The sequence below is a fragment of the Diadema antillarum genome, unplaced genomic scaffold (assembly GCF_040938485.1).
Source record: "Diadema antillarum isolate AM-2024a unplaced genomic scaffold, OU_Dant_1.0 seq00001696_RagTag, whole genome shotgun sequence".
NCBI lineage: Eukaryota > Metazoa > Echinodermata > Echinoidea > Diadematoida > Diadematidae > Diadema > Diadema antillarum.
The window spans coordinates 45592-117680 of NW_027272387.1; the positions used below are offsets into that span (position 1 = coordinate 45592).

Genomic DNA, 72089 nt, shown 5'->3' on the forward strand with positions numbered 1-72089 from the left:
TACATTTAGTCATCAAGTGCTGCATACATGATCAATACACACACACACACATACACACACACACGCACACACACACACATCACACACGACACGTTTAGGACTTAGTAATGATTACTTAAATTTGTGACGAAAAATTTATTTCTTCATTTCATGGACCAGATTTATTCGTTTCAAATATCGATCTGAAACCCATAATTCAGAACTTATCCTTTTATGCAAACCATGAGCTATACACATTTGAAAACCTTGCATGATGTACAGGCCGAGTCATGCATGTATATGTCCAGACACACAGCTCTTTCATGGCACATACGGTCTCACGACAAAAGGTTATACGGTACGTCTGCACACTTAAAATGGACTTTGTTCCCTTGATGGATAGAACCAGGAAGACATCTCCTGACGGATATTAGCACTGGGAAAGTAGGGAAAAAATTACTACAGTTTTTCTCATTTTTCAGTTTCTATTTCTATACACGAAGATGTAAAGCCCTGCATGTCGGAGACTCACTTGTAAATATTACATTATTATTGTTATCATAATGACTGTCTTGTTTCCCTATGTCAAAACGTTTGTGTTCTACATTGTGGCTTTACCGTGTACGTTTGGTGGGCGTTGGGCTGCATATAGGCTACGAACAAGCTAAAAGCGTGCCCTGCACACACACACACACACACACACACACACACACACACACACACACTAACACACACATAGGCCCTACACACACACACACTCTCTCTCTCTCTCTCTCTCTCTTTCTGTTCTCTCTCCCTCTCTCTCTCACAAACAAATGAATGAATACCAGCTAGTAAATGAATTAATAAGTAAATAGGCCTACATTGTCAACATGTTCTTGTATAATTATAATAAAAGTATCATTATTATTATTATTATTATTATTATTATTATTATTATCATTATTATTATAATTGTTATTATAATTATCATCATTATTAGTATTATCATAATGTGGCTTTACGCAATAGATGAGTAACTTCCGCAGCTGCCAGCAGTTCCCTTTGCACGTCCATAGTCGCTTTATGCGCTATACTGTCCTGCTATATGGTTAATCGTCTCTTCGAGCTTTGAGCTTTTTTTATGTTTACATTCATCCAGGCTTTTTTTTTTTAACAGTCTCATCTCGATCCGTATTTTCTTTTCTGTTTTTTTTTTTCTCAAATCTTTTTCTTTGTTGTTCCAGTTGTTGTTTACTCTGTCTTTCTCCATTTTCCAACACTCAGCGTAGTTGTAAGATCTTCACTACCTCTTTCCTCTTCCTTCTGAGGTACCACAGTATTTGGGTGGGTAGGCCCAACCTCCACCTTTTTTTTTCGCAGAACGTACAAATATGTTTGTATATAAAAATGCCCCTTCCTGTAATGATCACAGACATGAACACGTTGTCAATCTTTGCCGTTAGGCGTATCATTCCATAAAATGCGTGTCAAAATTCTTTTGTTGTACATTCTGTGGAAAGAAAGTGAAGCTAAAGATAAATTTACCTGAATTGAATTGAATGTGGTTAAGGAAATCAAATTCTACATTTAATCTTTAAGTGCTGCACACATGAGCAATACACACACACACACACACACACACACACACGACACATATAGGTCAATTACATAAATTTGTGATAAGAAATTAATTTCAATAAAATCCAATTTCAATTTCAATAGTTTATTTATTTCCATCATCAAAAAAGAAAAGAAAAAGAAAACATGATTTAAAGCGGTCAAGTCGATTTGTCTTCCATTCGTCTGATAAGGGCATTTTTTTAAAAAATATAATAGAAAGTATATGCACGAATGATGTCACAAAAAAAGAAACAATGCAATTTGTCATGGCAACAAAAATAGTAAAAAAATCATAACGATGAAAAACAGCGTTCCACTAAAAGGCCAAGCTTATAATATGTGGAACACTGGAACAAAGCAACGACAACACCAATTTGTTATACCCATAAAATATATTCATATTAAATTCTTCTGTATACTATTGTACATTTACTCATTGATATATGATGCTGATACTATAAACAATACTTACTATGAAGTTAGAATGCAAACATTGGAACTATATAACATGTCTGATCACATTTATGACACAGACACTATGGGCCAGCTACGCCAGAAAATTGACCAAAAAGGAAGATATTCACGCGGCCAAACAAAACCTAACGACAACAACACCAATAACGACACAAAACACAGAAGTAACAGAAATGGAGAAATATGCACACACACACACACACACACGCATCCTCTGGACAACGAAGAACAAGGAAAGAGAAGCAAGGAAGAATGGAGAAGGAAAAGGAGAGGGATAGAAAAAGGTCTGAGGACACACTACAAAACCTCAAAGACAAGTTAAACATAGTAGATTTTTTTATTAAACGGAATTAACTGGCTATTAGAAAGCAAATATTCTTTTAAGTTCAAACTTAAATGAAATTAACTTAACAGATTCTTTTAAATCACTATCTAAGCTATTCCAAAATCTGGGTCCGGTTAAACAAATGTATTTTGATTGTGTACAGTTTTCACTAAGGGAAGATGAAACTCTTTAGATTGTCTCACGGGATAGTTATGTACGTGGCTGTTACGGTGAAATAAAGAGTGAAACATTGTGGATAAGTGATTGCAGTTGTAATTAAACATAAATTGACCAAGTTGAAGTAAATACAACTCTTTTATATTCAGGATTTTATGTTCGTGCAATTTCTGTATTGCATGGTCCAGAAAAATTCGTTTCAGATATCGATTTGAAACCTGCAATCCAGAACTTGTCCCTGATGCAAACATGAGCTATATACATTGTACACTGTACACATAAATCCTTGCATGATAATATGTAGGCCGGGTTATGCATGTACATATGGACACACAGCCATGTGCACATAGTACGGTGTAACGACAAAAATATTTCACACGTCTGCACGCTTGGAAAGGACTTTGTTCCCTTGATGAATAGAACCACGGAAATATCTCCTGACGGATATTAGCACCGGGGAGGTAGAAAAAGAATAATTTATAGTGTTTCTCATCTTTCAGTTTCTATTTCTATACACCAAGATGTAAAACCCTGCATGACAGGGACTCACTTGTCAATATTAAATTATTATTATTATTACCATAATTATTTTTTCCCTATGTCAAAACGTTTATGATCTATATGGAGTTGTACCTTGTATGTTTATTCGGCGGTAGGCTGGATATACGAACAAGCTAACGTGCACTGCACACACACACACTCACAAACAAATGAAAGAATACAAGTAAATGAAATAAGCAAATAGGCCTGCATTGTAAACATGTTCGTGTATATAACCAAAGCATAGTAATAATGATAATAATAATAATAATAATAATAATAATAATAATAATAATAATAATTATTATTTTTATTATTATTATTATCATTATAATAACAATAATAATATCAATAATAATGATAATGAAAATAATTATAATAATGATAATAATTATTATTATATAAACACAGACAAACATCCAATTAGCGATGTTAGTTTGTCGCCTCATTCAAGAAGTGGACAATTGTATAATCAGCAGCATGTTGCTGTTGTTTTTTCTCTAAAATCACCTTTGTTATATAGGGACAAACAAAAATTTGATATTTAGTAAAGTATGTACCCTTTGTGTGAAGGTTAACGTCTGCTCTTTTAAGTTATGAATAGTATCTTAAAAACATTTCAATTCCTCCATAACATTTCCATAAATTCGAAACCAAGTTACTCTGTGCCCAGTCTAAGGAATGTATACATGTTCAAATACAAGAGTCTGCATACATTAAGAGAATGTCTCCTTTAAAAAACACATTTCAAATGATTAGTTATCTAGCTTTGATTTTAAGGATTAGAAATAGTGTTTTGTGTTGTTTCTTTGTTGTTGTTTTTTGTTTTTTGGGAGTGTCGCCCTCTCTCTCTCTCTCCCTCTCTCTTTCTCTCTCTCTCTCTATACATATATGTATATATGTATATATATATATATCTATATCAATCCAATGTCTTTGACATCTGGATATAATAATGTATGATAATTATAACAACAGGAAGAACGAAAATGTCATTGCTTCATCAGATAAGTGCAATTTACAAAAACAAAAACACGAAAGGGTCGCGTTATGATAACGGCATTTTTTGTTCATTAGTGTGTGGTTATCATGTAGGGCCTATGTATGTCTGTCTGGGTTTGTGTGTACTTAAATAGTGATTAGCAATGTGCAATTATATTTATGGAAGGTGCGATTAGTCGTATGCGCAACAGGAAAAAAAAAAATGTTTCTCTTTAATAAAGATGTATTTTGTAGGCCCGACGTTAGTTTTTCTTCCAAGGCTATGTATCACATTTCATATTTAATAGGGACCTATGCATTCTACTGCGTATACTACTGCGTATGTGGCTACACGCTGTAGATATAGCCAATTAATCTCCACAGCAGCTGCCCGCAGTCCCCTGTGTACTTCTGTAGTGTCGCTCTATGTGCTATACTGTCCTGCTAAATGGTTAATCGTCTCTTCGGGCTTTGACCTTTGACATCTGCAGCTTGCATTCACCTAGGTGTTGTTATATTAACTGTCTCATCTCGACCCCTCTTTTTTCTCTTTTCTCTCACTTCCTTTTTCATTACTTTTTTTTTTCGTTTGCTCCTTCTTTCTCCATTTTCCCCGCACTCTGTGTTTTATAGTTGTAAGCTCTTCACCACCTCTTTCCCCGCCCCGTTGAGGTAGGCCTACCCACAGTCGTATTTTGTGTGGGTAGGCCCGCTACCTCATTTTTGTTTTCTTCACAGAACGTATAGATATGTTTGTATATGTCATGCCCTTTCTTGTACTGATCACAGACATGAACATGTTGTTTTTATTTGCTGTATGTGTATAAAATCTCTCCATAAAATGCTTGTCAGAATTATTTAGGGTAATATGATATTTATGTATAATACATTCTGTTGAGAGAAAGTGAAATTAAATATCAAATTTAACTGAATCGAATGGGATATGGTAACGGAAATCAATATTCTACATTAGTCATTAAGTGCTGCATACATGATCAATACACACACACACACGACACGTTTAGGACTTAGTAATTACTTAAATTTGTGATGAAAATTTCATTTCTGCATTTCATGGACCAGATTTATTCGTTTCAAATATCGATCTGAAACCCATAATTCAGAACTTATCCTTTTATGCAAACCATGAGCTATACACATAAAACCTTGCATGATGTACAGGCCGAGTCATGCATGTACACAGACACACAGCTCTTTCATGTGCACATACGGTCTCACGACAAAAGGTTACACGGTATGACGTTTGCACGCTTGAAATGGACTTTGTTCCCTCGATGAATAGAACCAGAAAGATATCTCCTGACGGATATTAGCACCGGGGAAGTAGGAGAAAAAATTACCAAAGTTTCAGTTTCTATTTCTGTACACGAAGATGTAAAGCCCTGCATGTCGGAGACTCCTTGTCAATATCACATTACTATTGTTATCATAATTACTGTCCTGTTTCCCCATGTCAAAACGTTAAATGTTCTACATGTGGCTGTACCTTGTATGTTTGGTGGGCGTTGGGCTGCATATAGGCTACGAACAAGCTAAAGCGTGCCCTGCACACACACACACACACACACACACACACACACACACACACACACACTCACTCTCTCTCTCTCTCTCCCCTTCTCTCTCTCACAAACAAATGAATGAATACCAGTAAATGAATTAATAAGTGAATAAGCCTACATTGTCAACATGTTCTTGTATGATTTTAATCAAAGTATTATATTGTTATTATCATTATCATTATTATTATTATTATTATTATTATTATTATTATTATTATCATCATTATTATTATTATCATCATTATTAGTATTATTATAACTGTCCTATATGTTCTGATTAATCGTCTCTTTGGGCTTTCAGCTTTTTGATGTATGCATTCATCCAGGCTTTTTTTTTTTTAAACTGTCTCATCTCGACCCCCCATTTTTCTGTTTTCTCTCACTTCTTCTTTTTTGTTGTTGATGTTGTTGATGCTTTTTGCTCTCTCTTTCTCCATTTGCTACCACTCAGTGTAGTCGTAAACTCTTCACTTCCTCTTTCCCCTTCCTTCTGAAGTACCACAGTATTTAAGTGGGTAGGCCCTAAGTTACCTCCATTTCTTTTTTCGCAGAACATGTTGATATGTTTGTATGGTTATAATTATGTCCCTTCCTGCACTGAACACAGATATGAACATGTTGTTATTCTTTACTGTATGCGCATCATTCCATGAAATACGTGTCAGAATTATTTTGGGTAATAAGTTATCAATTCTGTTGGATATGGTTATGGAAATCAAATTCCACATTAGTTCATAATGAAGTGCTGCATACATGAGCAATACTCACACACAAACACACTCACACACACACACACACACACACACACACACAATCTACACAATTTAGGTCACTTGAATTTGTGATGAGAAATTCATTTCTGCATTTCATGGTCCAGATTATTCGTTTCAATTATCGATTTGAAGCCTACAATCTAAAACTTGTCCTTTATGCACACATGATATATAGGCCGGGTCGTGCATGTGCATCTAGACACATAGCCATTGTGCACATACGGTCTCACGACAAAAAGATTTTACTCGTCTGCACGCTTGGAATCGATGGACTTTGTCCCCTTCATGAATAGAACTACGAAGACATCTCCTGACGGATATTATAGCATCGCGGGAAGGTAGGGGAAAAAAAAAATCTCCTTCCTGCAGTGTTTCTCATCTTTCAGTTTCTATTTATAACACATGAAAATGTAAAACCCTGCATGACGGAGACTCACTTGTCAATATTACAATATCATTATCATCATGTATTATACTGTTTTCTGTCAAAAAAAAGAGGAAATGGCCCTTGTAAATTTGAATTGAATCGGATTTCGAAATCAGCAGACCGCCATTCTTGTCTGCTGCTATCACTACAGAGTATACGATATTCTCATCAGTCAATCAATTCAATTCAATTGAAAATAGATTTTTTTTTCAATGACGTAATCCACGCCGCCAACTTTATCTCAAAGACTGCAACTGAAGAATAAAATCACTCCATTTCCTCTCCATTCATTTCTTTAATATTCATTCATCAAAGTATCCACAGCTTACAGTTCGCCATTCAGAAGATTTTTTTTTTTAATCGGAAAGTGAAATAAGATACGTTGTGACAAAGGTTCTTATTCCAAAAATGGAATAAGTTTCATTATTCGGAAGATTCGTTATTCCAAAGGTTCATGATTCCAAAAATGAAATCAGGCATGTCACCTATTCATGTGCTTCGTTAAACGTGAAAATGGAAAAAAAAAAGTTCCTTATTCTGAAGATTCCTTAATCCAAAAGGAAAAGTTTCAAAATCAAACTGAATTCAAACAATTCAATTCAAAATCCCTCACAGACACAGCATGCGCTCCATGTGTGTCCAGTGTGAGTGTGTATGACACTATTTTTCAATTCCTCCGAATCTCTCCCTCCCCCTCTCTCCTCTCTCTTGCTCTTTTTGTATTTACGTCAAAGATACCTACACTGCATGCTATGTGCATCAAACTATTATAACAGTGAACAGTAATATCAAAGGGCGCCACCAAATGGCAAAGAGACAGAAACATAATCATTAGGCAAGACAAGATATACCAGAGCACACTAGAAATGCAGATAATTTATTGCCACACCATTGCAAGCCCCGATGAATCTGTAAACCAAAGACATTAAATGTAATAGAAATTGATGCAAATGCAGCAGGTTGTTTCCTTCATACCAGAAACAACGTATTTTTTATAAAATTGTAAGTGTTGATTAGCTGAGTCTGAGTATTGTAGGTGCCTATTAAACTGTAATGAAAAAATGTACATGTACATCTGTAATTGCTTTACACTACCAGGACTACACAGTGCATTCATGTGTATTTATGCCGTAACAATTCCATTGTTCTTACAATTACTATAACAATTCCATTGTTCTTATGATTACTATAATACAAACTACTTGTACATAAACAGTAGAACTACAATGTACGTTGAATTACCATTTCCACTATTAGAAAACAAAAAAACAAAACTAAACACAACTGTTGGGTACATGTATGATGGTTATAATGCATAACAATGCAGGTCTTTATCTTTCATCCATTTACACAGAAGTAAATATAACATGCACCTAAAGAAACCTAAAAAAAAAAAATAACACAATCACTAACAAAACTAGATATATCGCTACGGCTACTGATATGCCTCCGCCTTAATGCATGGTTCTCCTAATAGGTCTATAGTACAATGTCTTGACAATGTGTGATGACAGTTTCACACAATTGGCAAAATATCAAAATGACAGGTTTGACACAAATGTGCTGAATGTTCACTTTCCTAGAACTAGGTTCAACTGGATGAATGATTAAAATGTCAGAGTACAAGTATTTGGGGAACTGATGATTTTTACTTGGCTTTTGACCCTTTTATAAGTTTATGCATTGAGTAATTTTCAAGGTATTGAGAAAAAGTATAATTTCAGTATCAAATGGGAAAATAGCATTATCTAAACCTGGCCTTTGACCTTTGACCTCACAGTTCCAAAGAGAATCACTGTTAGGTTGAACATGCATAAATATGTAAGTTTCATGATGATACCTTGACTTACTTTCGAGATATGGAGGAAAAAGTGCAATTTAGCACTTTTACTTGACCTTTGAACCTTTGACCTTTTGGCAAGAAACTTCCCCAAAAATATCTATTGGGTAATACATGCCATACATCAAGTTTTAGAAAAAAAAAACCTTCACGCATATTGCATTTTAAGGAAAGTAGTGATATTTTGAGGAGTTGACCTTGACCTTTGACCCCCTGACCTTTGACCCATGACCCCCAACTTCCCTAGATAATCACTGCCCATCGGTACAAGCATATATACTAAGTTCCATGAAGATACCTTGAACCATTGCGAGATATGGAGAAAAAGACGAAATTTCAATTTTTTTCACAAAATAACCTGTGACCTTTGACCTTTGACCCTGTGACCCTAAAATCCACACAAAGTATTATCCCCCAAGGATATACCCTCATACCAAGTTTGATGTAAAACCACCTCACGGTTCTTGAGATATCGACAAAAACAAAACAGGACGGACGGACGGACGGACGGACGGACGACCCGAAAACATAATGACTCCGGCCACTTCGTTGCGGAGGCATAAAAAGGTTCAATATATCTGGCAAGCTCTCCACATTTCTCTTCATTCATATATTCTCCACTCCAGGGTTTTCCCTTCACTGGTATAAAGCCCTAAGGAGAGCACTTTCCTTTGGCTTGATTGCCAACAACTAAAACAATAACTCTAATCTCACATTTCACTAGCTACGATTACACGTAATGTCTATGACATACAGAGTAACGAATAATACCTCAAAACACATCCTGTAAAACACAATAATACATTTCTGTGGCATGAACGTTTTGTGAATTGGAGCCAACAGAGTAAACAGCATTTTACATAAACAATGGGTGAAAAGGAAGAAATTTGGATAATGATAGACAACTTTGCATAAGACTTAAAACATAATATGTGATGCTTCATCACAAAAGCCATACAACGTCCAAAAAAAAAGAGAGAATAACATACATTATCTTTTATTTTGTTTTCTTATTATTTTATTTTCTCAATGTTTGTTTTTGGCAGAAATGAATAGATGCTGAGCTAACATATAATCATTATGATTTCCCACACTGTACACAAAAAAATATTTCAAAGTGACTGAAAAAATTTGCTAACTTTAAGGTCGCTTTGCTGAAGTCAACTTAACATGATTTTTTCCCCTCTTTTTAAGATCTCCAACTTTGACTGGTAATGTGATAACGAAACACAGACTATGTCCTGAAGATTGCACATGCTGTGCCAAACTGTTGCAGAATATCTGTACAGTACCTTGTGATATATTATCTTCAGTACAATCGCTAAATATTCAACAAAACATCATGCCTCACGCCTCATATCTGTAGTAGGATATTACACAATAATGTAAAAATAAGGATTTACCTCTACTTTCTATTTACATTTTTTTAACCAACAAAGATACACCACTATCATTGCATATTTCCCTTTAAAACCAATCATTCGATAATAACATAAAGAAAAATATTAATACCAGAAAACGTTGACATCACATTGGTTTAAACTTTAAAAAGCAATCCACAGCAAACTTTTTTTGATGAAAGTTGTTAAAAAGAAGCACACTGAAATGAGTACAGGGTTTATTATGAAAGCAGCATCTCAAATTACAGGTGACTGCCTTAAAAAAAAATAATAAAAAAGTTACTAATTAGAATCTGCACATTTCTTTGAAAATTTGTAACACAATACATTTTTCATGTCCTAAGCTGAATTTTTTCTTACACATACTTGTGTAAACAGATAAAAAGGATACAACCTTCATTGCTGAATGACCTCTAAAATTATGTATCAAAGACCTTGAATACAGTGGTCACCTGTCTAACCTGGCCAATGGTTACCCAATTTGTCTCCTATGGACAACATTTTACTCTGCATACACCATAGAGCCACTGATTGCCAAACAAAGCATCTCTTGGCACACTTATTACCTCCGCCAAGGGAGAAGGTTATGTTTTCGTTACCGTTTGTTTGTTCGTTAGTTCGTTTGTTCGTGTGCAAAATAACTCAAAAAGTTGTTAATGGATTGGGATGAAATTTGCAGGAAAGATTGAGAATGACACAAGTAACAAATGATTAACTTTTGGTAGTGATCCAAAAAATTTGGGGGAATTTATGAAGGATTTTTGACATTTTTCAGGTAGGGTCAATGAACTTGGGTGTTCAGGCTGCGCGTATTGAAGCTTTCATGCGCGCACTAAAGTGCGTGCTGTAGTCTCTGCTAGGGCGAGGCACGCCGTGCAGCTGAGGGTTAATGACGTAACAAAGGCTTCTATATTGGGAAATCGGGCGACTTTCAGCACACAATGCTTTTTACATATGGGTGCATCACCGACATCTCTATGGAAGATCAAGATCAGTGGTGGAATAAGCTGCATGCTTGGCAGAGGTCTGCGATCTCAGAGTGCTTCTCTAGTTAATCAAATATATCCTTTCTGCTAGAGCTACTGCAGATCACATAATGAAATAAGAACTGATAGCTCCACTGTAAAATACATTGTTCATTCAAAACAACCATTGTTAGTTGCACTAAATACTTTTTTCAGTTAAACAAATTAGTTCTGCATTTTGTCCTTTCAAAACCAAAGGTGCAAGAATTCAAAAAATATGACATGTCTAGTACAGATATAAAAGGTGATAAAACCAAACTGGTAGCCATACATAGCCTGTAAAGAGTGGCTACATGTCTTGAAAAGCAATCCTTTGCTTAACAGTAGTGGTTATTGTTGGCAGGTTATTAAAAAGCTAAAGTTGTTAAGTTTGGAGTCATTTAATTGTGTATACCCATGGTATGACTTTGTTAATATCAATACTTGCCAAGTTTTTTTGTTAGTTAGTTAGTTAGTTAGTTTGTTTGTTTTTCTGTGAGATTCTACACAGAATGGTACTCTGCTTTCTACATTTGACAGTGGCTTGAATTCACCATACTTCATTGCCAGACATTGTGTCCTAAAACTAGATACATGTATGCACACCAACATAGGTGTATTCTTTTTCTCTCTGCAAGTGTACTTGACCCGAAAGTGTACTTGACCCAAAACAATAGTGATCCACATCCACCAATTAACAAACAATTTCATCAGAGAACGGAATTTTTGTTATCTATTACATCTATGTACAGTGTAGAAAGTTCATTTGGAGAAACAAAAAGACATATCCCCCCTCCCCCAAGAAAAAAGAGAGAGAGAAAAAAAAAAAACGTATTGGTATGTAGTACACACAAGAAAATTTGAAATCTTGGAAGGAAGGGGAAAAAATGACCTTTTTGGCCATATAAGAAGCTATGATTCATGTACCTGACAATCACGCTACATTAGATTCAATGTGAAAGAGAGTAAAAAAAAAAAAAAAAATTAGCAAAACTCCAATATTGTTTGAGCCGATTACTTGTGGGCTAAGCAGACTATAATCTTACATCCATGATGTAACAAAATTGAATATAAAAATATTGTGCATTCATAAGGAACACCTCCTGCACCTTAAAAAAACATGCAAAAAAGAAAGGTAAATAAAGTACCAGCACGCAGATCTCAAGGCATAACTAGTTCATGACTTGATTTATAATTGGAATTACTTGTATTATTCTTTAAATGATGGTTGCTATTAAACTTCATATGAAATATTGGATGTGTTTGTGGGAAGCACTGAAATGAAGACTTGGAGATATTGCTTAAATTGTATTCTTAATATTATTCTCTCAATGGTGATAATTGCAGCTTGAAGACTTGGAGATATTCCATAATTGTACTCTTATCATACTCTTCTTGGTGGTGATAACTGCAGCTTGAAATGAAATGCACACACTCGTATTTAAAGCTGACAGGTATATTGGGTGGGGAGGTTCATTGAGCTCCTTAACTCTGGACGCCATAAGGGACAGGAGGAGCCATGACTCGCCGGATGTAGAAAACCGCGATGATGGTTGCCAGGGCCACACCTAGCAACAACATCCCGATAGCCAAGCCAGCCGCTGCACCTGTGGTGTGGTGAATGTGAGGAGGGTTGACTAAATCACATTGTAATAAGAATTTTACATGATCAAACCACTGTTTTCTTAATAATCATACCTGGGAAGATTTTATTTTTTATTTTTTTTTGTAATAGTCCACACATACATGTACATAATATGCCTGTGTTTGTGCGATCAAGTCTCTGTCTACCATGCTAATCACACACATAAATGTCTACTGCAGTATATAATGAAAGATATAATCTCCAATGTGTTATACAACTTTATTTTCATTTTCAATTTGAGCACTGTATAAGTGGTTATTTTCGCAAATTTCGCGAATCACAGTTGGATCACGAATTTAACAACACACGAAAATGTCGCCATGCACTAGAGTAACAATACCTGCAAGATAGCGATGTTGTCAAAATGTGAACTCATTATCTCGCGAAAATGTCTGTCACCTTCTAATTCGCGAAAATATCTGTATGCGAAAATAACAGCTTATACAGTACATTCAGAAACATATGATTAAGGAAATATAACACATAAGTCATTGAGTAGAAGATAACCCAAAGTTTGGCTTTTTTTTCCCCACTCATTAATCCATTGGACGATGAGTCCCGAGAATACTCGGGCATGTGTCTATGGGAACTGCGTGTTATAGCAAAATCAGTCTGTCCTCAACAGGTTAATTGCGTTCATTCCAAACTTTTCCTTGGCATATACAGCAAAAAGCACTTTGATTCATAAACTAGGTCTCCTATTACAACAAAATCCTAATCACTTACCAACGCTGAGGCCCTCGTGTGTCTCATGTTCTTCACGATGGAAGTCAAATTTCAGAGAGGCTGGATAGACGGCTAGAATTACTTCCTACATAACATAGAGGGTGAGACAGAGAGATAGAGAGAGCATTAGTATGTAACCCTGCATCACAAAACTGACAAAAAGTCACCAGTCATGGATTTTTAGGTAAGAGCAGATTCTACAGCTACATGTACACTGTATATTGACATATAACTCAAATCAAATGCACTCTAGTAGCTTGTGTACTGAGAAAAAAAAAAGACTCTGAGGTACAGGGTCTATTCAAGCACTTTATCTTCTACCAAACCATGCTTGAATCAGTTCAGTTGTATCACAAAACATCCTACCATACAATCATTTTGCTATAAAGCTACAAATATACAGAGATAACACTATTTTCTCAATAAACTGTTTATAGTACACCTTTTAATCTAGAAAGGGTTTTTAATAAATCTATTGCTGACATTTTGTATATATCATTGATTGTATTGATTAGCATTTTCATGTTGGCTTTTTTTATCTCTAACTCACATTTTAGAAGTATGTTGAAACATTATAATTGTTTTTCCTGTATTTTGATTTTTTTTTTTTTTTTTTTTTTTTTTTGGGGGGGGGGGTTGCTTTTATTTTTCCATTTTGCAAAAATATAAATCTGCAAATGTCAGCCTGTGGCTTTTAAGTCCTTCTGCCGGGCAGGTGACAAATCACCATGCCAGTCTCAAACTAGCTACACAGCCATGGTGAGGTAGAAAGTGACCTATCGAAGATGATGACAGATTCTCACCTTGCCATCCTTGGTGAACTCGATGGTGAGGAGGTTGGAGGCATCAAGAACACGCTCCTCCAGCTTGGCTACAGCATCACCTAGGCTGGGTTGCGTGGTAACGTTGACGGCATTGCCCTGCACTTTAGGCAAGCCAAGCATCTCAAAGTAGATGGTGAGGATGTCTTCATCACCTTCCACAGCCTGTATGTGTTTGAATAAATATTAAAAAAAGAGATAAATATAAATAAATATAAATAAATATAAACAAGGAAAAGTAGAAATTACGCAGTGCGTGATATATGTCCCCGCCGGAAGTAGCATTTTCTAGCAAAATGTACAATATAGGTAAAAAATCAAGGTCAAAGGTCAAAGAAGTCAAAGGTCAAAATTCTGTGTACAAGTTTTGAAGCCCTCACCTAGTGCCATCACATAAAGCAAACAGAATCGAAATCGGGTTAGAAATGGTGAAGGAGTAGCATTTTGTAGCCAATGTACAATTTAGGTCAAAAATTAAGGTCAAAGGTCAAAGAAGTCTAAGGTCAAAATTCTGTGTACAAGTTTTGAAGCCCTCACCTAGTGCCATCACATAAAGCAAACAGAATCGAAATCGGGTTAGAAATGGCGACGGCGTAGCATTTTGTAGCCAATATACAAAATAGGTCAAAAATTAAGGTCAAAGGTCAAAGAAGTCAAAGGTCAAAATTCTGTGTACAAGTTTTGAAGCCCTCACCTAGTGCCATCACATAAAGCAAACAGAATCGAAATCGGGTTAGAAATGGTGAAGGAGTAGCATTTTGTAGCCAATGTACAATTTAGGTCAAAAATTAAGGTCAAAGGTCAAAGAAGTCTAAGGTCAAAATTCTGTGTACAAGTTTTGAAGCCCTCACCTAGTGCCATCACATAAAGCAAACAGAATCGAAATCGGGTTAGAAATGGCGACGGCATAGCAATTTGTAGCCAATATACAAAATAGGTCAAAAATTAAGGTCAAAGGTCAAAGAAGTCAAAGGTCAAAATTCTGTGTACAAGTTTTGAAGCCCTCACCTAGTGCCATCACATAAAGCAAACAGAATCGAAATCGGGTTAGAAATGGTGAAGGAGTAGCATTTTGTAGCCAATGTACAATTTAGGTCAAAAATTAAGGTCAAAGGTCAAAGAAGTCTAAGGTCAAAATTCTGTGTACAAGTTTTGAAGCCCTCACCTAGTGCCATCACATAAAGCAAACAGAATCGAAATCGGGTTAGAAATGGCGACGGCGTAGCATTTTGTAGCCAATATACAAAATAGGTCAAAAATTAAGGTCAAAGGTCAAAGAAGTCAAAGGTCAAAATTCTGTATCCAAGTTTTGAAGCCCTCACCTAGTGCCATCACATAAAGCAAACGGAATCGAAATCGGGTTAGAAATGGTGAAGGAGTAGCATTTTGTAGCAAAATGTACAATAAAGGTCAAAAATCAAGGTCAAAGGTCTAAGAAGTCAAAGGTCAAAATTCTGTGTAGCGGTTTTGAAGCCCTTACCTAGTGCCATCACATAAAGCAAACGGAATTGAAATCGGGTTAGAAATGGCGAAGGAGTAGCATTTTGTAGCATTTTGATCACACACGGACGCACACACACACGGGCACACACACGGACACACGGACACACACACAGACACACACACACGTACGGAGCCCATTTCATAGTCCCCTGCACGAACTCGTTCGGCGGGGACAATAAGTACCAGTCATACCCAAGAACATGACAAAACAGTGGACACACATTATAATGAAGCCCTACGGACTGGCCATTTTCTTTCGTTATATCGAAATTTTGTTATGACCAAACACAAGAACAATATTAAAATGCATACAGCGTAGAGAGTATGATGTTGCAGGTATTGAATTTTTTATTTTGTTTCAACCAGAATTTGTTATAATCGTGCTTGTTATAATGAGAGTGCACTGTACTTCAGTCACATGTACTGTATCTAACGTGCCTAGTCAGTTTTAGGTAAATAGTTCAAATATATCTTTGCTTCTTTTTTTTCTCTTTCTCTCTCTACTTTATCCAAATCACTTTATGGGCACATAGTGAAGCACACAATCATTGCGATATTCTCAAATCATTATTCCTCCAAGTAATGGATTCTGAATGTTAAAATTTCTAGAATACTACAATACGGAAAGCACATACTAAAGGTTGTATCAACATCTATCATGTATTATAACTGCTTGTCTTGTGGATGAAATTGCTAGAAATTAACTAAGCATTCTCACAGAAGTGAAAGATACCTCTTTCATACTGTTTAAATATTTCCTTTAACATTTCACAGATATTTTCTCTCTATTTTTTTTTTTTTTTTTGTTGTCATCTTACATGAGTACTATTAGGGATATATCACACTGTATGTGACATAAACTTTGTAAACATGAATATGTGTTTGTATGAGAACTGCATCTTCCTGAGCAATCTATACGGCAATTCTTTGTCACATGCAAACCATGTAAATATCACTCCATGCACAAAATCCATGAAAATACATGTATATCGACACAAGATACTTCTTGTATTCAGTAAATTCTTTGTGTGTACAAATGCATGCTTTGTTGTATGGAAATTTTCAATAAATGAAGGAAGGTAGAAGAGCAAGATATGGTTTGTGTTGTTACAATTCAGTTTCAACGAATTAGCTACAGCATGAACCATTCAACAATTTTGATTTGAACAAAATAAAAATAAAAGTGCAACAGAGAATGAATTGAATAACAGGAATGAAAGAGTTACCCACATAGACGTTTGCAATGCGGCTGGCTGGAAGACCCGAAGCATTGGCCAAGGCATGTTGGGCAGCACTGTAGAAGGTATGGGAGTTGTTCACCACATAGTTTTCATAGTTGTCTGATGAAGGAGAGAAAAAAATAAATGACTGGTTAACCCGTTAAGGACGAGTCCCGAATATACTCTGGCAAGCGTCTATGGGAAATGCATGTTGTAGAAAAATCACATCATCCTCAACGGCATAACAGCCCAATATCTAACACAAATGCATGTACAAACAAATGATGTGTGTAAACGTAGGCATGGTATGCAAATTTTGCATTGCAACACCCAGAAGAAAAAAAAAAGAAATCATCAGGTAAAGATGATAATAATAAGTCTACGCCTGATACTGAAAGAAAAGTTTCTCAGTATTAAAAATAATATGTTACTCATCAAAATAGGAAGGCCTTTGTCATCCATAAACTGGAAAACAAACATCTAAGAATATTACTTCTGTAAAGGGCTTTGAAACTGTCTGAGGGTCTGTTGACTAATTCCCAAACTGTGTCAATACAACGGAGCTCTCCATTTCCATAGCTACACCATCAGATTTTCCTTAAATTTTGAATGTTGATCCTATATAGCACACTTTTCATGATTACCTCAAAGAAACATAAGCCATAAGCTAATCAGTCATTTCTACTGCTGTCAAAGTAACATTATTGTAAAATCCTAGAATAAGAGGCACTGAAAATGGACACCTCTCACCGTGAACCATTGCTTGAAAACACACGAGATATATTTGATAATAACAGCTTTGTAATACAGTGGACTCCAGTTACAACAAATTCCTCGGGATTGACAGCTATATCGAAATTTTGTCATAACCTAATAAACAATAAAAAACAGAGCAGATAAGGCTGTGACCTGAATTTTAACTTTGCTGTCACAAGAATTTCGTTATAACCGTGTTCCTCATAACTGGAGTTAGTAGTAGTAAACTTTCATAATGGCAATTACTAAAGTATCAACCTCATTGCTCTTGACTGCAGTCACAGCAGACATAAAAATAATTAATTGCACCTTACATCTACTGCAAAAGTAATCCCTTCATCAGATGGACCTCTTGCATCCAAAACTTCTTGATACGACAATCTTTTGTTTTTTCTCCACAAACTCCAGAACACCTACCTTGGCCAAGAATGTCCACAGACGCATACTTGCTGTCCGACTCATCAAAGCAGGCGTGGACGTCAAAGACAAACCCAGGAATGAAGTAGGAAAAGTGGAACATACTCTGATGCATTTCCCAGTGGTGCTCTACTCCATTTTCCTTCGGGGGGAAAAAACATCATTTAAAGAAAATTACAGTAAAACTTAAATACTAGCAGGACTGTAACTAACAAAACAACAAATAACATTTAATACAATTTGACAAGATTTTATCAAGCAAACAGTATGGTTTATAACATGTTAGTTATAGTAACTGATTTTTACCAAGAAACCCTCATTCACAATGAAACAATTTCCAAAACACTATGCATGAATTTCACGCTGCCTAGAAATAAAGACTAAAATGTTTGTAGTCATGCACTGCACATGCATTCCTTGGACCAACAAGAATCATCTGATGCATAAACAATTCTGGGAGATTAGACAACAGCAGTACAGTGTATTCTTCTTTTGGGCTATGATATACAGAATGCCAATAGCCCTTTATACTGCACTGTGTTCACTGATCAGCACAAATACTTGAGTGTTTTGTTTTTTTTTGTTTTTTTTTGCCTTTTTGTTTTGTTCTTTTTTTTTCCAGATTGGCACAGATGTCTTGGAATTAACTGTCAATGAATAGAAATTACCTAATTCTCTTATCCCCTTTGTGTTGTCACAGTCATGTTGGACTGAGACACATTTCTGTGTACATCTGAGTGAGCTTCCTACAATGTAATCTCCAACAAGCTGAAGTGTGGATGGCTTTGTACAATACTGAATGCTGATGAAATCGTTTGGAAAGTTGAGCATAGTGCCTGGGCACATGAAATGTTTACTGTATAACAAGGAATGTGGGCAGCAAATATTCGCGAAATCATGATTTCGCGAATATTTGCTGCCCACATTCCTTATATGCAAGCAAAAGTTCTCATCTACACTATGCATCGAAGGTAGGCCATCAGCTTCAATATTTGAACATTTCATGCTGTGAAAATATAGTGCTTTACAGTATAGGCAGCATGACTGAAACACTCCCAAGAATAGAGGGAATATTCTTAACTGGAAACATACACAGAATGACAGCAATGTACATAGAGAACAAACACAACAAAAACAAACAAACAAACAAACAAACAAACAAACAAATTAAAACAACCATGGCATGTCTAATGCGGTGAAATGATATTGGGTCCTGCAAGAATTGCTCCAATCTTATTTTCTTCAAGGACTATTTAGGGTTTAAATAGGGCAATGGTTGTGATGGGTTTTAGGTTTTATAGTTTGATGTGAAAATCTGTGAGTAGACATTACGTTCGGCTAAGCATGAAGATATTTGTCACAGAACCATCAAGTGCTTGCTTACCCACACAGAATACATTCAATATTAAAGGGATGGTATAGTTTTGGTTGAGGTTCTACAGAAAAATGCATCCCACCCTATATCAGGACCACCCGTTTTGGATACCTCGGCAATGTCGAAGCCAATTTTCGCAAAGTAAACTTTGAATTTTTCTTACAATTGTATACTCTTCCATATTTCACAAGTAGTTTCTTATTATCACACACACACACACACACACAAACACACACACACACACTAAAAAAAAGGGAAAAGATAAATAGAACAAAATATGTCTTACCATCCACTTGCCTTGGTAGTTCAATTTCAGTGGCATCTGATGTACTCTATTACCATGAGAGCTATCACCAGACCAGTTACCCTGTAGAGTGACACAAAATCAATTCTTACTTTTCTGGCATCAGCAAACAACACAAAAATATCACCAAATAATTTTACTGCAAATTTATCTATCTCAACAAATTGCCTTAAAGATGATCTGTCCATTGAAATGAAAAGTTTGCCATAAATATTTCAAATACTCCCACATACTTACATCCATGTTAGTAAGTGTAATTAACTAACTATGATTACATTTTTTCTCTAAACATTTGTCATTCCTTACCCCCCCCCCCCCTTTTCAGTGTTTAACTATTTCTGATAAAACATGTATGAATAAAATAATGTAAGTAGCCACAATCTATCTAATAGCAATAAATCATTTTTAAAATCTAAAAGATGGGTTATCAATAGGTCAATGGCCAACCCCATACACAGGAACAATGTATAGGCCATAGGCCTACATATCATACTGAGTTAGGTTAAATTGCGTGGATTTGTCAGTGTACAAACGTATACCAAAGACAGGTATTTAGAAAATTTTGAACATTTAGATAAATAGAATAGAGAAATGTTCACAATAACATTGAGATGATGAAGAAGAGAAGAGGTATCAAATACTGTACCAAGAAAGAGTGAAGTACCCTGGAGAAGTGCAGGTGAGATAGTCCCACATCATGTTGGAGTCAGTGTGCAAGGAGAGATTAGAGCTAGTGACATACACTGCACCATTAGAGAGAAGAGGTTAGGCAGAAAAAAGTTGTCAAAAGTGCACAGCGAACTACAGGATCTGTACTACTTACCTATAAAACCTGAAATTTTTGCAAGCATTAATAATTTTGTGAATTTCACTAGAGCCACAATTTGCAAAATCAAAATGCATGCAAAAGTTTGTGTGTACACTACAGTGCACTCCCATTTCAATGTACACAGTTGTAATGAAATTCCCGTTACAATGTAATCAAAACTCAGGCCCCAAAATGATCATCTACCTTACATACAGGACCCACGTATCTAAGTACATTTTGTTGTATACTGTTCAGTTTTTAACCCGTTGAGGATGGACTGATTTTGCTATAACACTAATTTCCTATAGACACCTGCCGGAGTATTCTCGAGACTCGTCTTCAAAGGGTTAACCCTAAAAAGACTGGGGGGGGGGGGGCTAAAAGGCCCCCCCCCCTCGACATTTCGCGCGATTACTCAGCAACACGCAATGCTCTCGCCGCGATGCTCTATGACTTTTTTCTTTCGAGTTTCCCCGCACATTTTGACACCAAATTTGTGACGCCCGGGGGTACGGTTCTGAAGTTACATAACTTTTTGTACATGCAGGTGAGACCGAAAATGGCTCAAAAATGTGATTTTGTGTACAAAGTCAATACAAATTGAGTTTTATCACATGGTTCATATAAATATGCTTATTTTTACTCTCAATGGCTAAAATCAATTTGTTTTAGTAGTATTATGCTTCAAAAAGGGTCTGCCACAAATTTTGCTGAAAAAAAACAACAAAAACAAAAGGTCAAAAAACAAAGAAATACATAAGAAATTCATAAAACAATAAAATAAATAAAAAATTAATTTTGATACCGAATTTTTTTTAAGTACATATGCTAAGAATGCTACAAAGAATATCTAGACCAAAAATGAGCACTTTTGGAGCTTTATTTACTGATTTAGATAAAAAAAGTCTGATTTCTCGCATAAATTAGCATAATTAATCAAAATAAAATAAAAGAAGACTATTTTGGAAAATTTAGATATACGATCTTGTAGATTACATCACACACTACCATTGTGCAAATTTACGCGGTGATCGCGCGATCCACCGCCGAGATCTTAAGGGGGGGGGGCCCTTTAGGCCCCCCCAGTCTTTCGAGCTACCAAAATAGCCCAGTCTTTTTAGGGTTAAAGAAATTTCAAAAGGAACTGCCAGTCCACAGGATTTTGTTATAATGGGAGTGCACTACTGTAAAACATGATATATTCGCGGCATGAAATTTTCGCGAATTGGAGCTGACAGCCTTTTTCGTGGCATGAAATTTTCGCGAAGTGCCACTGGCGTTCAATGCATATAGTGTAAACAAGAACTTTCGCGTGCATTTTAATTTCGCGAATCTTGGCGCTCGCGAAATTAAAGTGCATGCGAAAATTCCTCGTTTTACAGTATTCATGCACTGAATGCCTGTGGCAATTCACAAAAATGTAAAGTCTTGAATATTTCTGGTTAACAGTATGCAAGACAGCTACGCCAAGCGCAAACTTCCATTGGATAGATTTGGCATTAGTGCTTCCTGGGTATTTGTACAATACTGCTGACATAATATCTATGACATTTATTAATTTTTGTATACTGAGGGAAGAGAAATAAAACTGAATGGAAGAGAAAGAACTCTTGGATGAATGCAAGATGATGAAAGAAAAGAAAAAGTGTGAAACATTGTAACAATCTGATACTTCATAATGCATTGCAATATACAATGTAGTTTACTGCTAGGCTACCACATGAGACATTCACACTATAATACTGTACTAATGCTGTGCCAATATGTACCCATATGAATGCCATCTTTGATCTCACAATGACTCCCAAGGTTAAGTTCCAATGCAGTGGATAAAATCAATGCTCAATAACCTACATTGACTCCCTTGATGGCTCAAAAACAAAAACAACAACAACAAAACAAAAAACAAAGCAGCATTTTTAGTCGTGTTGTGAATATTACCAGAATAAGCAAAGAGAGAGCAAAGAATTTTGACACAAACAGATGTGCAATTATGATACTAAGTAATAACAAATAATAACAAATTATACCAGTGACAAAAAATAAACATCTTATCAATACAATAACAAAAAAATAATAGGATTGATGTTGTACACTTTTGTAGCGCACAAAATACCATGTAATCTGTATTTGTTTTCAACAGAAGAACAAATACTAGTCAAGGAGCGTGTTGATATTAACTACATGTGTTTACTCTGATGTGAGTTTTCATTCTATTCATATTTCTATATATCTCTAATGTGTTTAAAAGATAAAAATAACTCAGGTGTTAATAGAAAATTATATGAGGGATTTAGGCTACATGTCACACAGTAAATGCATTACACCACTGACACACTGTCATCAATCCCTGCAAAGTGAACCCACAAAAAGAGGTCGAACGCATACAATGACTTGTATGAAGCATAAACTAAATATTATAGATGTATTGTAGGCTAAGCACGATTATTGGAGCATGCCAGGACAGAAATACCCTTGTACCATACACTAACGCTACATTCACCCGAAGACACTGATGAACATCTGTGTATTATGCTATGTATATTACAGTATGTATTAGTAGCAATGTTCACACAAGGAAGGAGAGATCATCAACTTGAAAAAGAGAACAGAGAATAAATATATATGCAATACAACAGGGCATATAATGTTATTTCACCCACTACCCAACTAGGTTTCAGGCAAAGGCCCAATACTTTCAGGTAAATGCACATTCATGAACTTTTTGTTGCCACATACAAGAGGGAAAATACTGTAGTTAGTGGGCTTGTATTACTGTGATGTCATGATAGTATTGATATTGTAAGCATCAATATAACACATTCTTTCGAGAGTTATAACGAGCACTCATTTTCCTAAATGATTTTAAAACAGTAAATACAGTTTTATTATAAGAATTGACACTATATTTTGAATATGACAGTATCTAGCAATTCATAAAGGGTCTAATGGTAACCCCATTAAGGAAATGATTCATGTGAGGTCTTCCATAAAGTACTGATTTGTTTGCTTCTTTTTTTCTGCGATCTCAGAAAAACAATGACGAACTGACCATAAGAGACCTCCTCAATGAAAATCAAACAGAAAAGGGAATATTCAGCACATGCTTGTTGAATGATTCAATTGTGGTATACACAACTGGAAAACAAAGACACAATCCTTCAGCAATAAAAGCAAGAAGTACAAATATTGCAGAAGCATATGAGACAGAAATAAATCTGTCTGGGAACAATAATTAACTGACCCTTGCAAAGAAGTATTCCATGGTGCCGTTCCAGGTGTGGGTGCCATTGGAATGTGAGCTCTGAGTGATCCAGGCCTCGGCTTCAATGTCGCGAATTGTGGTCTTTGGAGTAGGAGAGAGAGAGAAAAAAAAAATTACACATTTCCTTCAGTTGCCTAATTTAGCTTAAACAAAGGCCCAAATTTACGAAGGTGGTACAATTGAAACCATGGTTTAAACCATGGTTTATGCAATTTCTTCTGCGTACAGTGTAGATACAATTGACAGATTACGTACACCAACATACGTCCATAAGCAAGCGAGCATTGCTTCCAGCATGTCAAAGGTACGCCTATTTCCCGCTAACTTTAGACCATGGCACAAGGTCTATGTTAAAACTACCTTAGTGAATTCAGGTCAAAATGCTTCAAAAATACATGAATTGTTGTATTATACAATACACACAGTTACACAGAAATAGATAACTATTCAAAGTACATAAACCAATGTTTTGATCTGTTTGGCGCAGGGTTCTAGGCGTCATGCAATTAATTCTTATGCACATGCTGTGCTGAATTCATGTGCTTTACAAGCATTTCTTTACAACTGATTGACAAATTGTCCCACATTGACACATTGGGACCGAGGAATTTCATTAATTTGAAAGCATTTCTTTGTGTAAAAAGCCCGCTGGCTTCAGTCATGAAAGAAGCCATAGAGAGAACGTTTTGACAACCAGAAAAGCGATCATTTCTACATTACGTACACTGCCTTCATAGATCCAGTTGGAGTTGTCGTGCAGGATGAAGCTGTAGGGTGATCGGAGAGAGACATGTTTGCCATCCAGGGACTCGGCATCCCGGAAGAAAGAATGCACAGGAATCGGCCCAACGCTGCACTTCTCCGTGTCATAGTTAATTTTGTATGACAATCCTGCAAATACAGATATCAAAGTAAAGGTTACTCACCACGTCAATTTATCTCTCTCATTTCTTTTCAATACAGTACCTGAATACCCTCTAAGTGTACGATGATGTATGACAGTCCTATAATAGGTATATTTAAGTAAAGGTTATTCAACAAGATGATTTATCTCTCCTTTTTTTTAAATACCTGTATACCCCTCTAAGTGTATGATGGTGTATGAGAGTCCTGCAATAGATACATCAAAGTAAAGTGTATTCACCAAGTCAATCACATATCTCTTTTCAATACCTGTGTATCATCTAGCAAGGGTTGCACCATTATTGGGTTAAGTACATCAATAGTCCCTGCAGACTGTAACAGACCCATGGACATACAGTGCAATTATAAGACTACACAATGTTAAAGGTGTTTGCATATTTGTGCAAAACCAAAACATTTATGTATATTATGTGGATTAATGTGAAAGCAGAAATGATAGAACATAACAGTGTAGTTCACGGAAAATCAGTCAATCTGTTAAAAAGACATAGGCATATAAGTTATGTACAGTTCTAGTGGCGCCGGTGCTGGATGAGGAGACTACATACAATGTAGGCCTACAGATAACATAAAGAGAACTTAACACATACAACTGTATTTTCTAGCATGGTAAGAAATTCCTCTTTCAGAAAACAAGGGAAATTGCATCAACCACAGTATATGTCAGTATGTTTACTTTTCATAAAATATGACATTTTATGTCAACCATCTGTTCTTTTTCAATCTGCTGTCACAAACTCATTATCCTGATATGACACTGAACAATGCAGTCATACCTTTATAATCATGATTACGCAGACATGGGTGATACTGACATCTTATAATTGATAGACAAGTGTATAATAAACCAAGTTTGGCTGCCAACATGCATGCAATGTTCACCTGTATGTAAAGATATCCCCTTCTGTTTTGATGGATTGTACAATTGTACTCTGTTATTAAAGCTCACCCCCCCCCCCCCCCCCCCACATCCGACATGAAGGATCTCTCTTGGCTTTGGGTTTTATTACTTTTTTATTTTGTTTTGTTGTTCTTTCAAGTACAAACCTGCATTAAAGTCGTGCACCTCTCTGATCGTCGTTCCATTCTGATCCTTTCCCCATGGCTGATACATGTAGGCCACCAGCTTGGCTTTGTAGCTGTAATGCTCCTATACACCAACAACAAAACACATAACAACTCAACAAAACAAGAAAAGATGGAAAAATAAAAATAGCTCAATATTTAACCTGGTATGAGGATGATACCCAAAGTGTTAACCTTTTTGTTATATATATCTGCACACACTTTTAATAACTTGAACAACACATGACTGTCTGTCATTAAGAAGACACTTAAAATGACATATTATAAGTGTAAGGCACACCAATGTTAACCCGTTGAGGACGAGTTCCGAGTATACTCGGGCAGGTGTCTATGGGAAATATGTGTTGTAACAAAATCAAACCGTCCTCAACGGGTTAATCTGACTCTCAAAGATCTATGAAAGGGGACAGACAGCATGGATAATATCTTTGCTTCGGACTGAAACTTTATCTGGATGTTGCGAAACAATACAATGGTCCCAATAACACATGGTATCTCATGTTGGAGATTTACTATAAGAATAAGATTTTCACCTTTCATGAATATAATGATAATATTTTCAAATCCAAGCTTAGCTTCTTAAAGCCTCACTGTGCACAGCAAGACACACGTTTTGAATAAATTGGTAATTTCGTCATAAGGGCACCACATATATAATTTTGATTCCTATCTATAACTGATTTATTGTCTGGAATAACATGCAAAAGACTGATAAACATTTGATTATTCATATCATTATGTTCTCCAATGGCTAATAAACACCTGACCCCTATTCTTTTTGGCTTCTTTTTCTTTTTTGTTTTATTTCTTCTTTTCACAAGGGACGTAACAGAACAAACCCTCCTTGAGGTCTATATCTTTATAATTGCAGTTAGCCCAGACGTCCTTACACAAACAGACAATGAGTACAGATTACCTATCTCCTTTAATCCCCTCTGTATCACAATAGCATTCATGGGAGGCCATCACATTGTATATAAACAAGACTAAGTGGATTTGTCTAGAACTCACAATAGAGCTAAGTTTTGCAGAAACCTTCCAACAAAAAGCTGTGCTACAAAGCTTGTAGTTATCGAGTCATATAGGGTCATACAGCTATAATACCTTGCTATTCCTATACAGCCTTATCATTCAGTTCCTCAACCTATCATTACAAGGGTATCATTCGGCCTTGAGGTGGCAAAAAAAAAAAATGTAGGTTGAAAATTCATGAAAATTATTGACTTAGTCACGTATTTCAGCTTTTAACCCTACCTCTTAACCAATTCCTGAAATCAGAACCAATTCCGTTACTGAGATATGACTGGATCTGGACCCAAATAGCAGATATATGTAATATGCAATCATTACGTCTCAAGGGTTAAATAAAGTCAGTTATAGCTAAACATACACACCCTTGTAAAGTGAGTCACATGATACTTTGGAATCACAGACTCCACATCCACAGAGAAGACGTCCGTGAAGTCTGGGAAAGCCTTCACACGCTTGTAACCAGGGCACACCACACCGAGCGGGGGCTGCGGGGATGTAAAATTTGATAGAACAGAGACATAAGGTCATGAAACAAAAGCTGCTCTGTCAGGACCTACAGTAATACAGCTAATGAGGCAGATAAAATTAGTGGATACATACTTGTAGTGATAATCATAGCTCTGCTATGATTATGACATGTGCAGTGAGTTTCTACATGTACTTCTAGAACTGAATTCATACATGGAAACATGAATTCATAATTTTACAAAATATCCATTGGTCAACCCTCTTCCACAATGGCCTACACATATGTCAGTGCATTCTACATAAAATATCAGTTGCAAATTTCACTTGAACTTATTCGTACTACAGTGTGATAAGTTTCTAAAGCTTAAAAACTTAGGCCTAATATCACATCTATTCATCATATGACCATCTGCATAAGAAAAAAACAAGCAAACATAGAATTCTGCTGTTAAGTTTGAATCTTGTTTTAGCCACGGAGAAATTAAAATGCCTAGATGACATATAGCAGAGCTGCCTGTGTACTCTGCTGTAGAAGTCCACATGGGTGAACATTTAAATACATGTAACACAAAGTAATCACCCCTGTCAACTCGATGCAAGTTATGTGTGATTGCCATAGTATACCTCAGTTGGGAGAAACAGCTGAATGTGTTTACAGTTGTACTGTACATAATGCACACATGTGTACGTGTAAGAGATTGACTCAGACATTAAATTTTTGTCAGTACTGCCTACACAATAGTTTATGAGCATATTTTGTCAATCACATCTTGCAAGCCATTCTCGCAAGTGGTCAAATTTACAATCGAGACCACATTATGTGAATGAGAAATGAGTACTGTGGTACTACCCCTTTTTAAGAAGCAAAGGTGGAAAATTTCTGCCTTGAAAGATGGCAAATATTTCATTTGTGTCACAGGAAACAATGTTTTGGAATACAGGTGAACCTCTATTATCCGGCCTCCCTTTATCCGGATCTCTCTATTATACGGACGCAATCTCGCCGTGATTTTTTAAAAATAATTACGGGAGGAAAGGGGGATTCCCAACTCCATGAGAACTCCTACACAAACACACATGAATTACATATTACTTCCAACATGATTAACATACAGTACATTACATTAAATTTCCTTCCAAATTGCTTACCTTCAGACATTTTAACATCCCCAAACATCCCCAAATGTAACAATGAAAAGGTTGCAGTATACACATTACTACATGTGGTACTACAATGGGCTACATCAGTACATGTGTATGTATATTTACATGTATAAAGCATTGAGTCTCCCGTATCCGGCCAAATCCCTTATCCGGATGAGCCTCGGTCCCGACTTGTCCGGATACGAGAGGTTCAACTGTAATACAATGTTACATGTCAATGTAAACTTTTCCCCCACCATTAGACTTGTGAATTTAATGGAGAGAAGAACACCTTCATATGGCATACAGAATTTTTGTCGTACAATTCAGGAAAAATAGCACAGTACTATCATCAGTCTTTTCTGGATTGTGCATTTATCCACATATCCAGCTGTACACCAGTGCAATGTGGTTCCGGCAAGTTCTGGCAGGTTTTTTTTTTTCTTTTCTTTTTTTCTGTTATTCCGAAATTTTGTTAACCGAACACATAATAAAAAATATAGAGTGCATAATGTTGCAGCCTGAATTTCTACTTCAAATGTTGTAACAGGAATTTTGTTATAACTGTGTTCGTTGTAATGGGAGTGCACTGTGTAGAGATACCTGATTTACTGTATAAAGCTGTTGTTTTCACGAGGATCCAATGTTTGTGAATTTCACAAAATGTTGTACCACTAATTTCAATATCAAAGAGTGAAAATGTCCCTATGCACAAGGTTAATGGTGCACTTTCAATAGCCTCGGTGTCAATTCACAAAAACAGCAGCTCATAAAAATGTCCTTTGACCTCCTAAATGGCAAAAATATTTGTCGCGAAATAACAGCTTATACAGTGTACAATATGATTGTGCAGGTCCCATTCCTTTTACATTCTTTTATTCATTTGTAGCCCTCATGTAACAAGACACCCAATATAAGAAGCATATATATATCAGTGGTCTCAAGCAGTGTGTTATAATGAGGGTTCCTCTGTTACATACAATCTGTACCTCAAATATTCTTTCATAGTCGAGAGGTCCCGGCTTCATGTCGAAAATATCATAGTTGTTGGAGAAGGTATGCCTCTCACCAGTTGTTCCGTTGTAGCCTGCAATTGGTCATAACAAAACAAACTCCAAACAGTGGTTACAGCAATGTGTGGCAGCCGTCATCTTCCAAACGGTGAGAACATGTTTGCCAAAATGTTGAGAGTGGGTACGTACCCAAGACAAAAAAAAAAAAATTGCGGTGCACCATTAAGCTTTCTACCATCCAACATTCTGCTGCCACTGAAAACTTTACAGATTTCATCCCAACACCACATTGGAAAAAAAAAAGAGAAAAAAAAAGGCTGAAGCTGCCTTTGACAGGGCATTCAGGCAGCAAGCTGTAATACTGCAATTTTGTCTAATGTTCAGGAATGTCTGTATACGACAACATATATGTATTTATTTTCAAAAAAACAAAACAAAAAAAACAAACAAAATAACAAATAACTCTTTTAAAAAAAGAACAAAAAGTCTTCCCTTTACAAAGTCAGCCGCTGGACCTGCAAATATTAAATGATGTGAATCAATATCCCCAAACTGACAAAGTTGACATTGATTTCTAAAGCTGGGTATTCAAATATTAAATTGGATTATGTTTTGTTCAAATCAAAAATACATTTCCAACTAAAAATTTGAGCTCTTTTGTTACTGTTATGATTTTCAAAGCATTGACTTGTCAAACTTGTTGGTCTTTTGATTTCAAATTCTACACCAAGACTGTTGGTACAAGTCAGTATCACAAATAACTTTTTCATCACTGTGTACATTTATCGCATTCAGGTTAGCATAGGATTTTAGATGATTTGACCACTTTCATTTTTTGAATAAAAAAGTTGGAAAATTGCCCATCGCCGATTAAAAACATGCAAAAGATTAGATATGGAGAGCTTCATGAGCAACTCTGCATTGTTACAATAAATGGGTGTTCTATGAAAAGGTTAATGCATGATAAAGAACTCCCACTTGGAAAAGCTACAATGTTTATGAGTGAAAGTCGCCAGATTTCTTACTTGAGCCATTGACCATTGCCCTCATTGGGACTTCAGAAGCGTCGTAGGGCATCTTGTAACCTGGAGCAGAGAAGAAGTAGTCTAGCAGATATGTGGTGTTGTACGCCTCGTGGTACACACAGCGCTGCCAGTGGTTTGTGGGCACTCCCCGGACTGACTCCATGCCGATGTAGGTCTCGTTGAACTCCGAGCCGAACTGGAAGACAGTGTCGGTGCCGTTGATGTGTCCCGTGCCATTTTCAACATGGAAGCCGTAGATACTGAAGCCCTTGGTAAGATCCCCAACGATGCAGTTCACTGGCTCTGTGTCATGTTCAAAAGCACAGTGCTTCATCTCAAAAGTCAAAATTCCTACACACAATGTAATCACATCGCTGAAATGAAATACAGAACAAAGCTCTACAAAAGATTTACAAGTCACTTCCTCTTTACCTTACTGAGAATAGATTGAACATAGCACAACCCGTTTACCTTTAAGTAGCAAATAAATTATGTGTGCCAAGTTTGTATTTCTATTCATTCTAAAATATAATTTGTCATAATATCATACAAGATTAATATTTGGTTTTTGTATGTATTGTGTTTCTGAGCTGCATCTAAAACCTGAAAAATTGCATTTGCCAATCAATAACCTTAGACACTTTATTTAAGATAATGTTATAGTCTCACTTCAGTCACAGAGTATATCTGAACTTCAATAAAGTAAACTTATGAAAAAGTCTGCTCTGAGCTCACCAAAATTATCGTTCAGCTGGGCGCGCACGGTTTGATTGAGCCTGTAGTCGTACGCTGTGAAGTATGTGAGGTTTCCATACACAGAGTATGTAGACCCCCGGTTATTGATCTCATCATAATATTCATCCAGCAACATTGAGTAACCATGGTTACCGATGTTGGCCTCTACTTTGAGACGGTATTGATTGGGAAGCTTCGGGATTGGTGGTCCGTCATAGGGGAAGGTATAGTTGGTAGGATTGCACACAGTCAGGTCGGGTTGTGCTACAGCTCGAATTGCTGACCCCACAACAAGTATAACCAGGAGTAGTGGAGAAACCATCTTGAGCAAATCTAGAGGAGGAAAATCATATTATCATGGTTACATCATCTCAGTGACATTAAAAGCAGATGGAGAGAACATAAAAGGTGAATTGTAAAAAGATCTTGATTTTGTATCAAATTCTACTTTATTAGCATGTATTTATTGAATTTCTCCTTTGAATCATTAATGTCTTAATTCTTTGTATTTATATTGCAATGCAATATGAACAGTCAAAGTTATGTGAACATTAGTTTTCCAGAGACGAGATTTCATGATGATGTCAAAAGACATGCCACCCGAGGGGCAAAAAACAAGGTAAGCACAGAGCACAGCCTCAAGCTAGCTCTAGTGAGTAACACACAAACAGTATACTTGATTGCAGCCATTGCACTTTTTGGGAGCTGGGCGCCTTTGAATGTTTCTACAGATAAATGGTGCCATACAAATGTTGTTTCATCATCATCATCACCATCATCACTGGAACCAATGTAATATTATATATGTTCAACCATTTGTTTTTCTTTCTTCTTTTTTTTTTTTAATAAAAAGAGAACAGTACAGCCGCCTAGTAATTCTTTGCATGGCAGGTGCTTGGTTGATATATTTTCTGACTTAAATAGATTGTATTGCTAGTCACCTCTGGCAAACCAATATTATTATGAACATTATCTGACCACATGGGGTCGGCACTATTTCCGTTTTTCTTGGGTGGGTGCGTGCGGAGGTGGACCTTTTCATTACGTTTTTAACCAGGGTTGCCCTTTACAATGAAAACATGAATTGGGATCTTTTTTCTTTTGTGCAGGTGAATCACAACAAATGCAGACACAGGTCATCAAATTAGCCTACTTTCTTTTCAGACGTGAATAGAGTGATTTGCCAGGTTTTCTTTTCTTTCTTTTTTTGTTTCACTTGTTTTTTCCAACCAGAGAGGACAGTATTTGTAGATTACACAAAACTTGCATTACCCTGCTAGACTCAAGAATCGAACCTAGCAGTAGAAGTGTTTTATATATCACGTATCTGGACAAATGTACAGTAGGCCTACTTTAGTGCCAGTGGACAGCGAGGCAGACATACATTGTACATATAAGTTTTTTGTTTTTTGTTTTTTGTTTTTTGTTGTTTTGTTGTTGTTGTTTTTTTGTTTTGTTTTTTTTTGTTTTTTTGTTTTGTTTTTTTTTTTTTTTGGGGGGGGGGGGGTACCAAGTAAAGGAATGGGTACATGTAACCAGGTCTAGGATTTCTATGTGGGATAAGGTCATGGGAAACCAGACTGAAGTGAAAATCTATTCTAAGTTTAGAAGGGGTGGGTTATATTTGATCTAAAATTGCAGTAGACTCTATTGCTACAAATGTATCCCAGCGCACACTTGGGGATAACAGGGAAAACACTAACTGTTGTAGGCCTAATAAAAACAAGAAATAAATTGACATGTTTTATAATTCTGCCCTAAAAAAATAAACTATACAGAAACATTTTACTTGAGTCAAGAAATATATCATTTTATAAGTAACTCATCCAAAAACAGGAAAAATCACGACATGTGCTTCCAAACATACCCCCCGAGGGCATGGTAGGGGCAACATCGACAAATTTGCATTTGCCCAGACATTTCATACCTGAGTGGAACAAACTTCTAAGCTCTAAAGCGCTCTGTATTTTTTGCCTAACGTTAGAAATAGATTCGAATTTAAGATTTAAATAAGAATCAAATTTACTTTGCCATTTTCCACAAAACAGAATTGTTAATGTTAATAGAAGAGTGATAGACTAGGTAATACATAAATTTGTAGTAACTAGTGGAAACACTGTCATTCGTGCATTGAATGAGTTATTGAGATAGGCGATCGGTCAAAAGTAGGACGATCCCTTGGAATTTCTCCTACCGAACAAATGGATGAGCGATCCACCATTCACATGATACAAGTACTGTAAGTACCTGGTACTGGTACACACTGGTACACACGACTCTATGATCTACATAATATTGACACTTTCTGGCGCATCAACAAACCCACTTCTGTACAGCGACAGAGCTGTGCATGGTTTCGACAAATCCCTGCTAAACCATATTATTGCAAATTATTGTAGGATTTGCACTACACTGACATACCTTTGATCCTTTGATTTTTCAGATGGTTTATAACAAGACGCGAAGTCAGGTTTTATAGCTTTACCATGTACCAGACGTGCCTGGGAAAGACGACGTTGCCCAACCTCTCGCTGGCGCTTCGGCGGGCTTGTCTATCTAGCTTTATGCTCGAGCATGCAGCATGCTGCGCTTGTGGGTCGGTAAAGTGCACGGGGAGCGATTTTTTTTTTCCGTAACCCTAACGCGTCGAAATTGCCCATTGTGTCACTTGAGCAAAGACTATCAGTGTACAAGTTGGTTTTTGTACGCATGTGCGTGGACTTCGCAGTTAGGCGTTGAGTTCGTACTGTTACACAGTATATACAGAGTACCATTGGCATGGTCGTCTGCTAACCACAGAATCAGATTACAACGTGAGAATGGGACGCCGTCCTTCAACCAGAAACATAACAACGGGTTTGTGTGTATGGGTATGTGTATGCGCGTGTGTGAGTGTGTGTTTGTGCGTGTGTGTGTGTGTGTGTGTGTGTGTTTCCACTTCACATGTCATCGCCATCGCGTTCGGCTTTGCCTTAGGTGGTATTTCTGTAGTTTTGTTCGCCGTCTACTGACACTTTTCCTGTGTCTCGCGAGACTTACGTTACTACGATGCATGCAAACTCGACGTCGTCATCAATATCTTGCAAAAAGTAAATTGGAAATCTAATTGAAGCTTGGAATAAATTGTAGGAGCCGTTCCATGCATTTGTTTCATTTGCGCCATCTAGTGTTGAACATAGGAAAAGTCACATGTATGTTGGTTGTTAGGGAGAGAGGAGAGGTGAGGCGCCAGGGTAAGAAAAGAGCTTCAGAGGTGAAGTGAAGACTGCTGTTAGAGATAGGCAGGAAAAGGGTCATGAAGAGCAGAAGGTAGAGAACCAGAGGTAGGGGTGGAAACCTACAAGTTTCCTTTAACCTCTCATTGCTTACGTTGTTTTCTTTGCTCATATTGTGTGATATTTGCCACTTGGTTTGGATCAAAATAAAAGGAAGGGAATTGTTCATTTGACCGCCAGATGAGATCCAAATCTGTGATTACTATCACTGCGTGTGTCGCATGTGAGTACGACAATCAACGGTGTGGTGCACGATGAACAGTGTGTTGGTGCGCAGTACAGCTATTAGGAGGTTTAGGATGCTGTTACATAGCACGGAAGAAACATCGATGTCAGTATATGGGAGCGTGTAAGGTGCCTGTAGGCGTGTGGCTGTTTAGTACGGCGAATACCCCCCTACCGTCTGTGACTGTGTGTACGTGAAACGTCGAGAGTGAAAGGAACAGCTGAAAGGAAGGATGAACATGTGTATTTAATGGTGGACAACATACACAAAGTCACAAGATCACACATAGGACCTCGGCGCGTACATTCTTAGTTAAAGGAAACTTTGGTTAGCTGTTCAGCTGCACAGTTCATGACTCGATGAGTTAAAGGGACAGGTCTAGCAGTAGCAGTTATTACGATTTTGAGTTGGATATTGAGGATCAGAACTGCTAGAAATCTACATTTCAACTCTCAACGAGTCAAGGCATTTATGATGACAGCATAACGTTGGTCACTACCCACCCTCGACGGTCTAACAGAGTAACGTTACATTGAGGCGAGTTCAACTGGAGCCAACACAGAGTCAGATGCAACAAATGGAATGACAATGGCAATGGTTTCAGTGTTTGGATTTGCTAGGTGAACTGCGAGTGTGACTGTGAGTACTTGTACAGGCACTAACAACGTTAGAATACAGTGCAGTGTACATTTTGCCCTGCTGGATAAAGGCAGGCATACGTCTTGTGAAATATTATCGTACTCTATAGAATTAGGTACAGGTACAGAACCTACCTAATAAGATGAGTTCATAAAAGATGAAATAAGCAGTAGAAAACATATTGAGTGAACAAAGCATTCTGTCCAGAGACTGAAATGTGGGACCAAGTCTATGACTCTAAAAGTCTAATGTCAATGATACCAAGGAGAAGGATATGAGACAGGACTTATGTCTGGATATGGTATTTTGGATCTACTATCTGGTATTTGACTACAAGACCCAAGAACTGTACACTCTAGTCAGATGTAGACCTACAGCATATTGTGGAATGGATTGCACATCAACAACAATAGAACCTAAATGAAAAAATGAGAAAGATGATTAGAGAAATGCAAACCAAGGCACATAAATATGGAACAGAATTAGCCTTGAAAGAGGATCATAGTCATAGAGGCAAGGCTGCGCAATGAGGAACAGCTACTGGGTTGCACAGGAAGTAGGTAGAAGACAGGATCAGACTTCAAACAAATAGGAAGGAGGAGGACCATCTATGATATAAGGCAAGATCAGAAGAAGGTTCTACCAGTAGTTGTGAAAGTAAATTGAGAACTTTGCAATACAGATGGGAGAGGTAGCAGATGAAGGATAAGCATCTCGCACATCAGGTCCACATTCAGAGGCAGGATCACTAGTAAATAGTAGGAAGGACGTGAGAGGCTCTCTCGTCTAGAACCTATTTGATCTTCACACACTGGTAAGCTTTGTTGGAGATACACAAATGGAGGAACCAATTCCAAGTTCGAAGTTATTAGATGGTTCACTGCAACCAAGTGTTGTTCTGCAGAGCATGGATCCATGGATGCCAGTAGATTCAGATTTCCCTGGGACAAATTTAGAGACTGAGGAGTCACACGGAGCAATGCCGCCCCCAACGAAGTGTGATGAGGTACATGCTATGGATAGTGTGTCACAAGCATCAGGTAATTCAAAGACCAGCGTGACCAGTGTGCTCATGGAGGCTGCTGGGAGGAAGGCAGAACTGATGGTGAAGTTGGAAGGATTGAAGAGGAGACAGGCCCTCGAAAGGGAGGAACAAGAACTGCTAAGGAGAAAGGAACAAATGGAAGTTGAAATAGAACTTGCTGCAGCTACTGCAAAGGCAGACGCCATGAAGCAGTTTGAAGGACCATTCCCTCGAGCCTTTAATCCCATTCCAGCAACACCAGTGCAAGTTCATAGCCAGACACCAAACCCAATCACAGGCAGTCCTGCAGAAGGAGATTCAAGAGCAGATGTAAATGCGGCCAGTCACTTGACAGAGGTACAGATGCAGCAAAATCAACTCACACAGCTTCTGTTGGAGTGTCATATGAAGTCATCGTTACCACAGAGGAATGTGCAACCCTTTGATGGAAATCCCATGTATTTCCACAGTTTCATGAGGGCATTTGAACATGTGATTGAATCCAAGACTACCGATAACTCAGACAGGCTGTACTTCTTGGAACAGTACACAAGAGGTGAGGCTAATGAAGTTGTGAGGAGCTGTATGTATGGTGACAACCATCAGCAGGCTTTCATCAAGGCAAAGGCATTGTTGGGGAAGAAGTTTGGTAATAAGCATCAGGTCCTCGACAGAATGATGAAGAAAGCTGAAGCTTGGCCAAACGTGAAGAATGAGGATGCTGAAGGATTACAGAGCTACACACTATTTGTGACCGAGCTGAGCAATTTGGCCAAGGACTTGCAGCTTGAACAAGAAATCAATCACACACAGCACATTAAGATGGTGATATCTAAGCTGCCATTCAAGCTTCGAGACAAATGGAGGTACACTGTCGACACCATACAGGAAGTACATGAAGAACCCCTGACATTTGCTGATGTGGTGCGTTTCGTGAGTAGGCAATCACGAATTGTAAACAACCCATTGTATGGTGATATAACAGGAACACCAAAGTCAGGCGAGGGACGTGCTACCCCATCCAAGGCTACTCCTTCAAAACCAAGGCAGAGTTTCAGCACTGTTCTAAAGAATGATGAAAGGAAGAAGTGCTTGTATTGTAACAAGGACAATCATCACCTGACAGACTGCCGAATTTTCACCAAGAAGCCCCATGATCAGAAGGTGCAATTTTGTCGCATGAAGGGTTTATGCTTTGCTTGTCTCCGAGGATCTCATTTCTCCAAGGACTGTAAAGAAAGGTTGAAATGTGAGCTGTGTCAGAATAATCACCCTACAGTGCTACATAGGAATCCTGCACACTCAGATGAGAGGAAGTCTGAAGCTCAGAGCCAGGTAGAGAATGCTGAATCTGAAACAACTCAAAGGAAAGAAAGGGAATCTGACACTGGAGTGCAGTCAACAAGGAATGGAGAAGGAACACGAGTTGTGGAGAACCATACTTGCTCGATGACGAATCGTGGAGTAACAATGGATGCACAGCCAGCCATTATTCCTGTGGTGGTGCGATCAAGGGCAACTGGCAGAGAAGTAAACACATATGCCTTCATTGACAGTGGCAGCAATGGGACATTCTGCACTGAAGCACTGAAGGAAAGGTTGCAGGTTAAAGGAAAGTCAAGGATGATACATCTGCAAACCATGACTGATGAGAAGGTGGTACGAACACACGTATTACATGATCTGGAAATATGCAACATCAACGGGAAAGATGACTTTTCCCTTCCTGAGGTCTATACTAGGGCATCTATACCCGTATCCAAGGACGATATCCCGAGAAAGGTCGATTTGGAGAAGTGGTCGTATCTACAGGAAGTAGAAATGCCAGAGATAGACGCTGAAGTGGACATATTGATAGGAAACAATGTGCCAAAGGCATTTGAGCCCTTGCGAGTCATCAGCAGCCAAGATGGTGGGCCATTCGCGTGTCAATCAAGATTAGGATGGATGGTGTATGGATGTCAGAGGCATGACAATAGGAAGCGACAGTGGATCACCCCGCATAGAGCTCAGGTTAAAGGCTTGGATGACATTCAAGAGAAGTTGAGCAGTCTATACAACACAGATTTTACAGAGCTGCTGTCGAATGACAAGGAGGAGATTTCCGTAGAGGACGAGAAATTTCTGAGAGATGTAGGAAAGACGATCAGGCTTCGTGATCAGCACTATGAGATAGGACTCCCATTCAGAAGGGAGATAGACTTGCCAAATAACAGGCCTCTCGCCGAACAGAGACTTGAACATCTGAAAAGGAAGTTCCAAAGACAGCCTGATTTCCATCAGAAATACAAGGAGTGCATGGAGACAACAATTCAGAGCAGATACGCTGAAAAGATAGGAGAGCAGGAGTTGACAGGGACAAAGGGAAAAGTCTGGTACCTGCCACATCACGGAGTCCTGCACCCACAGAAAGGCAAACTGAGGGTAGTGTACGACTGCTCAGCGCAATATCATGGAGCGTCCCTAAACCACGAACTCCTAAAGGGGCCGGATTTGACCAACAGTCTATTCGGAGTGCTGACAAGATTCAGACTGGGAGAGGTAGCCATCATGGCTGACATAGAGGCAATGTTTTCTCAGGTCCTAGTGCCCAGGGTAGATAGAGATTTCCTGAGATTTTTGTGGTGGAAGGATGGGGACTTTCAACAGCCGCTGATCGAGTATCGTATGTGCGTACATGTGTTTGGCGCTATTTCTTCTCCATCATGCGCAAACTACGCATTGCAGAGAACGGCGGATGAGCATGTGAAGTCATCATTTAGGGATGTAGTAGAAATCATTCACCGTAATTTCTACGTCGATGATTGCTTGTATTCTACCGATTCAGTGGAAAAGGCAATTGAGACGACAGAAGAGCTGACAAAGACGTGTCAAAAGGGGGGATTTCACTTAACAAAGTGGAACAGCAACAAGAGAGAAGTCCTGGAGCAGATCCCAGCTGAGGAGAGAGCGAAGGTTGTCAAGGATTTCAATTTTGAGGAAGGAGGAATGCCAACCGAGAGAGCACTTGGCATGTTATGGCACACAGAAGATGATGCTTTTGGATTCAAAATCCAGATGAAAGAACGACCACCTACTAGAAGAGGAATTCTCTCCACAGTTTGTGCTCTGTTTGACCCCATTGGATGTGTGTCTCCAGTCACATTGCAAGCAAAGCAGCTTCTACAGACATTGTGTCGGCTGGGACTAGGGTGGGATGAACCTATCCCATCAGAGTTGCTGAGGAAATGGCAAACATGGCAACGGGAACTCCCACATCTGTCAGAATTCAAGATGCCTAGATGTCTAATGCCGGGGCCTTTCAGGGCAGCGAAGTCAATCACCCTCCACCACTTTGCCGACGCCAGCGAGAAAGGTTATGGCACTGTATCATACATCAGGACAGTGAACGACCAGGGCGAAGTGAAATGCAGCTTCCTGATGAGCAAGGCAAGAGTAGCCCCTTTGAAGCAGATTTCCATCCCTCGAATGGAGCTAACAGCTGCGACAGTAGCAGTGCGAATCAATCGGCTGGTAAAGGAGGAGCTTGGTGTACATGTACCTGTGGATGACACATATTTTTGGACTGATAGCATGACAGTGCTCAGGTACATCAGAAGTGAGACAGCACGGTTCAAAACCTTTGTGGCAAACAGGATCGCCGTAATTAAAGATGGATCGCGAGTGAACCAATGGCGACATGTCGAATCTGCACTCAATCCAGCTGATCTGTGCTCTAGAGGATGCAGAGTTGCACCATTCCTCAACATGAAACTGTGGAAGGAAGGTCCAGACTTTCTTCATGCAGATGAAAGCATGTGGCCAGCGCAACCAGAGAACTTGGTCATGGCAAGTACAGACGACCCAGAGCTGAAAAGGAAGATTTTGGCTTGTGATGTTGAATGTGACGAGCCATGCCTGAGGGAGACAAAGAGTACCTTTGTGACAAATGCAAAGGAACGTGATGAAACACTTGACCCTGTTGGAAGGCTGTTGTCTCACTACTCAGACTGGACGAGTATGAGGAAGGCAGTGGCATGGATGCTGAAATTGAAAGAAATGCTGAAAATGAAAAAGAGGGGTCAGAGGGATGACACGGGTGAAGCTACAAAGCTGACTACGAAGGATATGGAAAATGCTGAGGAGGCTATTTTCCGCTACGTCCAAGGGCAAGCATTTGCTCCAGAAATTGCAACACTGAGAGGAGAAGAGTCAAAGGTCAATGGGAAAAGAAATGGAGTAAAGAAGTCAAGCTCCATTTACAAGCTTGATCCTACATTTGACAATGGCCTGCTCAGAGTCGGAGGAAGATTGAGTAAGGCAGCCTTGCCTATGGAGGCAAAACACCCATTGATTCTGCCAAAGGGTCACCATGTGTCGGAACTCATCCTGAGAAACATTCATGTGAACTCTGGACATTGTGGGAGGAATTACATTCTCTCCAATTTGCAGCAGAGGTACTACATGCCTGGTGCCAATTCAGCTGTGAGGAAAATGTTGCGAAGATGTGTCATGTGCAGACGACGCAGAGGGCAGCTGATGCAGCAAAAAATGGCAGATCTTCCAAAAGACAGAGTGATGCCAGACAAACCACCGTTTACACATGTTGGTGTGGACTATTTCGGACCAGTGGAGGTGAAGAGGGGACGCAGTATGGTAAAGAGATATGGAGTGATGTTTACTTGCCTTACCATACGTGCTGTACACATTGAAAAGGCAGACTCGTTAGACACAGACTCATGTATTGCTGCCATAAGACGTTTCCAGGCACGCAGAGGAGCGATCAAGGAGATGAGATCTGACAATGGGACCAATTTTGTCGGCGCTGAGAGAGAACTCAGGCAGGCAATCGAGAGCTGGAACTTGGACCAGCTTAATAATGCGCTGTTACAGAGAAACATCCAATGGACCTTCAATCCACCTGGTGGATCTCATCATGGGGGAGTCTGGGAGAGACAGATTAGGACGGTTAGGCAGCTTCTTTTCTCCCTGACGAAGCAGCAAGTCATGAGTGACGAGAGCTTGCAGACGCTATTCTGTGAAGTGGAGAGTATCATCAATAGTCGACCCATCACTAGAGTTTCTGACGACCCAAACGATCTGGAAGCTCTAACACCGAATCATCTGTTGCAGTTGAAGTCTACCCCCCTGCTGCCCCCATCGGTCACTAGGCAGACCGATATCTATGCGAGACGTCGATGGCGACAGGTACAATATATGGCGGACATCTTTTGGAGGAGATGGCTGAAGGAGTACCTGCCGCAACTGCAGGAGAGGCAAAGATGGGTGTGCCGCAACAGAAACATTCAGGTCGGAGATGTTGTGCTCGTCGTCGATGACACGCTACCACGAAACGTTTGGCCGATGGGACGAATTCAGCGAACCATACCTGACAGAGAAGGCCTTGTCCGTCGCGTTGAGGTGAAGACCAAGACTGGTGTTTATCTGCGACCAATCAGCAAGCTGTGTCTCCTTTTAGAGGGAGATTCATGACTGTTTTTGCAGATCTACACATTCGATCGCGATGGAACATTTTGCTGGAATTTCGCGATACTCTCAGTGATCATATGTGTGTAAAAATTGGAGATCCGGATACATATACGCAAGTAAAGGTGATAAGATATTGTGATAACAAATTCTGGTTAGTATAGAGTGTGTTTTGACAATGAGTAATTCCTTTTTTGTATTTTTTTTACATGGAACAAAATTTGTGTCGCGAACCGACAGGAATTCACATTGCGTTTCGTCACAAATCAAGTCAACCAGCTGAAGGGGAACTGATCGTAAAGCTTGGTTTGTGATTGGACCGTGAACAATTTTGTGTCAAGCCTGGACGGACTGTGCGAACAGATATTATGATGTGACTTGGACTCCATGGGATTTGATAGACCAAATGAGGAGCCAATTAGTCACATGAACAATTCGTCAGATGCAAGAGTTGAATTTTGTATGCAAGTACAGTTTCGTTACCTGGTATACATCATTATGTGTTTTGATAAAGCATTGATGTGATTTGTATGCGGTAGTTTTTTATAATTGTATGATTATGCACAGATGGTATTGTCTAGTCATATATAGTGCATTTTGCCATGTGATATGTGATGGATACAGACAAATGCTTAGCAGAATTTGCTTATTTGTTTGGTTGTATTCTTCTTTAACCAGTAATGTAATGAGTAGTATATTGTGTATTTAGCCTATTTTAGAACATTACAAATTCCAAACATGCCAAAAGGGAGACATTCTAAATTTAGGCTTGTTGTTCAAGTGGAAATATTGTCAAATTCAAGATAAGTTATAAGCAAGGGAAGAGATTTTGATTTTTGGCAAAGCATATATAAAGAAAGATGGTATTGATTTTAGTACAGCTGTATACACAAATAGTGTGTTAAAGGTCAGTACATAGTATGATGTTATATACCCGCATAGGTATACATATGTATGCATTTGAGTTATAAGAAGACATGAGAAACGCATATACATGAAAATGTATCTTATGTGTGTCATGGTGACATATGTCATTTTTATTCAGTGGCAAGCAAATTTTCTTACCACAAGTGCCATATTGTAAAGTAAGTAGCATGAGTTTGCTTTCATTATGTTGTTTCGTTATGTTGTATTTGTATTGGCAATCAGTGGAAAGGTGATACAGGTTTTTTAATGCTGTTTTGTATGTACAATTGTATACCGGTATTCAGGTATACTGCAGTGCAAAGCAACTTCACTCTCTAGGCCAAGAGACCATCCAGAGTGAGTCAGTGAATTAAGATGGCTGTGGCATTCACAAGGCTGTAGATAAAGTAGATTATGTTTGTTAGATCTCAAGAGATTCAATAATTTTGTGCAGAAATGACAGAGAAGGTCAGTGCACTTTTACCACAGTGTTTGGTTACTTACACAGTACACTGATGTTGTTCGGGTTGGGTTATGTTGATACATGGTTTGATGGACAATAGTCATTGAAACACGTTTTATTGTTCATGTTTAACCCACTTTAATTACGTTTTGTTTTGTTGTTCCCTTTTTGTGCAAAAATTTGGTGATATACAGTATTGCTCAAAACAGTATTGTTTAGAAATGCAACACTGGAAGGATGCATATTTTTTTTTGAAAGAAATAGGGGTATCTGTAATAAGCATATCAACAGAGTTCATGAGAAATGTATGAATAAGATTTTATATTTTATGTTGATACTTGATATGCATTGGTGCACAGGTATGCAGTATCATCCAGAAGTGGTACAAAACTGTATGTGTGTATGGTTGAATTCCATGCTGTAAATACATTTATGTTTGGATTACATTGTAGATTAAGGGTACAGTGTAGGTCAAATTCAAGCTAATAGATTTGGCAGGTTTAGTTGGTCATTGTACATTTGAAGATGTTATATGTTTCGTTCTGTTTGCTATGCCGGGATGCATACATATTTGACACATTTATGCAAGCTGGGTATAGTATCGAGTGTACAATATGTTTTGTAAACAGCTGGCTTTGGATTTGGCTAAATCTTGAAGTGGTCAACAGTTGTGTTGCAGAAGTATGGGAATACATTTGATGTAGTTTGTTTATGTACATGTTAAAGGTATAAGTGGACTGCAGGTATGATGTATATTTGTTGTATCATGGGTTACAATTAGCAAACTCATGGTTGCAAATAAGGAAGGAACAGAAGAGGCGTGGCAGTTAACGTTTTAGTGTTTATTACAGAACTGTCTGTCTCCAGACATGCACTCATAGATATATAAGAACAGTTTCAACAAGTGGATTGTTGGAATGCATGCTGACACTTGAGGCACATGCATACATTAGGCTACACAGAGGTTACATAATGAATGTCAGGGTGTTTAGACACTTTATGAATATGTGATGTTCTTCTGTAAACACAACAATATTCAATTTTGTCCTTGCCATTGTTGCCAGTGAAAGGTGACTATTTTTGCATCAAAGACATGTTTTATAGGCTTACATGTGTAGCACAAGGTTGTATGTGTAAGGGGTTGTTGTAGTTTGATAGTATGTAGCATATTTTCGAGTTAGCGTTGTTTATTGTGGTCAATAGATTGTTGGGTGGCAAGAAGGAACATTAATGTGATTAATGATGGTGGTAGGTTTTGGTAATTTTAAAAAGGGGTTACCCTCTTTTGAAAATTAAGGGGCCGGTATGTAGGAGCCGTTCCATGCATTTGTTTCATTTGCGCCATCTAGTGTTGAACATAGGAAAAGTCACATGTATGTTGGTTGTTAGGGAGAGAGGAGAGGTGAGGCGCCAGGGTAAGAAAAGAGCTTCAGAGGTGAAGTGAAGACTGCTGTTAGAGATAGGCAGGAAAAGGGTCATGAAGAGCAGAAGGTAGAGAACCAGAGGTAGGGGTGGAAACCTACAAGTTTCCTTTAACCTCTCATTGCTTACGTTGTTTTCTTTGCTCATATTGTGTGATATTTGCCACTTGGTTTGGATCAAAATAAAAGGAAGGGAATTGTTCATTTGACCGCCAGATGAGATCCAAATCTGTGATTACTATCACTGCGTGTGTCGCATGTGAGTACGACAATCAACGGTGTGGTGCACGATGAACAGTGTGTTGGTGCGCAGTACAGCTATTAGGAGGTTTAGGATGCTGTTACATAGCACGGAAGAAACATCGATGTCAGTATATGGGAGCGTGTAAGGTGCCTGTAGGCGTGTGGCTGTTTAGTACGGCGAATACCCCCCTACCGTCTGTGACTGTGTGTACGTGAAACGTCGAGAGTGAAAGGAACAGCTGAAAGGAAGGATGAACATGTGTATTTAATGGTGGACAACATACACAAAGTCACAAGATCACACATAGGACCTCGGCGCGTACATAAATCATAATCAAAGTATTATATATACGTAGCGACACGTAGCGGTAGGTTAGTGAAGCAACCTTCTTTGTCAAATTTGTAATCTGCTATTTACATGTAGATTAACGTCTGTATATCTTTTCATTTTACTCATGTTTGTATTCTCATATACACTATAATATTGTATATCTTTTGTGTCATGTGTAATCTTTGTGTATTGTATTCACTGGTTTGTTACATTGTTATTTATACTCTTTGTTTGTACTCTCATACCCCGAGAGGGGGTCGAAAGAGTCAATAAAAGTAACAAAATTCACAAATATTTAGGTCTACAGCTGCAGCGATTGATATTGTTAACATTGATCATGTTTATTAAGGCAAGCCCCACAAAATCAGATTCGAAGAGGACATTAGTTGGTCTTGGGTAACATGGATGAACTCCTAGGTTAATTTGGGTTTATCCTCCAACTTCATGATGATTCAGAAAGGCGCAGTATAGGCTCCTTTTTACTTCAGGTTCATGTATATCAAGGTATATGATTACATTCTCATGCAATAAAATCCATGATGAAGATGGGGGAGGGAAGAGAAACTGCGGGAGGGGGGGAGCTAGTAATCATCGATTTTGATCGATGAAATCTCTCTATAAATATTTTAATTTAATCACCTTAAAAAAGGAATTTTGGATCGGCATTAAAAATCAAAACATGTACAAAACTGCTCTCACGGTATCACGGTTTGAATTGCTCTATCAATAATTTTTTGATGTTCACTTTATCATTGCAAACTCTATAGTCCTTCTCATCACTTACCATCGTCACCTCTACCACCACGACCATCACTGAAGGAAACCAAAAACCCAAAAGGAAATGTGGATTGAGTGAAAGCAGCAACATTAGTAGAACACATCAGTGAAAGTTTAAGGAAAATCGGGCAATCGATGCAAAAGTTATGAATTTTTTAAGTTTGGATGTTGGAACCACTGGATGCATGACATCATGTGTGGGCAACAACATAAAGAAAATATAAAGAAAACAAACATGTTTTCTTTTTTCTTGAGTAATGGAAGAGCATTTGATTAACCACTTTCAGAAAATATCGGGGGAATGATACCCTTAACATAAGTCAGTATCAATTAAGTTGATGGAATGTATAATTTCGTTGATTTTTTTGGGTGGAATTCTCTTCATATTTTCTTTACATTGTTGCCCATCATGGTCTCTAGTAGTCTCTTTATTCAGTGATTACAACACAAAAAATATAAAAACGAAAAACTTTGCATCGATTGTCCGATCTCAAACTTTCACTGATGTATAATGCTAATGTTGCTGCGTTCACTTAATCTATATTGGTCTTTGAGTTTTGGTTTCCTTTGATATCAACCAATCATCACTACCATCATTACATTTATTAGATTACCATGCACGACCATAAACATCATTGCTATCATTTCACAACTGGATATCATCTTATCATCATCACCACGATTATCACTCGTATTACCATCGTATACATATCACCACAAGCAATATATCTTCCACCACTATCAACACTTTTTTCCATGTCAACAACAACTTCACGAAATCTCTTTCAAAGTTTTCAGCATCATCATCATTATCATAAGTCTAAATAAGAATTGCGACTGCCAATATATTCATTCTCGATCCCTCCCTCCAATGCCCACATGGCCTATTAGCACCCGTAATTGAAATGATGAAGAGAAACGATTGAATATTAAAACACTGATTTGTTGGTTTGTTTGTTTGTTTGTTTGTAAGAACACTAGCCGCATTCACACGTACAAAATAGCTGGTTACCGAGCGCGCTCCAAAACTCGAGAGTTCTTGTTATACTCGCAACTTTTTATAAACTTCATGATCGATATATTATAGAAACAAACACCAGGCTTTATTTGGTATCAGATTCCCAGGTGGGTTCATGACTTTAAATGTGTATAAACCATTTGTTGTCGACTGACACCCAAAAAGGGAAGACATGCGTGATTTGTTGTCTGAAGTCGTGCAGTATCGTACACATAAAAAGTGATGAGATATTAGAGCTGTGATAGAAGTTTACCAGTATATGAAGTTTATCAATATCAGCATAGCCATAATTATGTTTACTCTGTGAGAGAGAGAGAAAAAAAATCAAACCCACAGCTCCGATTCTCAAGTAAAACACATTTGTAGAAGAGATTTGAAACGATCGTTTTATAGTGTGTTATTTGGCACAAAATAATTTCACTTATTTTTAATAATATTAATCGATAATAATATTAATCGATAACCACATGAAAATCAATTTGCCCGATATTAGCCAAATATAAGATCTTTTCATTAAGTTGGAGCAACGAGCAGTAGTTCAGAGTCACAGAGGCTACTTTCGAGTTTTTATGAAATACATTCATAGGAAACTGATAACTATAAGTTTGAACGATGATAGCATCCAAAATATCATGGTTACAGTTCGTTATTGAGAAGGTTCGTTATTCAGAAGGTTCTTTATTCCGAAGGTTCGTTCTTCCAAAGATTCGTTATTCCGAAGGTTAATTATTCCGAAGTTTCGTTTTCCAAAGGTTAATTAATCCGAAAATGAAACAAAGCTCGTTATTCCGAAGGTTCGTTACAGACCCTATTTCATTGTCGGATCAATGAACCTTCGGAATAAAGAAACCTATTTCATTTTCGGATTAGCGAATCTTCGGAATAACGAACTCTATTTCATTTTCGAATAAGCGAGCCTTCAGAAAGCGAACCCTATTTTTTTCGGATAAACGAACCTTCGGAATAACTAACCTGCGAAATAACGTCACAAATGTTCGGAATAACATACCCTATTTGATTTTCGGATTAACGAACCTTCGGAATAACGAATATCTGAAACACGCAAATACTTAGAGGTTTGTTAACCCTAAATTCAAGAAAGGTTCGTTAATCCGAATATTTGTGACGTTATTCCGAAGGTTCGTTAGTCCGAAAATAAAAGGTCGTTTATTCGAAAATGAAATAAGGTTCATTATTCCGAGATTCGTTAATCCCAAAATCAAACAAGGTTCTGGAACGGGTCATAAGACTTTTTTTGAACGTTCTTAAAACGTTTTCAAACGTTCTAGAGGGTTTTCAAAAGTTATCTGGATGTCTTTAACGTCCAAACGTTTTTCTGTCGGTCCTTAAAACTTTAGAAAGTTATTTTAGTGTTATCTTACCGTTTAAAAAAACGTTTTTATAACGTCCGATTGAAACGTTTAAATACGTCGAAAACCTTCCACCAGAAGACGTTCTGAAAAAGTTTTGACAAAACGTTCAAATAACGAACTTGGAATGTTTCAAGAACGTTTACAAAACGTCTTTGTGTTAGCTGGGTTAAGACGTAAAATTCAAGTCAGTTTTGAGACGTATTATTCACTTCATATTTACGACGTATTAGTGAAATAACATTTACTCTGCTTTGCAACCTATTTACCACGTCATATTAATGACGTGACGTTAAATTTACGTCAGTTTTGCGACGTCTTTGTGACTTCATATAATAAGGCCTACGAATTATAACTTTATAGAATTATATCAGTTTGCGACATATGCTGTCGTCAGAACGACGACAATTTCACGTCAGTCAACTGTCAAAAATAAGATTTTTTTTTACTCAAATGGAAGACATAGAGAGACGTCATTATCTAGACTTATAGAAAGGCGTAATAACTCTCGTTGTTTGCGGTAAATAAGCAGAGTAAACAGACGCTATTTAGACGTCTCAAACTGACGCCAATAAGTCGTATTGTTGTTTGAAGATATCTAAAAGACGTCATGTTTGTGACGTCTTTCTGACGTCTGGTTGGTTATACGAAGACGTTGTAAAGACGCGTAGATTACTAATTTAAAGTCTTATAGACGTTAATAAACACAGATACTTGACATCATATAAACGTTTCAAACTGACGTGAATATGTCGTATTTTTCAAACTGACGTCAATATGTCGTATTTTTGCTCAAATAAAAGTTGTCCCAAAGATGTCATTGGCGGTCATTAGATTCGTCTAAATGACGTGTAAATCACAATTCTAAAGACAAGATTTACGTCAGAATAACGTCATGAGCACGTCATCTACACGTTAATTCATGCCTTTTTGATGTATATTGGAAAAGAAAAAAGGAAGACGTCTGAAAGACGCCCTTTTCACGAAAACTATGTAAACAAAGAAAATGGACGTGATTTTGACGTCATTCTTTTGATCGTGGGCGGTTAAGGTCTAATAAAGCGCATGTGAGTACCGCAAAGTACAACCATGATACAAATCTGGGTCCTAGCTGACATTTGGACGTTTCTAAACGTTCTTGAAACGTTCCGAGTTCGTTACTTGGACGTTTTGTCAAAACATTTTCAGAACATCATTTTTCTGGAAGGTTTTCGACGTATTCAAAACGTTTCAATTGGACGTTATAAAAACGTTTTTTTAATCGTTAAAATAACAAGAAACCTTTCTAATTTTTTCAGGACCGACAAAAAAACGTTTGGTCGTATAGACATCCAGATAACTTTTGAACAAAAAACGTCTTATGACCCATTCCAGAACCCTGTTTGATTTTTGGATTAACGAACCTTCGCAATAACGAACCCTATTTCATTTTCGAATAAACGAGCCTTTGGAATAGAAACCCTGTTTTATTTTCGGACTAACGAACCTTCGGAATATGTCACAAATGTTCGGATTTACGAACCTTTCTTGAATTAAGGGTTAACAAACCTCTAAGTATAGGGAATTTGTGTGTTTCGGATATTCGTTATTCCGAAGGTTCGTTAATCCGAAAATCAAAAAGGGTATGTTGATCCGAACATTTGTGGCGTTATTTCGCAGGTTTGTTATTCCGGAGGTTCGTTTGTCCGAAAAAATAGGGTTCGCTTTCTGAAGGCTCGTTTATTCGAAAATGAAATAGGGTTCGTTATTCCGAAGGTTCGCTAATCCGAAAATAAAATAGGGTTCGTTATTCAGAAGGTTCATTGATCCGACAATGAAATAGGGTCCATAACGAACCTTCTGAATAACGAACCTTTGGAAAACGAAACTTCGGAATAACGAACCTTCGGAATAAAGAACCTTTGGAATAACGAATCTTTGGAATAACGAACCTTCGGAATAAAGAACTTTCTGAATAACGAACCTTCTCAATAATGAACTGTAACCATGATATTTTGGGTGCTATCATCGTTCAAACTTATAGTTATCAGTTTCCTATGAATGTATTTCATACAAACTCGAAAGTAGCCTCGGTGACTCTGAACTAATGCTCGTTGCTCCAACTTAATTAAAAGGTCTTAAATTTGGCTTATATCGGGCAAAATGATTTTCATTTGGTTGTCGATTAATATCATTGAAAATAAGTGAAATTATTTTGTGCCAAATAACACATTATAAAACGATCGTTTCAAATCTCTTCTACAAATGTGTTTTACTTGAGAATCGGAGCTGTGGGTTTGATTCTTTCTCTCTCTCTCTCTCTCTCTCTCACCTAGTAAACATATGGCTATGGTGATATTGATAAACTTCATATACTGGTAAACTTCTATCACAGCTCTAATATCTCATCACTTTTTATGTGTACCATACTGCACGACTTCGAGACAACAAATCACGCATGTCTTCCTTTTTGGGTGTCAGTCGACAACAAATGGTTTATACACATTTAAAGTCATGAACCCACCTGGGAATCTGATACCAGTTAAAGCCAGGTGTTTGTTTCTATAATATATCGATCATGAAGTTTATAAAAAGTTGCGAGTACAACAAGAACTCTCGAGTTTTGGAGCGCGCTCGGTAACCAGCTATTTTGTACGTGTGAATGCGGCTAGTGTTCTTACAAACAAACAAACAAACAAACAAACAAATCAGCGTTTTAATATTCAATCGTTTCTCTTCATCATTTCAATTACGGGTGCTAGGCCATGTGCGCACTGGAGGGAGGGATCGAGTATGAATATATTGCCAATCGCAATGCTTATTTAGACTGATGATAATGATGATGATGCTGAACTTGAACTTTGAAAGAGATTTCGTGAAGTTGTTGTTGATGGATTGATGACATGGAAAAAAAGTATTGATAGTGGTGGAAGATATATTGCTTGTGGTGATATGTATACGATGGTAATACGAGTGATAATCGTGGTGATAAGATGACATCCAGTTGTGAAATGATAGTAATGATGTTTATGGTCGTGCATGGTAATCTAAAAAGCAATGATGGCAGTGATGATTGGTTGATATTAAAGGAAACCAAAACACAAAGACCAATATGGATTGAGTAAACGCAGCAATATTAGCATTATACATCAGTGAAAGTTGAGGAAAAATCGGGCAATCGATGCAAAGTTTTTAATTGTTATATTTTTTGTGTTGTGATCACTGAATAAAGAGACTACTAGAGACCAAGATGGGCAACAATGTAGAGAAAATATGAAGAGAATTCCACAACAACAACAAAAAATCGATAAGATTATACATTCCATCAACTTAATTGATACTGACATAATTTACGTTAAGGGTAGTAATCATTCCCCCTACTTTCTGAAAGTGGTTAATCAAATGCTCTTCCATTACTCAAGAAAAGTGAAAACATGTTTGTTTTCTTTATATTTTCTTTATGTTGTTGCCCACACATGATGTCATGAATCCAGTGGTTCCAACATCCAAACTGTAAAAATTCATAAATTTTGCATCGATTGCCCGATTTTCCTTAAACTTTCACTGATGTGTTCTACTAATGTTGCTGCTTTCACTCAATCCACATTTCTTTTAGGGTTTTGGTTTCCTGCAACGATGGTCGTGGTGGTAGAGGTGACGATGGTAAGTGATGAGAAGGACTATAGGGTTGGCAATGATAAAGTGAACATCAAAAAATTATTGATAGAGCAATTCAAATCGTGCTAGAGCAATTTTGCACATGTATGGACTGGGAAAATGAATTAATTTTGATGGAAATAGCACATCTTTTGAGTTTTAAATGCCGATCCAAAATGCCTTTTTAAAGCTGATTAAATATTTATAGAGAGCTTTCATCGATCAAAATCGATGATTACTAGCTCCCCCCCCCCCCCGCCTCCCGCAGTTTTTCTTCCCTCCCCCATCTTCATCATGGATTTTATTGCATGAGAATGTAACCATGTACGTTGATATAATGAACCTGAACTAAAAAGGAGCCGATACTACGCCTTTCTAAATCATTGTGAAGTTGGAGAGGATAAACCCAAATTAACCCAGGAGTTCATCCATGTTACCCAAGACCAAGTGCCCTCTTCGAATCTGGTTTTGTGGGGCTTAATAAACATGATCAATGTTAACAATAGCAATCGCTGCAGACCTATATATTTGTGAATTTTGTGAATTTTATTGACTCTTTCGACCCCCTCTCGGGGTATGAGAGTAGCAAACAAAGAGTATAAATAACAATATACCAGTGAATACAATACTCAAAGATTACACATGACACAAAAGATATACAAGATTATAGTGATGGGAATACAAACATGAGTAAAATGAAAATATATACAGACGTTAATCTATATGTAAATAGCAGATTACAAATTTGACAAAGTAAGGTTGCTTCACTAACCTACCGCTACGTGTCGCTACGTATATATAATACTTCGATTATGATTTATTCCAAGCTTCACTTAGATTTCCAATTTACTTTTTGCAAGATATTGATGACGACGTAGAGTTTGCATGCATCCTAGTAACGCAAGTCTCGCGAGACACAGGAAAAGTGTCAGCAGACGGCGAACAAAACTACAGAAATACCACCTAAGGCAAAGCCGAACGCGATGGCGATGACATGTGAAGTGGAAACACACACACACACACACACACACACACACACACACACACAAACACTCACACACGCGCATACACATACCCATACACACAAACCCATTGTTATGTTTCTGGTTGAAGGACGGCGTCCCATTCTCACATTGTAATCTGATTCTGTGGTTAGCAGACGACCATGCCAATGGTACTCACAGTACGAACTCAACGCCTAACTGCGAAGTCCACGCACATGCGTGCAAAAACCAACTTGTACACTGATAGTCTTTGCTCAAGTGACACAATGGGCAATTTCGACGCGTTAGGGTTACGGAAAAAAAAAATCGCGCACGGGGACCACACTGGCGGATGGGATGGAATGACAGTCCTCCCAAGTCATGTGACTTCCCTGCATGCAGGCACAGTACAGTGACCTTATCACCTGTAGCTCCAGGCTCTATCTACCAGACATGGATTGCGAAATGGCGCCGCGCGCGCTAGTTACGTAAAATTGAACAAGTGCATTGTTGAGCATCAACCGGTATTGGCGGTAATCAAGGAGCTTCTAGTAAATCTTGACGCCACCACCTTGTATAATTGGCATTCACAACGGAACTTAATTGCCCTACAAAGTACTAGTGCTAGTATTAATAGTATGCGGAAAAGCTGGCGCCTGATCTCCGATACGTCTATCGGAATTATCATTCGTGGCGGTGCCTGCTCTTCGCAGCTGGCCCGTCATGGAATTTGTGTCGGAGATATCGAGAGAAGAACATTACAGCCATTGAGAAATGTACTACGAGGTGCAAATGAATGAACATATTAAATCATTGGATTTAGATTTATTTATTCAATACTCCATAAAAAACCATACACTCAAACAGAGAAAATACACAACATAATTATAAGTACAAATACAATTATGTACATTACATTAAAATTCATGTCGTCAAGTGTGTATAAAGTAACTGATATGAGTGCAACGGATACAAGATATAAACATCGACATAAAGGAATATCAAATCATATGATGAAATATCATCTATGACAACTGCACACTATAAAGTATGACCTGCCACTACTGGTCTGTCTGTCGACCTATACATACCGACCTCTAGAGGAGCTGAGAGTCCCACCACGGCTTCGCAGTCACATAACAATATTACTCAATATACAAGGTAAATGTATAATTGTGCATTTCTATTGATAGCATTGACCAAAAACATAGGGCCTAAACAAAAAATAGGGAACTAACAACATCAAACAAGAATTAACTTATTTATTATATGGCCTATGGGTCTTGTATGGGTCTAATAGCCCCTCCCGGTCCCCACATGCACACACACACACACACACATGCAGACACACATTTTTTTTTTTTTTTTTTTGCACCCAATGGTACATAAGAGTGAATACATGGCTCGAATTCACAAGGATGGTGCGATCTTTGTCCATGGTTTATCAAGCGTGGGTCCCATCCTTAGGACTGCTGTGTTTTGGATATCTCCGTTATTAAAAAAAAATATATATATATATATATATATCAAATAGACTTCGAACTCCAGGAATTACACGCTCTTTCATAATCATAAGTGGTTTACTGTTGGAAATATGAATTTACACCTCAAACAAAACTATGATTAAACAGTTGCAGATGAAACAAAACCTAGTTTTATCATGTACTGCTTTAAATACGTAGTTCTAAATGTGATGTAGGGAGAAATGACGAATCAATGTTGAATAATATTATTGTCTAATACACGAAATGTGAACAATAATACTAATGATAGCACGTACTGATGCTAAACCGTACTACAGTCACGGTTTAGTGAAAATTGTAATATTTCCCCATATTTTAGGCAGTGTGATACAACTGACCTACACATATGCATCGCATTGTGATAACCCGAAAACTTTAAATCTCTGCTTCCAATGGTAAACAAAATGCCCGTAAGGAAATGAATTCACAACGCAGGCATTTAGAAACGATCGTGGCATACGAGGAAGTAACAACATAATTATTTTCAGCCTCCAGCCTTTGCTATAGGCATGCATGTTCTCTACACACCATTCTTTTTCTCAACTGAAACCACCCGGGTATATCTAAACAGGTATGTGTGTGATAGTGACAAAACATCATTGTGAAGCTTCGATTTTTTTTTTCTGCAACGCAGAAATGACAAGTCTTAGCGCCCTTTAGCTCTAAAGGTTAGCATTTTTTCGGCGTCGTACAATATTCCATACTTCTTTGTGTTCTACACAAAAAGGTTGCACAAAGTAAAGCACACCACACACTGCCACGAGAAGAATGAATATAAAGAAAATGTTTTTTTTTAAAGAGGAAGGACGTGCATTTCTCTCTCCCTCTCTCTCTCTCTCTCTCTAATCATGGTGATAATGGAACACGATTCCCTTATTTTACCAAAGTTTTACAAGTACAAACGGTATTTCACTTACGACGGATCAGTACAGCAGATATACTGCGACAATGTCATGCATTGTAAAAATGGCGTTTTTAAGTTCATATGCATGCATGCCTTATGTCAGCTTTGCTTGTCTTCAGTTGTGTGTGTGTGTGTTTGTGTGTGTGTGTTCAATGCATTCAACGTAAAACTATCCCACTTATGTAAACTAGTATACATGTCTAATACTATTCCAAAGGGGGCGCTATTGCCTTGAGTTATTCGAACATAATACTAATGAATAATATTGGTCAACCATCACACTGCAGTTTGAAGGGCCTTAAAACTGTGAAAGATCACTGTCTTCAGACTGTCTGGACCCACAGCATACAACAGGGATCACCCATCTTTGAAATTCACAAAAGACGTAATGCTTTACCTTTATCCGTAGTGTCGACATGCAGATACGTCTGAAACATGTAGGCCTAAATCGTCTGAAATGTCCTTTCAAAGCAACAATTTATGAGACTACACGCCGAAAAAAAAAGATGATATTTTACCGATCAAATTATCGATCACTTGATGTACCTAATGGCATGGCACATGAACAATAGTAAAGTTGTGCAATCAAACCTGTGTTAATAGAGGCCATGATAGTAGCCATGATAGTGCCCATAATAGACAAGGGGCGTTATAGACATGGTCGTCGACATAACTTTCCTATGGGGGTGGGGGATTGATTCTACTGACCATATACGGAAGGTAGCCTCTGTAAACGGGTGGCCGCAAGGCAGATTTGACTGTGCTCCGATTAATTACTGCCAAATTCAAGACTTAAACGAGACAATCTTCTGTTCCTGTTTTCAAAATGAGTTAACCATGTTGTGCGTGTGTATGTATGTGTGTGTGTGTGTGCTACACATTGATTATTAGAGGCAGTGGTAGTGGTAGTGGTAGTGGTAGTGGTAATGATATAGGTATACCTAGACAATACGTTGAGTTTTACTTTATGTGTATAAGTATAAATAGTACGGGCAAGTACAGTATGGAACGGGAAGGATTGAGTAATAGTCCAGGCTAGAAGGCACCCAACCTTGTTTTTTGATATATACAATGTTTTTTGATGGTTTCTTGTCAATTCGACGGTGTTGATTCCAAATCCGATTGATGCCACTCGCGTAACCTTGAGCATTTTCGGCAAAATGCAAAAATCCAAAATGGCCGCCAGATATGCTAATTCGGCCGTGATAAACACAATAATGTGCATTATATGACCAATTATTCCACAAATTTTGTACATTTCTGTTCCTAGAGTTACTCCATCTGCATTTGCAAGCGAATTTTCATTTCATATGGGTTCATTTAGCATTTAAAGCTCATTTCTTTATTCAAAATGGCCGCCATTTTTATGCTTATGTACTATATGAATGGCAGAACATTATGCATGGAAATATAGAACAAATTTACTGTATTTCCAGTTCCGTACCTATACGCTATCATAAAGTGTTGCATGTGCAATATGTTGGGTGTCACTTACAATATATAGGGGGCCTACATATATGAGCATTTAATATTCATAAACCTTATGATGTTGAACACAATTTCTTATATATTTCATTTTGTCTCAACAAGAGTCTTTACAACATAAGTTCACTAAACGTCTCGCAAGGAATCAATATACCATTATATTCTACATGCAGGTTGAATATAAATATGTAATACTAACGCAATATATCGAGGAGCCTAGATACATGGTATTTATCAAATAATGTTGAAAATGGGGGGGGGGGGAGCTAGAAAGCAAAGCTTGTAATATATGCATTCCCCTAAAACCATATTAACAAAGTACAGAAAAATCCTATACAGTAAGTGCAGAGATACATGGTTGCAGACAAAAACACATTGGACATTAATGACACAACTAAAAACCCTTTACATTGTAGATTTTTTTTTTTCCAGCAAGGAGTTGGGGGGGGGGGGGGAGAGGGAGCAGTCCTGAGGCGAGTTCGAAATGGATCATAACCTCCATCACATTGATACAATTTAATTTAGAAGTGCCGCCTTGATATTAATGAGTAAACCTGATTTTCTTCTTGAATTAAAACAACAAAAACTGTTGAAGGTATAAACGAAACTGTCTTAATGCAACACCGTACAAACTGTTCATTAAACATCAACCAAGGAGCAATGTGAGATACCTCTTTCAGTTCTCTCACAGTTCCCAGGTGTTGATAATATACACTTTGACATCATGATCACATTCAGTCTTGTCTTTAAACTAAAACTGTCATTTTTATTGTCTTTAAAGAACCCTTTAATTGTATGTTTAGCAGCAGGCGACATCAGCCCCAAATTTGCAGAATTCTCAGGCTAAAGATGCATATTAGTCCTGCAATTGTTTTAATTGCAACCACATCTGGTGATGTTCAGCACTTCCTCAGGGGTCAGAGGGCGATTATTTGCCATAGAAACAGGATGAAGACATGAAGACTTGCTTGATCACCACCCGTTGAAGCCCTATGGCTTTGTTGCCAGGCCAGAGACAGTGTTGTAGGTAACTTGGTATCAGAGATGACATCAGACCAGCATCTGCACCAACCTGTTTTGGGGTCAAAGCTTTCAAGTTACAGTAGGGAAATCTAGGCTTGTGGGATTTCAGGCGCATTGATGGTAGGTTGTTCAAGGGGGCATTTCATGAAGTGTTTTGTCAGATCTTTTCTTTTTGACAAACTGTTATAAGCTATTAAATAATTCCTTGCATCTGATTGGCTGAGAGCAAATTTGTCAGACAAATTTGTCAGACAAAACGCTTCATGAAATGCCCCCCCCCCCCCTATGCTATCGTGTTTGGAAGATCAGGGTATGCGTTGACGGCACTGGTGACAATTGCCATCCTTTCCTTCCAGTGTGAGGGAGAGTGATCGAGTGCCAGTGAAGGAGAGTGGACTTCCTTAGCCTATGCTTGGAAGACTTGCCACAGAGGGCTACCTTCAACATAGCGTTGGCAAGATGGTTACTATTAAGATGGAAGGCATGGGTCTGATGATAATCTAATAAAGGTTGGGGCAAAGTCTCCAGAAGATGAAGTACTCCACTATTGTCTTGAGATGGGTCAGTACTCGGCTCATGTCATCCAAGGACTTTTTATGAGACGTAAAGGCAAGATCATCTGCAAACTTCCTACGTGAAGTGAATGTAATGTCACCACATATATGTTAAAAAGACCTCTAGTGGAGTTAGTTTACAGCCACCATTAAGGAGGCCATCATTCAGAGTCCTAACACAGCTGGTCTGGTTACCGAGAGCAATCCTGAATCTGCAAATGCTGAAGATTAAAGACAAGCAGTGTGAAGTTGTTATAACACTGCTTTCAGAATGAGGCAGCACTGTACAGATCTCAGAGTCTCCCTCGACATCATAGGCCTATACTCAAACACATTCACTCCGAAAAAAAAAACGGTGGTAAAATTCATCTACCATATATAATTCATCTGGGTTAACATTAAAAACTTTGGGGCATTGTTTTCATTTCAGAGATTTGACAACAGGAAGTGAGGTGGTCCCTTTTTTCCACTTTCCCCTGCTTCATGTTCTTTCTCGGATGAGGGGACTGAAAAGTTTGTATAATATCGCTTTTAAATAATGTAGAACAGGACAGTTAATTGGAAATTTCATTTGTGTCATCATCTAGGATTCAGCCTTTTAATTCAGTAAATCAGAATGAATATTTTGATGTTGAATATCTCAAGGCAAGTAAGTATCAAATGTTCATATCTAATAATTCCTGATAAATGATCTTGATGTTGGCGTCAATTCAAGTTTTGGTGGATTTTTCCAAATACCTAGGGAAAAATTCAGATTGAGGTAGCAAATTTAGATGTTTGCATCAAAAAATAAAACAGCATTTGTTAGTAACAACCTTCTGATGTATAATCAGCACACAAATTGGTAAACAGTGTACCTGAGTGACAGAAAAAAAAATTGTTTATTTCACACGCTCTGCCGTTCATATTGTGCAGGGGTATATGAGTGGCATCCATTTTGAAGTTTTGTATTAAGAAGAATATAAGCCTAAAAACAATAAACTTTCTGTTTGTTTGCTTGTTTGTTTGCTTGTTTTGCTAGTGGCACTCATCAGATTTGCATTGCACATGCAAAACTCGATAAAAGTGTAGGTATGTGACTGAAAATTCGTCTTCTATTTCTATGCATATTTTTGCCATTCATATAGTACATGAGTATAGGAGTGGCGGCCATTTTGAATTGAAAATAAGCATAAAATACTAAATGTACCTCTTCAAATGAAAAATGTCTTGCATGTGCAAGTACAATTACTCAAGGGACAAAAATTTAAAAAACTTTGATGGAATAATTTGTCATAAAATTGACATAACTGGAATTATCATGGCCAAATTAGCATATCTGGCGGCCATTTTGGATTTTTGCGTTTTGCCGAAAATGCTCAAGGTTACGCGAGTGGCATCAATCGGATTTGGAATCAGCACCCTCGAATTGACAAGAAACCATCAAAAAACATTGTATATATCAAAAAACAAGGTTAGGTGCACTTTCTATGGAGCCTAGCCTGGACTATAATGAGGGTTTTCTGAAGGCCTACTTATCGGCGGCTTTTCAAAATCTCTCTGTCCCCCCTTTGCTTTTGTTTTTGTTTTTGTTTTTGTTTTTTTTTTGGGGGGGGGAGGGGGTGAGACAAATCCGACTTATTTGTCATATCTTTGTATTCGTATAACAGATTTTCATATTAATTTTCTAGAGAGGATTGTAATAGCTTGTATTATTGAATATCTCAATATCCAAGAATGCACGTGTTGAATCATCCAGATTTGGATCAAATTAACTTCCTTGAATCAGAGAAAAACCATCATGATTTCCTTTTTTCTTCATAGTATTGATGAAAGAAATTTACCCGTATATTTTCAGATTTTGGCTGCCGCTTTGGCAATCACGTAGAGGGTCGTTTCGAATATTGCAAAAGAAGAAGAAGAAAAAAATTCGAGGATCCAAACGCTTTGTCCACATTCGGATTCATCACCCCTTTAAAAATCTAAAACTATATCGATTATTTTTCTTTCCCAAATGTTTTACCATATACGAATTATGAAAATGTGAAACAAATTTCAAATTATGGTGATTATTGTGAATAAAATTATCTAAAAAGCCTTGAGTATGCAAGTGATGCATCATCCAGATTTAGGGTAAGCAACCTCGAAATAAGGTATAAGCAAAATTTAAAAGCACAAAAAGTAAACTCAGTCGCTACAAAACGCGAGCTTTAATATAGGCCCAAATTATGACATTGGCACCCACAATAACACCGTTATAAACATGTAGTTTGTTATATCACGTGGTAATAGTTAATCGGCACTCAGAGCTCCTAAAGGGTTAAAAATTCATAACGCAATGTGCCAATACGTATTACAAAAAATGAAGAGAAAAGAACTTAAAAACGAAGTGTATGAGTAATGTGGTCGACAGTTAAGCTGTTGTAAAAGTGCCCTTGATTCTGACATCAGTGAGGGTGATGAAGCAACAAACATTAAAAGAGGAGACGGGACAACGCAGCTGTTGGAGCAAAGGCGAAGTTTAAATCTGTTATACAACGAGCGGTTTATTACATGATTTTATAAACAACAGCTATTGACAAGCATATGCTATGATATAACATCCTTTAATTAGCATGACTCAAACTCGGGGACCCACACATACGCGCGCGCACACACACACACACACACAGACACACACAGAATTTAACACTGAAATGAATCAAATGCGGTATACACAAATATAGACTTTCATAAGCAAACCGCATCATGCCAGAGAGAGAGAGAGAGAGAGAGAGAGAGTTATGGACCTTGATTGCGTTTTCTCTCATCCTAATAATACGGTATTCGACAGTGATTTTCTAGTCCTCCACCGTGGTTCCGGCATGCTTAATTTTTGCTATTGATTTCTGGACGATTGATCGCTATTTTTGTCAACCCCTTTCAATAATGGGTTTCTACGAAAGGATTAAAGCCTAATGGAACAAATTATTCGCGCGGAAGATGCGAGAAACCATTAATATTGTTTGTCCGAAAGTGCCGAGTCATGAATTATGTAAGGTGTATGGCGTCAGTCAAGAAAGTCTTCTGCTATTGGGTAAAATTCAAGAGCATGCTACAACTCTACTCTCCGCTGGGGTGGTGTTTTAAGAGCACACCTCATTTTAACCTTGTAGGGAGGTAACTACAGTTGAAAGCTGCCTAGCTGCTATACACAATACTCAGAATGGAGTCCAGTGTCACCAACAAGTCGGAAAGTCAGAAAGTGTTGATACCAATTTGGCAGGAAATAGCGGGACCTCTCATCTTGGCCATGAAAATCTTTGGGCTCTACCACGACTTGTCGATATCACCGAGTGCTACCTCAACTGTCTATCCGGAGGCTTGGGCAGCAGGTGATGATGATACCGCCATCAGAAAGCGCGTCCCAATATCTCTCATTCGTCGTGTGTTGCAAATCTACCACGGAACTGTTGTTCTTGCTCTGTGGTTTTGCGCCATCAGACTTGCGGCGTCCATTTTTGTCAACTTGAGCAGTGATGGTCAGTTCCTGTACGACCAAATCGCCTATGCCGTTTGGTTTGCGGACGTTGCTGCCAGCAACACTATTATGTTCGCGGTGTGCACCAAGAAGAGTGGAATAAGAGCTTTCCAAGAACACTGGAATTTGGTGATATCAACGGACCCGGCATCAAAGCACGGCAGAAGTCCACCAGACAGCAAGCATCTTGTCAGACGGCATCGAGGCTTTGTCATCAAAGGCGTGATTCTGTGTTGCCTGCTTCACGTCGCTAATGCCGGCCTTTTGCTCTTTTTGACCTTTGGGTTTGGCACGACGTCAGTCTACGCGCAGACAGTATGCGCTCCCTTTACCTCCGCCATTGCATGCTCATTGATGTTCGTCATCTGTCTCTTTCTAACCCCTGTCTGGACTTTATCGCTCCTATTCTTCTCTTTGATATGCCATGTGCTGAGCCAAGAAATGACCGAGGTAACCAAAGACTTTTGCAGTCGGAGCTCCGCTGAGGCGCCACTAGACTGGGAAGAGTTGGACCATCTGCGCAGGCGCCATGCAGCTCTTCGTCGATCTCTAGAGCTTGCCGACAACATCCTTTCACCTCTAGCTGCCATCACCTATGGCACATGCATACCGATCATCATTTTCATCTTGTATCAATTATCCTTTCAGTCACATGATGTGTTCTATCTCGTCATCAGCGCCTTCTGGGTTATCGTCACTCTCTCTGGCACGGCCGTGTTGTCTTACTTTGCAGTAAACGTACATGAAAGTGTAAGTGTTCATTATGATTGTAACTACCTCAAAGTTGTAAACGGATGGCACGCATTGAATACGGTACAGAGAACTCGCACAAAGTTGTAATTGTTGTGGAAGACTGCCAGGTGTGGAAGTTCCCCGGAGGGCTTGAAGAACTTGCTCAAAGGCAAGACAGTCATTCTGTCCGGAACTGGATCCGCAGCTTCCAAATAGACCTATATGGCTGTAACCCCACCTATCTCTTAATATACGACAGGAGACGATGTAGAAGAGACTTAGTCAAAGAAGCAGCTTGAAGATAAACAGATCCTTTACGTAGAAGACTTGCATGATATTCAATATCAACTGCATAAAGCTCAGGTAAAGCCCCCTTTCCACTATCACGATTTGGACCCCGATCTGTCCCGATCTAGCAGATCGGGAGAGAGCGGCAAAAGCGTACGGGGATCGGAAGCATCGTAGCAGCAGCGTGTGGAGGTCGGGGTTGGAGCGGGCAGTTTTTCAGATCGAGAAGAAATTTTGAACCGGTTCAAAATTTCTTCCCGATCTCCCCGATCAAAATTGACATATTTTTAATCGTACGGCAAGCGGGGAGAGCGTAGTGACAGCGTAAACGCAGCGGGGAGAGCGTAATGACGGCGTAAACGCAGCGGGATGAGCGTAACAAGGTCTTTCTGAGCGTAGTAACATCGGCACAAGAACGGGAAGTAATTTTAGCTGTAATTTTCGAAGAAGAAGAAGAGATGAAGAAAAAGAAGAGAAGAAAGCAGCGAAGCAGCTACCCAAAAGGCGAAGAAAGAGAGACTGCACGTGATGCTGAAAGAGGAGGAAGAGGACATAGCAGAATTTTGAAGAATATGAAATCATCTACAACTGGAGGAAGACGGACTATAAAAGCAAGGACATCAAGAAAAATCCTTTGAAAAATCAGCACGTCTTTGTTTATACAATGCATTGCTGCAAAAGAACCGTGAGTTGAGGAGGCTCTTCAAGTTCAAGTTCAAGTTGATTTATTTCACTTCCAACAAACAAATAATAAAAAATACAAAGAAACGCTCATATACACAGACGTCATGAAATCAGTACCACAATGCGATGGACAGAATAACATTGTAAAAGAGATACAGGCAAATTATCAACAGAGATACAAATAACAGTTACGTCACTGTGGTAAATGCATACAAAATATTGCTGGAAATTTGATTTGATTTGATTTGATTTTATTGTTCCACATTTCAAAACATCAAACATGATACGATCGATTGAACATAAGATTGAACATAGCGTCGTAAATTACAAAAAATACAATAGAAGACAATTTAACAAACATGAAATGTGGGGACCTACTAAAAAGCAAAGCTTGTAATGTATAGGTCCCTGTTTATATGAAAGTGTTGGTCTTCTTAAACAACCTAGAAACGAAAACTATGAAAGGAAGGAAAGGGACGTAAAAGAAAAGAGAGCAAAAAGAGCAAAGGAAAGGAATAAAATATACGAAAGCATAGCGAAATACAAAGTAGCCACCTGTAACGCGTTAACAAGACTCCTTGTCACCCGAGCAACACAGTTACGTAACTGTAAGAATGCGCAAAAACGCACATGATACATAATGATTCATTAATTCAGGAATAGCCTTGACATAAATGACTCAGTAAAAAAAAAAAAGGCAACCATGGAATACATATGATAAACAACGAATCTGATAAAGAAGAGGGAGTTCAAATAAAATTGCATGTTGTATTATTAGATATAAGCCTGCACAAGGGATTTTTTTAGTTTACGTTTAAAACAGTTCAATGACAACGATTCAATAATGTCGGAGTCAAGGCTATTCCAGAATGTTGGACCTGTATGTACTATTGTTTTAAGAGCAAATGGAGTTCTCACGGGAGAAAAGTGAAATGAATTTTCCTGTCTTGTAGGGTAGGAATGTATAACTTTATTTTTTACAAACATGGGAGTGAAAGCATAAGGTAATTCGTCTTTAGTTAACTGGTACATAAATATCCCAAGGGAGTAAGAATATATATCAAAAATCTTTAAGAGGTTATTACTTTTGAACAGAGGGCTTGTCGGTGCTAAATAATTGGTACAATTGATAATCCTTACAGCTCGCTTTTGTATTCTAAAGATAGACTCCAGGCGTATTTTGGAACAATTCCCCCAGGCCAGTATGCTATAATGAAGATACGGCAATAACAAAGTCGAATATAAGGTACGTAATATATATGTGGGGAAAACATGCTTAAGCTTCTGTATAACACCCAAATTTCTTGATAATAACTTACATAAATGATTTGTTTGTTCCTGCCAAGATAATTTACAATCAATTAAAAGACCAAGAAATTTAACTGAATTTGTCTGTTGTAAGTTTACTCCTGTGATTGAAATTGAGCCAGGTAAACAAGTGATTGTATTACTAAACACCATAAAATTAGTTTTGTTTAGATTTAGAGATAGTTTGTTACTTTGAATCCAATCATTGACGTGATTCAACTCAGAGTTAAGCATATCAAGTAACTCAGTAGGATTTTTGTGCGTCAAAAAAAGACTTGAATCGTCCGCAAACAAGAGGAAAGAAAGGAGTGCTGACGACCTGGGCAAATCATTTATGTACACAATAAAAAGAAGTGGTCCCAAAAGGGAGCCTTGTGGAACACCACACGTTATATTTGCTGTGCTTGAATCAGAATCATTAATGTGTACAAATTGTGATCGATTTGTGAGGTAATCTCTGAACCACTCCAAGGCGCTGCCACGAATCCCGTAATGAGACAGTTTGTACAGTAATATTTCATGATCAATTGTGTCGAACGCCTTGGAGTGGTCCAGAAAAACTCCAACAGTGTGAGATTTAGCTTCGATAGCTTGAACAACTTTATCTATTAACAACAAAACAGCGTGAGTAGTCGAATGTTTTTTGCGAAAACCAAATTGGGTGTCTACTAAGATATCATGGTCATTTAAAAACTTGATAGTTCGGGAGTAGACAACTTTTTCAAGTACTTTGGAGAATGATGATAAAAGAGATATAGGTCTATAATTGCCCAGGTCGTCCTGTCTGCCTTTCTTAAAAACAGGAATAATCTTGGCAACTTTCATTTTACTAGGAAAAACACCAGTCATTAAAGACAAATTGAATACATGGGTCAAAGGTGCGGCTACTTCATAAATGATTTGTTTAAGAGGAAACATTGAAATACCATCATAGCCTGAGCTTTGTTTAGCTTTAAAATTATTTACAATATCAATTACATCCAATGCATCTACGGGCGTGAAAAATATAGAACTAGGATTGGGATTCACAAGAAATGAATGAAATGTTTTTTCCGTTAAAGGAATATTTCTGGCCAAATTTGACCCAATATTTACAAAATACGTGTTGAATGCTTCAGCAATACCACGGGAGTCATCAATTATCGTTCCATTTTGTATTATTTTATCAATTCCCAGTTTCTTTCCATCATTCTTTTTTAATACATCATTTATAACTTTCCAAGTAGACTTGATATCATTTTTATGGATTTGAAATTGTGCAGAAAAATAATCTTTTTTTGCTTTACGTAGCACAGAAGTCAAAGTATTTCGGTAAGCTGAGTATTTACGTTTTGCTTCTTCTGTACCACTAGACTTATATCTATAAAATAAATTGTTTTTACGATTTATAGATCTCAAAATTGATTTGGTGATCCAAGGACTTCTTGGGATTTTTTTATAATTCAATTTGATCGATGAAACTGGGAAATGAGCATCATATAAACGCAAAACAATTTCATTGAATATATCAAACGCTATATCAGCGTCATTCATATTATAAACAGCAGACCAGTCGGTATGATCAAGACTCATTTTAAAACTTTCTATACGTTGTTGTGACATTACTCGAAATCCCTTTTTATTATAATTTGTTTTACCTTTTTCAAAAATATCGTGTAACGTCACAAATATAGGGAAGTGATCCGATATATCAGAAACAATGATTCCTTGATCAGCAACGTGAGATAAATTTGTAAATATGTTGTCAATTAGTGACGAAGTTGTATCAGAAACCCTTGTTGGTTTCGTGATACAAGGTATAAATGAATTGTACATCATTGTATCTAAGAATTCCTGACACTGGGGCTTTTCATTATAACAAAATAAATTAACATTAAAGTCTCCCATCAATATACAATGCTTGTTCATAAGAGAGGGAGAGTCAAGTATAGTTTGCAGTACACCGACAAAATCGTTAAAATTACTATTTGGTGGCCTGTAAATTTCTCCAACTATAAGGTTTTTCGCATTCGGTATAACAATTTCTATAAAGACACATTCAATCATATCAGAAACTTGGCAAAATGTTTCCATAACATTAAACTTGACATTATCTTTAACAAACAAGGCCACACCACCACCATGCTTACGTGTTCTATCCTTTGAAACTAAAGTGTAACCGTCAATACATACCAGCGAATGAAGCGGATCATGCAACCAAGTTTCGCAAAGACCAATAACTGAAAAAGTAACTGATGAAAGATTTAAAAGTAATTTTAATTGATCAAAATTTTTACTTAAACTTCTCACATTATGATGCATTACAGAAAAACTATTACGTGAAGAAAAAGTTTCGCGGTGTACCAGTTGTTGTGGTAAAACATATTCAGTGGTTATATGAGGTACAGCTGCATCATTTTCGTCATATATTAAATGTAAGTCAGGCATTTGCTCATGTAAACGATGAATAACATCAGACTGAAAATACACCTCATTTGTTTTGTGAGACGTAGTATAATTACTGGCAAGAACTGCTTCTACAAAATCATCGTTTGACAGTGACTGCATTGGAAGACTATCCATTATGATGAACTATCGGGGAATCAACACAACGGATTGCAAAAGTGTAGAGAATTCCATCTCCATGACTACCACGCAATTCACGAATAGCAAAGAACACTATCAACAAGTACTCAGTGTGCATGAGTAATATCAATGCTTGCTTACAATCAGTGTTACGTAATCGAATGCTGATGAAAAGGAAGGTAGGTTGCTCGGGTAACTCGGGCTTAATGTGAATACATGAAATTTGGTTACGGCGCATGACATTTACATATCGTATAACAGGTGCGAGAAATGGTACCCGGTCATTTACCAGTGAGAAGGATTCATACATTACAAAGTAAATTGCTATCACTAAAGAATAGAGGGAGTGGAACATTGTCATATCGTCACCCTGTGTACGAGGTAAAACTCCAGGTACAAACTGAAAATTTGTACAGCACAGGGATTCACAAAATGAAATAAAGAATGCTACCGACACGATACGAACGCACAAAACCATGGCCTTAACGGGTACTGATTGAGCTAAAAAGACAACAACAACAACAAAGGAGGTTCAATCCACCTGTATCAGAATATGAATATTGTGCTGTTACATTATTTATAAGCAACAACTACGACAAATATCATGTGTTATATGCTGCTATTTTAAGAGAATAAAATAAATGTGCCTACTTTACATGAATATCAGCAACTTTCAATGTAAATTAAATTTACATATAGTATCATACGGATGCAGTTATCCTGTTGTTCTATTCACTTGAAGTGTGACATTTATAGCTTGTATAATTTGAATCTAAAATCTAGTCTGAATTACACACAAAAGCAAAAAAAAAAAAAAAAAAGGCGTCGGATTGATGTAACAAGCAGAGTGCTGAGAAAAATAGCTATGATATCACATATTAGACTCAGACTAGATGTGAATTTGACAACTATCTGGTAATCAGAAATGAAAATCTCTCACCACTTATTCAATGTAATGGTCCCATGGCGCTGTTTTCTGGCCCTTATCGCGTGACTCCAGGATAAGTTGGGTTCCTACCAAGCGGATTCGTGTAGACTTTCCGTGGTCCTTTCTCAGCTTGTACGCGGCGGATTCAAGTTCGTAGCGACGGGCTTTCAGCTTTGGGGGGAGGTCTGTTTTCACGTTAAAGCATGGCCGGGTCTCAGGCGAACGATGTCTGGTCTCAAAAGCGTGAAGAACGGCGTTCCTATCAAACATCGAAACGAATCGCGCGATAATCGGGTCGGGGGTCTTCGGGGTATCTCCACTGGGTCCTGTGAGATTTGGTCGGGGTTTGCGAGGCAGGCGATGTACGTTCGCGAAAAGCATCGCGGAGGTTTCTTCGTCAGAGAAGCCAAGCTGCTTGATGGCGCCACGAATATCCAGCAGTGCCTGGTTGGATGTGGGATTCTGGGTTTCGGCCTTAATCCCATAAAACAGCAAATTTTGTTTCCTGTCGTGTATTTCCATTGCTGTCATTGCATCAAACAGATCCTTTTCCGTTTTCTTCCTGTCTTTCTCTAGCTGAGGTAACTTCTTGTTCTCGATGTCTGTCAACCTATCTGCTGAATCCTGCGCTGACTTTTGGAGTTCGGCAAGGGTATCGTTGATGGTTTTGATCTCTCGACGTACCTCTGCCATTCCATCATTCATTTTGTCCAACTTATCCAAGACTTGTTGCGCGAAACGTCAAACTTGATACGGAGTTGAGTTAGAGACTCTTCCGTAGCGTAGCTGCGTGATTTTGTGGACATGGTATAGAAACAGCGTTGCGATTTTGTTGGTTAAAAGAACGGTTTCTCAGAAAATATGACCTCGAGCTTGAAGAAGTGTCAGAATTGTTACAATTGTCCATAATTTGGTCGAATATTCAACGCCATAAACAACGATGCAGGTGGATTTTACCTCGTAGTTACGGAGCTCAAATCACAGTACGTCCATGTTGTTTCGAGGTCACGTGAGGAAAAAAAAAATGGAGGGGACTGCTAAAAAGCAGAGCTTGTAGTACAGTTTGTATTAGAATGCAGTCCCCTCATAGAGAAAAATATATAATTGCAAAAAAAAAAACAACAACAAATTTCCCTAAGCGGTAGCAAAAAAAAAAAAAAAGACAGACAGAGTAATACACACATACATGCACACATACGGACGCACATTAACAAACACATAGAGCTCTCTTGTAGGGAAAAAATTGATGAGAGGATAGAAAGATATAGTAGTGAAGTAGGTAGTAAGTCCGAGGTGGACAAGGGGGGGGGGGGGGGGGAGGAGGGGAGAGGAGAGGGAAATGGTGGGTCATAACCTGGGCACTGGAGGCACAGAAGCACGGGCTCGCTGATGAAGAAAGAGTAGTGAGAATAACGAAGCAACAACAACTTTGAAAATCAAAAGCAAAAAAAAAGAAGAATGAATCTTCGAGGTCCACAGTATATTTCTTCGGTTCTGCATGCTAATAAGTTGACTGACTGCTGACCCACAGTCGAATCGGGGTACATCGGGGCACATCGGGCACTTTTCAGCTCTCTGAACGGGGTAACAGCGTGATAAGATCGTATATATAGATCGTTCAGAGCGTAGATACAGCGTGCATTGATCGGATAACATCGGCAATATCGCACTAACAGCGTAGCTACATCGTTCTAAAGCGTACCGGCAGCGGCAGAGATCGCAATGTCTAATTCCCGATCATCGTAGTAAGAGCGTAGCAAGCAATTGGTAGTCGTAACTGCAGCGTACTTAGAGCGTTCTAACATCGTACTGTGTCCAGATCGGCTCAGGTTTTTCCCCGATCCTTCCCGACCTGAGAAAATTGTCAAATCGTAGCGAGAACGGCATAGTGGAACGGGGGCTTAAGGCAATGGAAGCGACTTGAGGTGTAATATGCGAATTCATGAATGCATGAGTGTGTATTAATTGGCAGGTGTGGATGCATGTTAATTAATGCGTGATTGTGTCTGTGTGCTGGTATATGCGTATTGTTTTTATATCTGCCGGAATCCAAGGTGCCTATGCAGAAAATCTAAATGCCCTGGTGATTTTCATTGAGAGGATAATACAACTATTTGAAATAAGTCCCATAACGGTTTGACGGCTCTCTAGAAATTGTTTAGTTGGCTCTTTAATTGCCGGTTATCTATCTTTCATTGTTTTCTATGTTCTTGATAGGATTGACTATTAAGAGAAGACATTCTATAGCCCTATCTATGTCATTTGTCACCAGATTACATTATGATTCATTATGATTATCATCTTTGAAAATGTATATAACACTATAGGGAAAACGATTCATAATTATCATGCAGAGATGGAATGACAATGATGAGATGTTGCACAGTGTACAAGGACAAGTCAAAGAGAGAGAGAGAGAGAGAGAGAGAGAGAGAGAGTTGTGCAAGAGGGCATAGGAGGATGGAATTATGTGACTGAATGAATGTTTCCTTCTGCATTAAATAATTTATTATCATTTTATTTTTATCAATTTCAGGCACATTCCCTCCAAAGACATATCCATGGCTTGAAGATGGAATCGTTTGATACACGCTTAGCACAGGTATGAAACGAAACTATTTAAAAAGAAGAAGAAAATAAAATTTGGTTTTGAAACAAGGGCGAAAGTAACGGGCCACCCCCGCCCCCTCAACACACACATGAACAAACACAAATAGAAAAAAAGGGCAAAGGAAAGAGAAATCCAAGAAATCACCAAAGCGTCCCATTTGTTAAAATTAAACGTTCTCCTTTAATTCTAACGAGTGATGCATGCACAATGCATACTATATACATACAATACATAAATGCATCCATACGTGATATGTGATTATCAAAAAGGTGCGTGTTTTGTGAAAATTGTCCATTCTCCCCAACAGAAAAAGGTCTACAATCCACCGCTCTTATTTGCACCCAACAGTCAATAGATATCTTCAACCCCTTGCTTTCATGTTTTGTTTTTGTCATTGCCCTATTGTGTTCAGATACCTTTTGATCAACCGTTTGCAGTATGAACTATTCGTGCATGGTTTTATTTCAATTTTAAGAATAAAGATAGCTATTGTTTTCCTATCAGGGAAACCCTACCCTTTAATTTTATTGCATATACAATATATTTTGTGCGCAAATTTTAGTAACTTTTGATGGCATTATTAAAAGCTTGGTAGCAATACTGATTTTTTATTTTTTTTTTACCTAGCGAAAATAGGTTTAATGGTACCGTTACGGATCTAACTTCGTAAACGACGTTACAGCATTCGCAAGTTTTGCACATGCTCACACTGCAGAGAGCTTAAATAATACCATCACTAAACATTGATAGTTGTCGTGTTAACCATGTATGCTAAGTTTGTTGTAAAAGACCAGTTCATCACGTGATCTGTAAATAAGGACTTGTCAGTTATCATC

The 72089-nt window shown here is 38.0% G+C and overlaps 2 protein-coding genes across 2 annotated transcripts; one reads left to right on the forward strand and one right to left on the reverse strand.

Moving 5' to 3' along the window:
• Positions 1–12590: 12590 nt before the first annotated feature.
• On the reverse strand, positions 12591–31700 carry LOC139711719 (uncharacterized). Its single transcript, XM_071623577.1, has 13 exons — positions 31372–31700; positions 30637–30939; positions 29588–29685; positions 27350–27472; positions 25917–26019; positions 24670–24836; positions 23925–24026; positions 19855–19935; positions 18194–18335; positions 17031–17140; positions 14280–14462; positions 13477–13561; positions 12591–12712 (listed from the first exon to the last, which is right to left on the reverse strand). Exons 1-13 carry the CDS (start codon positions 31691–31693, stop codon positions 12591–12593), a joined length of 1941 nt encoding a protein of 646 aa, XP_071479678.1. The 5' UTR covers positions 31694–31700.
• Positions 31701–36490: 4790 nt separating this feature from the next.
• LOC139711720 (uncharacterized) lies at positions 36491–42007 on the forward strand. Its single transcript, XM_071623578.1, has one exon. The coding sequence runs from the start codon at positions 36491–36493 to the stop codon at positions 42005–42007; it is 5517 nt and encodes a 1838-aa protein (XP_071479679.1).
• The last annotated feature ends 30082 nt before the right edge of the window (positions 42008–72089 follow it).

Excerpts from the sequence above, each read along its gene's own strand:
- LOC139711719 (XM_071623577.1), bottom strand. The coding sequence starts at position 31,693 with ATGGTTTCTCCACTACTCCTGGTTATACTTGTTGTGGGGTCAGCAATT. Across the intron at positions 24,027-24,669 it reads ACTGGATCTATGAAGGCAGT|ACCACAATTCGCGACATTGA; the intron begins GTACGTAATGTA and ends CCTACTCCAAAG. Across the intron at positions 14,463-17,030 it reads GCCGCATTGCAAACGTCTAT|GCTGTGGAAGGTGATGAAGA; the intron begins GTGGGTAACTCT and ends AAACACATACAG.
- LOC139711720 (XM_071623578.1), top strand. The coding sequence starts at position 36,491 with ATGCCGCCCCCAACGAAGTGTGATGAGGTACATGCTATGGATAGTGTG.